Here is a 72,089-nt window from a genome sequence, read left to right on the forward strand (position 1 = left end):
GGATAATGGCCTCCAGCTCCATCCATGTTCCTGCGAAAGACATGATCTTGTTCTTTTTTATGGTATAGTAGCCGTTTTCAAAAAGACAGGAATAAGCTTTTCTGACATTTGGAAGTTTTATATTCTTTCTTTTTCTTTTTTCTTCCATTTTGTTTTGTTTTGTTTTTTTAGAGACAGGGTCTTGCTCTGTTGACTGGTTCCTAGTTCACTGCAACATCAAACTTTTGGGCTCAAACAATCTGCTTCAGCCTTCCAAGCAGCTGGGACTACAGGCATGTACCACCACACCTGGCTAATTTGTAAAATGGTTTTTGTTTTTTAAAAAAAAAAAAAGATGGAGTCTTGCTACATTGCCTAGGCTGGTCTCAGACTCCTGGCCTCAAAGCGATTCTCCTGCCTCGACCTCCCAAAGCGATGGAATTATAGATGTAAGCCACTGTGTCACCCCTTTTTCTTTTTGACATATATATATATTTTTAGGCGGAGTCTTACTCTGTTGCCCAGGCTGGAGTGCAGTGGCGTGATCTCAGCTCACTGCAAGCTCCGCTTCTGGGTTCACACCATTCTCCTGCCTCAGCCTCCTGAATAGGTGGGACTACAGGCGCCTGCCACCGCACCTGGCTAATTTTTTGTATTTTTAGTAGAGACGGGGTTTCACCGTGTTAGCCAGGATGGTCTCGATCTCCTGACCTCGTGATCCACCTGCCTCAGCCTCCCAAAGTGCTGGGATTACAGGTGTGAGCCACTGTGCCCAGCCTTTTTGACATACATTACCATTCCATTTCCTCCATAGAATTTTAAGCTAATATATGTTTATGTTGAAATATTTTCCTGATTAGTAATTCCCACAATTTTCTCTCTCTTTCTTTCTTTCTTTTTTTTTTTTTTTTTGAGACAAAGTCTAGCTCTGTCACCCAGGCTGGAGTGCAATGGTATAATCTCAGCTCACTGCAACCTCCACCTCCCGGGTTCAAGTGATTCTCCTGCCTCAGCCTCCCTAGTAGTTGGGATTACAGGCGCCCACGACCACGCCCGGCTAATTTTTGTATTTTTAGTAGAGACGGGGTTTCTCGTGTTGGTCAGGCTGGTCTTGAACTCCTGACCTCAGGTGTACCACCCACCTTGGCCTCCCAAATTGCTGGGATTACAGGCGTGAGCCACCGCGCCCGGCCCTACAATTCTATCTTTAAGAGAGAACAAGCAAAAGAGAGAGTCATGGAGTCTTGCCACTCCTTTATCCCATGGATAAAATAAGGTGTTGATTGCTGCCTCTTCAACCATGCTCTCTGTGTCATTCTCAAGGGATTCCCTTAGGAAAATTCATTTTTTTGACAATGTGGGGGAGATGAAAGAGGATAAGGTTGCTAAATGAAAATCATCATCATTCTCCCTCACCCCATTCAACATTATCTCTGAGTTCACGTCGTCCCCTAGTGACAGCCAGGATATCCTGCTCCAATGCGTAACGTTTCCCTTATATGTAAGATGGGAAAGACACCAAGCCCCTGATTTTTAAAATTTCTTCACAATCAGTCAAGTTTTATTTACAATTCGTTGACTGTACAAAGTGCTAATGTAGGCACTAAGATGAACAAAATAGACAAAAATCCCCGCCTTACTGGAGGTTACCTTCCAGTGAGGGCTGACAGACAATAAATGAATGAAGGAATAAGTAATATGTCAGTAGGTATGTAAGTAAAAAACATGACATGAACAATAAATGCTATACAAAATAGAAAGCAGGTAAAAAGGATAGAATGCAGGGCGGAAGTAGGTGGTTGCAGTTTGAATACACTGGTGAGGGGAGGCTTCCCTAAGAAGGGGACATTAAAGCAAAGACCTGAAGGCAGTGAGGAGGGTGGCCATGAGGATATGTGGGAAAGAGCTTTCCAGCAGAGAATAGTCTGGAGGCAGGAGGAGGTCCTGAAGCAGAGGGAAAGCACAACAGAAATGAGGTTAGGGAGTTCTCCAGGCACCAGGTTGTCTGGGTCCTTACCATTCATCTCTAGGACCAGTGCGGCCCTCAGACAAGGGGCCTTGCCGCTGGGTCCCGTGCTTTAGAGGGCGCTGCTCTGGCTTTCTCCTGCCAATATCCCACCCCAAAAGCAAAGAATTCAGTGGACCAATGAGCATGCTAACCCTAAATGTATGCTCCCCTTCTGGACATAATCCCGGAACCCCTGCCCAAGACACCTAAACCCACGCAGATGCTCGTTTCATGTGAGTCAACGTGTTCCCTCCTTAAGGAGTGTTTATATTTTTAGTTTTATAATTGCTGATGGTGGGTTGAAAGACTGACTTCTGAGGGAATTTCAAGCAGAGGAAGCTGGTAACTAAGTCTGTTTAGAGTCAAGGATCACTCTACTCAAGGTAACACAAAGCTAAGAGGTAATGCAAAGGACAGGATCAGCAGTGAAGAAAGCACTTGGGATTGCCATGTCTTCAGAAATTGACATCAGAAGCTCCCATGAGGTTTGTCTTCTGAAATTTCCTTTTCTGTTTCAGAAATCTGAGCTTAACAATATTGTCAGTGGTCTCACACTTTAGATTCACTAGGGATTCTTCTGGGAAACTTGTTAAAATTCAGATACCCGAGCTCCATCAAAGATGTTCCCAATCAGAACCTCTGAAAATCAGACCAAGAATTTTCATGGTAACAGATTTCCTAGCTGATTTTCATGCAGATGGATCTTGAACTGTCCTTTCACAATGATGTAGTACAAACTGTGTATGATTGGGTGTTAGACAAACATGGGTTTAAATCATAGGTCTACCATTAACCAGTTAGGTGACTAAGCAATTTTCTTACCTTCTTTCCATCTTAGTCACCTCACCTACAAAAATGAAGATAAATAATCATAATTTCAGAGGTTCTGAGGGTTGCTGAAATACCTTGTGTTGTCCATGTCACAGAGCACATGGTTCGTGGTAGAGATGCTCAGTAAGCCTCTTTCCTGCTTGCAGTTCAAGAGCTGTCTTCTTACCTACTTACAGAGAAACACAGAAAGTATGTCAAGATGGCCAGGATGAAGTCTTCTTATTTTGAACGATTGAAGAGCAGTGATAATATTGAAAATAAACCAAAAAGCCAACTGATACCCTCCTGTATCATGTTTTACCCAAAATGATTTTTTTTCTCTCTTTGTAAGAAATTACACACACACCCACACACGCACACACGGGCTGATAGTATCAAGCTGTCTTTGATTACTTCTGGGCAAATGCATGGCAGGGCATCTGAAAACCACAACTGGAGACATCATTTCTGATGGGCCTAATGCTCTGGGTATTTCCTTTCAACTGAACTTGGGGAAAGTACTTTGATATAATGTACATATGGAAATATTTTACAACATTCTTTAAAAGTTAGATACTTTATTCAGGATATATGTAAAACACACTTTTCAATGTGTATGGCTAAATTCCTTGTCATTTCTAAGCTAGAATATTTTTGTTTTGTTTTGTTTTGTTAAATTGATCTCAGTGTGTAAGAAAGGACCATATTGACAGCCCAGGAGATAGAGTCTTTTTTCTGGGCTTCTGGCAGACAGCAGGAACAGCTGCTGCTTAAGCATACCCCAAATGTTTTACCTCTGGAAAGATCATTTCTGGAGGTGAGCAGGCACTTTGATTTCCCATTCTCTCTGAAAGGTGTCAGTGGGAATGGTGGGGGAATAGCTGGCCATTTACTTGGAGTTTTGGTTCTGAGGCCATCGCCACATTTCACATGTGCAATCAAATTGCAACCTGGCTTCTGGTTCAAATTATTTTGAAGTGATTAAAGCCTGTTGTTTTAAATGCCTTCCTAATCTTAGGGTAAAACATTCCTTGGGAAAATGTTCTTCAATCGCAAGAATCTAACAGTGGTTACTTTCAGGGAGAAGCAATAGGGAAGGGGAGAAGATGATAAGGGGAAGGTGACATTTGCTTTGCATTTTTAAAATTATTTGTACTCTTTGAATTTATAACTCCAAACATGTCATCTTATTTTTTAAAAGGAGGAATCATCTGTATAATGGTGTTGTAGACCATTTTTGTTATTAATTCTCTTTAAATTTCTGAATTGAAAAATGAAATCTAGTAAGTATACTTTTGAAAGCTTAGCTAGAAATTATTTATTTTTAAGATTCAATTACCAAAACGTGCCAAATACACTTTTTTTTTCTTTTTTAGTTTACAAGCCTATGTGTAAAATATTTGTAAGGCAACTAGATATAAAAAATACCATGGGTTTGATATTTTATTCATCTGAAAATGATGCTTTCACAAGATTTTTTCTTTCATCATTAAAGAAGTAAATCATTTGCATTTTAAAGATATGCTCAAATGCTGTGGGATGCAGCTTTTCCCATTTATGTAATGTTTAATTGCATTTACTTGATCACAGCATTGAGGCAAGTTTCTTTAAAATAAGTTTGCCTTTTCATTATGCTTGTGAATATAGTTTGTAAATCTCAAAGTATCAAAAATACACTTGGTTGAGGATAAAATTATGCAGGACTATGATTCCTATAAAAGAGAACTCCTGCCCTACTGTGGCCACAGAAAGGAATTACATGTGGGCAGCTGTTAGAAAAACGCTGTTGTTATTTAGTTGAATTGCAACAGCTTTGCAAGTGAGGTAAAAAACGTGTAGATCTACAGTTATTTTTCTTTAACACGTTTTAATATCTATGTGCATGTGTGGGTGGTTTTTTTTAAATCTGGGTCCCTAATGTTGCAAAACAATTTATTCTTCACAGTGGCTGTCCCAACTCTACGTCTCTTCCTAATGCAACACTCAGTCTTACTCCCAGCAGCCTTCTAATACCTGTAAATGTAGAAACTATCAGTTATGAACTTCTGTAACTCCCTTTTCATCTTTGGCACCTCAAAACTTTAATGTCTGTAAAAGCATGGGCTTTGAAATTGGCAAACTGGAGCTCTATCCATTTCTGGCTGTGTCAACTTGAGCATGTTGCCCAATTTCTATGAGCCTCAGTTTTCTTATCTAAAAAATGAAATTAATAATGCCTACTCCAAAGAATTATTGGATGGATTAAGTAAGACAACCTAATACAACTCCTGTGCATAGTAGATACTAAATGTTGGTTGCCTTATGCCTCTAATCTTCTTTCTGCTCTCTTTTCTTTAGCAGATGGCATGCATCTTTTCCAGGGTAAATTTTACCGCTGTTGAACTCTATCCCACACTCTCTTGCCATGACCCTGATTCTATTCAGTTACTTAACTCCTTCCCCTCCCTCTGACATCTTTGGTCCCTTCCTCTCCACAGTTTTATTCTCTCGTCTTATACAAACATGCCCAAGTCTCATCATCCATAAAAACCTCTGTCATTACCACTTCAGCTGTCTTCTTTTGTTCATACACAGCTGTGTTGAGTGCCATAAATCATTCATTACTATTATTTTTGAAATCCCTATCACTACTTCTGCCCTCTGCAATCTGGCTTCTCCTGCCAACATGCTACTGAAATTAATGAATTAATTCATCTAATATTTACAAGCATTTATCATGATACCATGTCCCAGGCACTGTGCTCAGTAACTCAAGTCATTATAATACTGTGTGCTTGACAATATATTGTACTTACTGGCCAAAAGTCACCAATGTCTAATTGTCAAGCTAAATGTCTTCTTTCAGTTTCACTCTATCTGACATGCTGGAAACTTCCCTTTCCAAGGCTTCTTCGCTACCGCTCCCTTGGCTCTTCTGTTCCTTTGATCTTGCTGTATTTACTTTGTAGTATCCTCCTAATCATGGGGGTGATTCCCTAGGCATCCATCTTCAGCTTTCTTCTCTCTCATTCTTTTAACTTTACTCTGTGAATTTCCTATAATTATACACTACATTTGGTGTGTGTGTGTGTGCGCGTGCACGCGTGCATTTTTCTAGGAAGGAGTTCATAGCTTTTTTCAGCTCTGCAAGGAGGTCTGTGACCCTCCCATAACAACCCTGACCAGTTCCACCTCATGTGTAGTCACGTTCTTCCACTGTGATGACTTCCATTATCGTCTACATGCTGCTGATTCCTGGATCTCCAACCCTAAACCTCTTTCCCATGCTCCAGCGACCATCTTCCTGACTCTGCCAAGGTCCCTCCTGGAGGGTCCTTCTAGAATAATCGTTCTTATCAGGCAGGTGGCAGAACCTCTGTCTCCCACTCCTTGCGTGTCCCTCCGTGAGGCTGGGATGGGTTGAGGGTGATGGGAGGGGTGCATGTATAATCCGAGTCCCTGGGATGCAGAAGCTCTGTTCTGACCTTGCCTCTTGCTATCCATGGAATTACTGCTTGACCCTGGCCATTTTCCCATTCTCCTCTGGTTCCAGGAAAAGCCTTCTCTGGTCCAGCTCTTGGACACAGCTGTAGTGTTGCCTGGAGCCATTGTTACACAATTCACTTTCATCAGAGCCCTCTCTTTCCAGAGTGTTCAAGCCCTACATTTATTTTTAATCAAATTCTCATATTTCTATCTGCACAGAAAGATCTTATGGTGGGGTGCGGTGGCTCACGCCTGTAATCCCAGCACTTTGGGAGGCCAAGGCAGGCGGATCATGAGGTCAGGAGATCGAGGACATCCTGGCCAACATGGTGAAAACCCGTCTCTACTAAAAAATATTAGCTGGGCGTGGTGGCAGGTGCCTGTAATCCCAGCTGCTTGAGAGGCTGAGGCAGGAGAATCACTTGAACCAGGGAGTCAGAGGTTGCAGTGAGCTGAGATCAAGCCACTGTACTCCAGCCTGGTGACAGAGTGAGACTCCAGCTCACACACACACATACACACACACACACACACACACTATATATACTATATATCTTTTATAGCGTTTGCTTTACCACCACCCTCCCTGCTCTCCTCACTCCCTATCTGTCTCAGCCCCTCGCTATCTCTCATTTGGACTTCCACACTAAGGTCCTAAAATGTTTCTGTGCCTCAGGTCTTTCTGTCACCTCATCTATTCTTCCAGACACAATACTAATCATTTCAAGTTTTAAAATCCTTCAATACTTCTTTATGTCTAAATAATGAAATCTAAAACATCATGACATTGAAAGACCCTCTCTATTCAGGCTTCTTCTTTTTTAGGTTGCATCTCCACTTTTATTCCTCCGTCATCACCATCACTCTGTTATCACCTTCTTTGGGGCTTTCCCATCTCTCTGCCTTTGCTCAGCCTTGCCCACATGCCTGAAAGCCTTTTCCCAACCCAGGAATCCAGCTCTTCTATCAATGCTACAGCTCAAATGTGAGCACTTCTTTACGCCTGCCTTTTCCTTATCTGTTTGAGAATTTTTTTTTTTTTTTTTTTAGATGGAGTCTTGCTGTGTCACCCAGGCTGGAGTGCAATGGTGTGATCTCAGCTCACTGCAACCTCCGCCTCCTGGGTTCAAGCAATTCTCCTGCCACAGCCTCCGAGTAACTGGGATTACAGGCATATGCCACCTCACCCAGCTAATTTTTGTATTTTTAGTAGAGGCAGGTGTCACCTTGTTGGCCAGGCTGCTCCTGACCTGCTATTCCTGACCTCAAGTGATCCACGCTCCTTGGCCTCTCAAAATGCTGTGATTACAGGCGTGAGCCACCGCACCCTGCCTACCTGTGAGAATTAATCACTATTTCCTCAGGTCTCTCCAAGTCCAATTGGCCCAAACCTCCGATAGGCATGTGCTTCTCAGGCAGTTCTGCCATAGCGTGCATTCTCCTCAGTCTAGGATAACAGTTTCTTGGGGATAAGAGTTATGCACTGGTTATCTTGGCACTGACAGCATTTAGGACAGCTTGTTTCTGCTACATGCTCCATAAATGCTTGATGAATGAATGAATGAATGAATGGTGAACGTTGTCATCACCAGCACTACTGCCTACTGTCTTTTTTTGTTTGTTTGATTTTAAGACGAAGTCTCTCTCTGTTGCCTAGGCTGGAATGCAGTGGCAAAATCTCGGTTTACGGCAGCCTCCACCTCCCAGGTTCAACTGATTCTTGTGCCTCAGCCTCCCAAGTAGCTTGGATTACAGATGCCTACCACGATGCTCAGCTAATTTTGTATTTTTAGTGAGAGTTTTGCCATGTTTGGCCAGGCTGGTCTCGAACTCTCGACCTCAGGTGATCCACCGGCCTCAGCCACCCAGTGTGCTGAGATTACAGGCATGAGCCACTGTGCTCGGCCCTGCCTGCTGTCATTGATTCCCATCTTGGCAAGGAAATGGAGGGAAGTGTGTGAGATTAGGCAGATGCTTTCAGAGTACATCCAAAATTTCCACAAAACAAGTATTAAAATATGGAAAGTTGTAACATAGCAAAGAAGGCAGTAATGAATAAAAATAACCAAATTTTACTTCCCGTTTAGCTACTTACTTCTCTCTAGCTATCAGTAAAGACAGCATCTTGGTTGGCATAGTGAGATTTGTTCAGTTTCCTAAACAATGCACCCTAGCTGCAATGTGGAGAGAAATAGAAGCAGGACACCAGGTGGATCTGAATTAATAAGTGGTGGTGGAGGTAGAGAGGAGGGAACAAACTAAATAAACATTAAAGAAGTGCAGTTGCTAAGATGACACCTTGAAGGATCAAAGAAAATGGAAGAATCAAGGGTTCATTTATTAATTCATTCAACTTATTTAATGACTCCAACTATGTGCCAGCACTGTGAGAGGTGGTAGGAATTTCATGGTGAAAAAGATTTTGTCTCTGAATTTGAGACCCTGAGTTTCTGATATTACAATTCACTGTGTAATGGTATATAGTAATAAACATCTAATCACTCCTACCTGAATGTAAGCAGGTATGAGAAGCATTATTATGCATCTCTTATGGAATACAGCAGTGAACACCTGGGTAGAGAGACAGATGTGCTGGTGTAAGACCAGAAAGTACTTTGTGTTCTTACAAAGTACTATTATAAAAGTTTATTTTAATTACAAAAGTAATATATGCTTATTACAGAAAAATTAGGAAATACGTGTAGTTTCGAAGAAAGGAAAAATAATCTATAATCACATCACATAGACACAATCATCTTTATGTTCCTTCAGACTTTTTTCCAGTGGAAAATGCATACAATAACAAATGAGCCAATAGTCTACAAACATTTTGTGGTCTGATTTTCTTCATTCTAAACCTGTTGTGGAGGCCGGGCATGGTGGCTCATGCCTGTAATCCCAGCACTTTGGGAGGCCAAGGTGGGTGGATCTCTTGAGCCCAGGAGTTTGAGACCAGCCTGAGCACCATGGTGAAACCCTATTTCTACAAAAAAACACAAAAATTAGCCAGGTAAGGTGGTATGTGCCTGTAGTCTCAGCTACTTGGGAGGCTGAGGCAGGAGGATTGCTTGAGCCCAGGAGGTCAAGAATGCAGTGAGCCAGGACTGCACCACTGCACTCTACCCTGAGTGACAGAGTAAGACTCTGTCTCAGAAAAAAAAAAAGGCTATTTTGGACATCTGTCCATTCCTGAAAATAAACTTCTACAGTGTGCTTTTTAATGGCTGTATAATATTCCACTGTATGAATGCTTTACAATTTTTTTAATTAATCCACTATTTTTAATTGGGTATTTTTAATATTGCAGAAATAACTGAAGATCAGTTGGAAAGTGACTTCACTAGTTAAACAATATGTTTCTTAAAAATAATGATGTCTTTTATGGCCCATACTAATTTAGAGCTCAGCAATGAAGGGATTCTAGGAGATATAGTTCAGCTTAGCTAGGTTAACACAATACAAATCCACCACAGATGATTCCTTGTCAACTAAATATCTATATATAACTTTCTGAACCATATTTGGCTTGGCTCAATTTTTTTTAAGAAGGAGCTCACTCTGTTGCCTAGGCTGGAGTGCAGTGGCACAATTTTGGCTCACTGCAACCTCTGTCTCCTGGGTTCAAGCAGTTCTCCTGCCTCAGCCTCCCGAGTAGCTAGGATTACAGGTGTGTGCCACCACGCCCAGCTAATTTTTGTATTTTTAGGATTTCACCATGTTGGCCAGGCTGGTCTTGAACTCCTGACCTCAAATGATCTGCCCACCAAAGTGCTGGGTTTACAGGTGTGAGCCACCACACCTGGCCTAGTTTAATTTTTTTTTTTTTTTTTAAATGGAGTTTCGCTCTTGTTGCCCAGGCTGGAGTGCACTGGTGTGATCTCAGCTCACCACAACCTCTGACTCCCGGGTTCAAGCGATTCTCCTGCCTCAGCCTCCCGAGTAGCTGGGATTACAGGCATGCGCCATCACACCTGGCTACACCCAGCTAATTTTGTGTTTTAAGTAGAGCTGGGGTTTCTCCATGTTGGTCAGGCTTGAACTCCTGACCTCAAATGATCTGCCCACCTCAGCATCCCAAATTGCTGGGATTACAAGCATGAGCCACCGTGCTTGGCCTGCTTAATTTTTAAATGAGAGCAATAACAACATTATGCTTCCACCTAACATAATGTAACTATACCTCATACAATTGAAATATGCTGTCTCCCCAAAAGAAGAAACAAACTCCCTTTATCCATTTTGGGGTGATAATCATCTCTCTTCTAGGTGATTCATATTCTCTGTTTGATACCCAGTGACTTAAATACTGAGAGCTTAAATATTATCAACAAATTGTATATTACATTTGGTTGGAGAATGGGAGCCTGAAAAAAATTGGGTAATATATACAAAAACATATTTGTATCAAAATAAAATATTCCTAACTATTACAGTGCTTATTCCTAAAACTGCTTACATGGTCATAGCTGATATTTATAACTACATTCTTCCACTACCCATTTCATATTGTCTTTGCCCTCAGCAAAAATCTCAGCTGCTTCTGGTTTCTTGCCTGTTGGAGTGACCTAAACCTTAATCCCTGAAAGGTCTAAGCCACTAACAGTCCTGCCTCTATTGGGTTGCTGTAATTTTCCATTGAAATTTATCAAAGGATATGGGATTACTAAGGCATCTCAGAGGATCTACTGCATTCCAGGTTTACTCCTCCTTACTACCATTTTGTGATGACAATCTAATTTCCTCTTGCTTGTCAAGATAAATCTGCCTAGCCCATAAAGTATTCTTTTATTTGTTTTTTGATTCATTGGAACGAGGATTTGTGAAGTGGCTAGCTGACAGTCTCAACTCTCAAATTAAAGGAAACATTAACGTGTTCCTTGGTGGAAGTATTCTTCTTTGGTACTAATACTTCTAGATCAGTAGAGCCCTAAGTTGAGTAAAGATGAGAGGAGCAATTCCCATTCCCTACGCATGATTTCTGGACTTGTGAATTCTAACTGTGAGAGAAATATGCTGCTTACTGATTTACTGCATATATGCATCTTAGAAGACATGGACCTGCTCCCAAAGGGGTTGCCACCATAACTGAGTTTTCAAAAGACCATTCCACCATTTCTCATACTAAGACTAGTAAGTTTCATGAACATGAGCCAATGGCCACAATTCATTTGCTGTTAAATGAGTTCTTTGGCCAGAAGCAATGCTGTATAGTAAACCATGGTGATGACTATGGCATTCCCTAGGCCTACAGAATAGTGATTTTGGTAGCAGCATTGTGGGTAAGGAAGGAACTTTGTTCTAGTGTGTTTACTTCAGTAAAAACCAAATGCCTACTGGACACGGTCCTATATAATTAACTTGCCACTAGGTCTGGCTCACCCTCGTGTAGAATAGTGCCATATTGTGGGCTCATTGTTGGTTTATCCTGTGGCAGGCTGGGCACTCAGCAGTGGTTCTAGCAGATCAGCCTTAGCGAATGAGAGGCTGTGCACAGCTTCAGTCCCTCCTGCCATGGCCACTTTGTCTGTAGGTCCTTTGGGCAAGGTCACAAATGGATATGGAAAAAGGCTGACTGATGTACACAGAATGGGCCATCTTGTCCACCTGATTATAAACATCTTCCTATGCAGAGATTGCTCTTTGGTAAGCACTCACATAAAGCACAAATATCTTTACATTTTGTACCCCTACAGGAAGGTCTATCCACATGCCTCTCCCCCAGACCTCCTCAGTAATTTTCCTATTGTGTTCCTTCCCATTTTTCAAACATCTAACTAAATGATTGAACTGCCCATGAATCACTGTAGATCTACAACTCTTGCTGTTCCTCCTTGCAGGCAAAATGAACAACCAGGTACACTACTAAAGTTCTACCCAATGGGAAGATTTTTCCTCACCACTTTCCTTCAGGCCTATCCTTCAAAGTGAGGCTGTTGTGCAAAGCCATCTACTTTCAGAGAGTGCCAGCACATTGTGTGGAACTATCTGTAAATCAGGCTTTTCTTCCTCTTCAGTCAACTGGTCATAGGTTGCCCGAAGGTATAATGCCATAGATATAGGTTGAGAAAAGAGACAATGTGGCAGGAATGTGGGCCATGTGCATTTGGAACTATTATTTGTACAATTTACTTGTACCTTCAGGATCTACTTGAGCTTGATCTCATACACAATGTTTTCATTTGATGATGGAATGTTGCTGTAGACACCCACATTTATTGGATGATAGATTAGACAATGCCAAATTGTCAAATGATGGGTAGTTCAAGTTTTATCGTAGCTTGTTGCCCATGGTCAATAGTTTAGTCTCTACTAAGGCTCAGTGGCAAGCCTGGAGTCATTTGTCAATGGAGATTATTTCTCAGCAGAGGATGACATAGGTTTGTGCCAAAGCTCTAAGGCTCTGTGCTGTAGAGGCTTGTCAAAAGCTTTATAAAGCATGCCTATCTACCACAGACATTACAAGTAATATTGGATCTACTGAGTTGTATGGCCCAAGTGGCAGAGCAGTTTGCTATTGAAGAACCTTTGCTTATTCAGGATCCCAGTCAAAACTAGCAGCTTATTGGATTGCTCAGCAAATACATCAAAATAGTATGACCAAATGAAGTATATATTGCTTCCCAAACTCTAAGTGGTTCATCCATTGAGCATTGTGTAGCAAATATCCTTTATTTTGAAAGAGGTATTTTATGTGTTACAGATCACTTAACCCCTAGACATTTCCCTGAGGAGACCCTGACATTTTATTGTGCTTATTTTCCATCCTCTGACATGCATTTGTCCTACCAATATATCTAGTGTAGTTGCTACTTAGATCACTATGTCTAATTAGCATATTATCAATGCAATGTCATAGTGTGATATTCTGTGAATGAGAAGGCAATCAAGGTTCCTGCAAATCAGATTATGACAGAGCTGGAGAACTGATATAATTCTGAAATAGAGCTGTGTTGCTGACTCTGCCAGTTGAAAGCAAACTTCTGATAATGATCTTTACCATAGGTATAAGTAGAAACAGCATTTGCCAGAACAGCTAACAGGTGCCACAAGATGTGTTGATGTGCTCCAGCGACAAAACCACAAGTGGAATAGCAGCTGCATTTGGAGTAACCGAATGATTAAATTTACAATAATCCACTGTTGTTCTCCAAGGTCCATCTTTCTTTTGCAAGGGCCAAGTTAACTGAGTGAAATGTGGCAGAAATCACCACTCAGCATCTTTCAAGTCTTTGATAGCACATCAGTCACTGCAGTCACTTTAGATTTATTGTTTCTGTAGGTAAAAGCAGTTCTACGGTTACATTTGGACTTTCCTACCATAAACGCCCTCACTATATGGGTCAGGAAACCAATATGGTGATTCTTCCATTTGCTGAGTACAGTTATCCCAATTGTACATTCCAGAACTCAGTGATCTCACTACCTCTGGAAGGAGAAGTAAAATTAGAGTAGTGATAATGGGAAACTTGTTCCATATGTGTCTCTAATATTTGAATAAATTAATTATTTTACGTTGGGCATGTACCTATGTTTTACTTGCATAATATTATTTCTTATTTTCATTATTTATTTTTATGAGATGGAGTTTCTCTCCTGTTGCCCAGGTTGGAGTGCAATGGCGTGATCTCGGCTCACTGCAACCTCTGCCTCTTGGGTTCAAGCCATTCTCCTGCCTCAGCCTTGCAAGTAGCTGGGATTATAGGTATACGCCACCATGCCTGGCTAATTTTGTATTCTTTAGTAGAGATGGGGTTTCATCATGTTGGTGAGGCTGGGTTCGAACTCCTGACCTCAGGTGAGAAGTCCTCCCAAAGTGCTGGGATTATAGGCGTGAGCCACCGTGCCCAGCCATTACTTGCATATAATTTTAAAAACAACCTTCAAAATGTAAAACAACTACAACAATAACACCAAACCCCACAATATTGCATTAGAAAGAGTTTTTATTTAGATCATGAGACATAATAGTGTTTCGTACTCATGCTTATACAGAACCTAGCGGGAAAGAACATAATTCAAGAGACTGTCAACCAAACTGCAAAATGTCTTCATAAATAAAAATCCAGGTTAATATTAGTATTATTATCCTACATAAAACAAAGCTACTAATTTCCTCTCCAACACATATTTAAATAAACAGAAATCAATAATATTTGTAGCCTTTGTAATTCTGGTTTGTTTAGAATTTAGTTAAAAACTTATTTGTGGAGCTCTCCCTCTCTTTTGACTGGCGGAACCATTTCTGACTTCAAGGCTTTTTATTAAAATGTTCTACAATGAACACAGAAAGCTTGGTAGATATCACCTTTATGCTTTTTTCTTTGAATATATATTTGCTTGTGCACAGTAAGAATGATTAACATTTGCTTTTATGTGTAGCTTAAGATGACAGCTCTTCTGTATATTGTAAACTGTGTTTCTCTCAACATTTGTCCTTCATCTGTAAAACAGACAACTACTGAATGATTAGATTAAATGTTTGTTTAAGGGCATGCTGTAATGCCCACTGTTACATTCATTATTTCTTTGGTTTTCAGTTACAGAGTTTATGTTATGTTTAAATAGAACATTTTTCTGTAGGAATTGTGGGTTAGGACATGGATGATAACAGATATGCATATCTTACTCATGAAAGGTCTCTTTTATGTGTGGCTTATAGAATTTTACAAACTCATGTTGAAAAATATTTCAAAGCTTAAGAGGTTAAAAAATAATAATGAATTGGTTCCTGGAGCAAACTTACTTTTTGGAAAGTGACAGTAATAATTCAACATATAGATGAATGCAGTGTATTCTGACCTGGCAATTTTATTATTTATGATATAATAATACATAATATTACATAATAAAATAAATAAAACAATAATAAAATAATATTTATTAGCTAATTTTTTATTTTAAAATTATATATTAATAATTTTTATGTTTTCCACAATGTATGGAGAGATTACATGTCCCTAATATATACAGGAAGAAGGATAAGTATATAAACATATACCATCTTAAACCTCTTAAATCTATTTTATTTCTACAGCAATTGCCTTTTAGGTCTCATCCGATCACAGACTATACTGTACTTTTTGAGTTTATTTCCATTCCCAAGAGTCAGTTTTGTCATATGTAAAGCAGTTATACTAGTATTTACCTAACAGAATTGTCATGAAGAGTATATAAGCACAAATGTAAATCACTTAACATAGTACCTGCCAAGCAGCAGTTAATTAATGTTAGATTCCTTTTTAAGTTATAAAGGCAATTAAAAAACCTTTAATCCCAAAGTTTTTCCAAAGCAAAATATTTTATTTTTATTTTTTTCTTCAGACCAAAGCAAAATATTTTAATTGTTCCAAAGTGTTCCTTACTTGTAAAACTGTGGGAATTTCGGAAACATTCTGCTTTACAGTGCCCAGAGAAACTTCCTACATATAAACGCTGGTTCTGGTGTAAATGCATTTATTATTGGTGTTATCATTGACCTTTACATAACCTAAGATTCATGTGGCTCCATTAAGACATAAGTAATAAGACGCTGGGGGAGACTCTAACTAATGAACCGTAAGGGCAGCAAGCCTGATCTGTACTTAGAATTGGATCCTACAATGTTTTGATAGTATTTTCATTATGGTCTTCAATTTCTTAACAATTGAGTTGTTAGCTAATTAGAAGTGCAGAACCAATACATGGCATCCTGTAAAAAAAAACAAAAAACAAAAAACAAAAAACCACGGGCTTAGTAACAAGCAAATTAAAAAATATAAAAACATTGGCTGTATAATGTGTCAGTATGCTCTGGACTTGTGTAATCAGTGACTCTTAACTCTTGCTCCAAAAGGAAGTTAACATTTGTAGAGTCTTAAAAGATTATATAAAAAAGAAAGGCAAAACATTAAACAAAAAACGTTTTAGACCTTCTAGTCCATCCCTAATGACTAATTTTCCATCATATATTTTCATCCATTTGGATTGTAAATGTTGCCCAGACCAGAGATGGCAGTGGCTCACACTAGGGTGGTAGTAGTGGTGGAATGGTGAGGGGCAGATGAATTGGAGATATTTCGGTAGTACAGCCAAAGAGACCTACCAATATTTTGAATGCAGAAGGTCAGTTAGTAAGGAGAGAAATCCAGACGACTTTAAAATTTTTGGCCAGAGTGATTTTACCTTTTACCGACATACAGATGACCAAGGGAGGAGCAAAGTTGAGAGGATGAGTTATTCAAAATAGTATTGTGGTCATGCCAAGCTATCAGCATTAAGGCATCCCTGTAGAGATGCCCTGTTGACATTCGTGACCCAGGGTGAATTAAAAAAAAAATTGATAACATACTACTTTCGCAGTTATTATTAATTCTTATTATTACCACGACTACATCGGGGAGTAAAAGCTCAGCAGCCTCCGGCTTTTCCTATCCCTTGAAAAAACCGCTAATATAAAACGCATTTCCATCCGAACGTTCCCATTCATCCTCCAGCTCTGGGAACCGGGAGCGCCCCTGTCCAATCAACTTCCAAATCCCCTGTGTCAGCGAGGGGGCGGGGCTCAGCTAGATTCGTTGGCCTCCGCTTCTCTGGCTTGGCCACGTTAGAAGTCCCATAGGTCCTTGAAGGTACACAAGTCACTTATATATTCATTAGAAAAATGTAGAGGGCATTATCACAATTTAAGTTTAACTAGATTAAATAATTTACAACATTTTACTCATTATTTATTTGTTTTATTTAGTTTCTTATTTTCTTCTATGAATATAATAACCACCTCCGAGCTTTACGGATCTGCGGGTCCTTTCCGCGCGCACGCGCAGTTGTTAGGGAGGGCGGGCCTGTTTCCGGGTGGCGCGTGGGGCTTGAGGCCGAGAACGGCCCTTGCTGCCACCAACATGGAGACCTTGTACCGTGTCCCGTTCTTAGTGCTCGAATGTCCCAACCTGAAGCTGAAGAAGCCGCCCTGGTTGCACATGCCGTCGGCCATGACTGTGTATGCTCTGGTGGTGGTGTCTTACTTCCTCATTACCGGAGGTAACTCGGGCTGTCGGCTGAGGCGCAGAGAACTGACCCGCCCCGGGAGGCGCATCTGTTCCGCTGACTCTCAGCCCCGGGGGAAGAATCGCTCTGCTCTGGATCCTTTCTGAGGGTGGAGGGGAGTTCTGGGGTCCGGAGTGTTAACGTCCAAGTTTATTCGCCCTGACGCCCTGTCTTGAGAGAATTCGTGTTCTCACTCCCATTGCCTTACCTCTGCTAGCACCCCCCATCCCAGGGATCCGAGTCAAATATATTTTTCAAGGCCAGATTGTTGCTATTTTTATTGCTTACCATACGTTGTTTGATAAAGGTCCTGAGAAAGTCTAGTTTGGCCAACTCCGCTTCCATGGTTCGTTGTTTGATAAAGGTCCTGGGAAAGTCTAGTTTGGCCAACTCCGCTTCCATGGTTGGTCAAGAGCTTGTGGAACTTTTAAACTTGTCTTTGTCCTGGAATCTTGGAAGAGACTTGACAATCTTTAGTTTTGTTGGTTCAGACCTACGGTCCTGCGTTGCCTTTTGCATAACCTACAATAAATATGAATGGAATTTTCCGAAATCACAGGTTTGATAAATATTTGGGATCGGAGATGAGATTTGCAGAGTATACTGTGTTTCAGTGGGCAGAAGTTGAGAATTAAAAAAATAAGATAAATAGCATTACTATTAAACGCTTCTGAATTATCTGTCATCTTATTCTGTACTTTTCAAATAGAAAATTGCAAAGGGGCGTTGCCTTATGTACTGGTGAGTTGGCAATCCGGCTGGTCTTTTCAGAGCCACTACCCTTTCAGGCCACAGTTCCAAGATTTACTTAGAACTGTGCTACTGTGTACATTTAGATTTGGGGAAGTGGTGTACTTAACTTGGAAATTATAAAATTAATTTAGATTTGGGGAAGTGATGTACTTAACCTGGAAATTATAAAATTAAAGCTACGGATTTGGGACAGCAAAAGTAGTTCTACTTTTAAGGGAGTGGCCATATATTGTTATTTTCATAGATGTTTTGTGAGAATAGTTGGCACTGAAGGGGGGGATTCAAACTAAAAGAGCTTGAGTTCTAGAAGGCACCTTTGAATTTACCCCCTTTCCCCAATCTAGAGTAGTGAGAACTAACTTATGTTCCTTTAAATAAATTACATTTAAATATTTGAGTTACATTTAAATAGTTTTTTGGTAACAAGATACTATCTAGCATTGCATTAGCATTAACCATTAATATTTGCTCATCTAGTTAATAGCTACTGTACTGAATAAACAAAATTTAAAGTACATGTGGCTTTTAAAAATAATAAACTTTTAAAAATAAATAATATAGAGTAATTCAATGTTATTATTGAGTGCTCGCTTCGGCAGCACATTACTAAAATTGGAATGATAGGGAGAAGATTACCATGGCCCCTGTGCAAGAATGACTCGCAAATTCGTGAAGCGTTCCATATTTTTGCAGTTCACGAAGGTCATTGGACCAAAAAAAAAAAAGTCATTATTCAATAATGATAATGAATATGCTAGTTTCTTTCCTGTAACCCTTACTTCCCTTGGAGTCGGATTCTTTTTGAGAAGCCTCAGTTTTCTTTGTGGCCCTCTTTTTTTCCCTGTTGATTATTGTAATGGGGAGATCTCTGTCCCAACCATTGGGAGAAAGTGAAAAGGATGCCTTTTAGTGGCCAGGTCTGTGAGGTATCAGGTATGATGAATTGGTTTTGCCATTGGAAGGGAAGAAGTCTCTTCTAAAAACTGAGTGCACCTTTACAAATAAACTATTTGTTGCTGACAAATAGTCAGCAAATAGATATTGAGTCCCTGTTAAGTTCCAGGCACTAGGTACTGGAGATAATAGAACAAAACATAAGGACCCTGACCTCCTGAAGCTTATAATGTCATAGTTGAGACATGTTAAATGTCACATAATTTTTTTTGTCCATTAAAAATGGTCACAAAAACAGGCCAGGTGCAGTGGCTCACGCCTATAATCCAACACTTTGGGAGCCTGAGCCGGTTGGATCATTTGAGCCCAGGAGTTCGAGGCCAGCCTGGGCAACATGGTGAAACCCTGTCTCTACTAAAAATACAAAAAATTAGCCAGGCGTGGTGTTACACACCTGTAGTCCCAGCTACTTGTGAGGCTGAGGCAGGAGAATTTCTTGTAACTGGGAGATGAAGGTTGCTGTGAGCCGAGACTGTGCCACTGCACTCCAGCCTGGGCGACGGAGCAAGGCCCTGTTTCAGAAACAAAAAACAAACCCCAAAATTAGCCAAGCTTGGTGGCACGTACCTGTAGTCCCAAGTAGCTGGGACTACAGTGCAGGAGTTTGAAGTGGGAGGATTGCCTGAGCCTGGGAAGCTGAGGCTGCAGTAAGCTCTGATGGCACCACTGCACTCCAACCAGGGTGACAGAGCAAGACCCGATCCTGTCTCAAAAAATAAAAACAAACAAAAAAATGGTTACAAATACGGTGAAAGAAAAGAACAAGAGGTTTTTGAGAAAATAAAGGGAGTTGGAAGCATCATCTGGATTGGATTGGATTGGATGTGATTCCTTAGGAAATGATATGTAAGCCAAAATCTGAAGAGTTTGGGGAAAGGATATGCTAGGCAGAGGGAAAAGTAGGGCAAATGTGAGACCAAGAGACCAATTAGGTGGCCTTTGTAGTTGACATAGACTATACAAGGTTTATAGTAGTGGAGATTAGGATAATATAATGAAAGATATGTTGGAAGTAGATTCAGTAGGTCTTGAATTTACTGGGTGTAGGGGAAGAATGAAGTGGGAAGGAATCTTACAGGTTTCTGGTTTGAGCATCTTAATAGATGGAAGTATCATTTCCTGAGATTGAAAAAACAAAGTTTTTGGTGGAAAATGGTGCACCTGAGGTTTTTCTGGGGTAAAATTAGTTGGATATGTCAAATGTACAGATGGGAGTCTAGATCTGAAAAAAGAGGCCTGTGTTGAAGTTGGTCAACTAACAGACATTTCTGGAACTCCCATGAGACATTGAAGAGCATAGGCAAAGTCCCTGTTCTTGAGGAGCTTACATGTAATTCTAGTGGTACTGACATTATTTGAGAGGCCTTGGCATATCACACTGAGAGTCTTTAGCACATGAAATTGAAAGCCCTGGGAGTTCATTTTGAAGAAAAGTAGAAGAGGACAGTGGACCAATCCCTGAGGGCCTCCAACATTTAGTGGTTTTATAAAAGAAGAGGTCCAATAGAGAGGTGGCAAGAAACCATGAAGAGAAGTATCACAAAAGCCATAAGAAGAGGTGTTTTTCAATAAATTGGTTTAGTAAACTAGATTGAGTGCTTCTGAGAAGTCTCCTAAGATGAGAACCGAAAAGTGTCCATTGAATTTGACAACATGGAGATCATTGGTGACCTTAGAAAGAACAGTATCAATGGTTGCAGAAACGAGATTGGATTGAGTTGAAGAATGAAGGGTAAGAAAGAAAGGGGAGATGGCAAGTTTGCCTAAGTCTTTCCAGAAGAAAGTCTGACTCCCTTTCAAAACACAAAGATAGAAATAGGATGTTAGCTGGGAGGATCTGAAGTCAAGGAGGATTGATATAGGGAAGGAGAGCTTGAAAATACAGGAGAGAGGAGAGATACCCAAAGGAATAAAGTCCCTGAGAGTACAAGTGGGAATGGACTCCTGATAGTTGCAGAAGAGATCCCATATAATAGGAGGTAGACATCTTCCTCTATGTAGCTGGAAAGGAGAGGGTGAGGATGGATGCAGGTACCAGGTATTTGTAGATTTGGTGGGGAGAAGACAAAGGAATTCCTATGGGATTGTTTTGTCAGGCTAGGATAAGGGAGATAGGCTTGTTATGCTTAAAAAAAGCTGGAGATGAAGATGTTTGAGAACAGTGGAGAAAGTAGAGTAGATGTTGACAGTGGGAGACTGAGAAAACTATTAGTGTTGATGAACATTAATGTTAATGATCACAATGACATTATGACATAATGGTGGATGTTAATGTTAATGATTATGAATCTCTAGTATTGCCATTCTGCCTGATGGTGTAATTTTAAAATGGCCCCTTGTTTTACATTTAAGCAATTTCTCTAGTTATTTTTCAATTTATAGAAACAAATCTAAGTATATCTGAGACAATTTTTGTGAACTGAAGTAGAGCCTTTAATTTTAAATCTCCTTTATACTAAAGTCATTCCTGAGTATTAGCAGGATGAATTTCCTTTATGAAATCTGTACTTCATTTAGATATCATATTGTTTTCGAAGTAATTCTAAAACATTGAGTTGAATGTCTGAATGATTTTTCAGAACCTTAGATTAGTTGGGCCACATTTGGTTCTAATAATACAATCAAAACATTCATATTTAAATGAAACTTGGCCGGGTGCAGTGGCTCACGCCTGTAATCCCAGCACTTTGGGAGACTGGGGAGACTGAGAGAGGTGGATCACCTGAGGTCAGGAGTTCAAGACCAGCCTGACCAATATGGTGAAACCCCATCTCTACTAAAAATACAAAAATTAGCTGGGTGTGGTGGTGGGTGCCTGTAGCCCCAGCTACTCGGGAGGCTGAGGCAGGAGAATTGGTTCCACCTGGGTGGCGGAGTTTGCAGTAAGCCAAGATGGCACCACTGCACTCTCAGCCTGGGCGACAGAGCGAGACTCTGTCTCAAAAAAAAGAAAAAAGAAAAAAAAAAAAGTAAATGAACCTTAAGAGACAATGAAAGCTAAAATCCTGTTTTCAAAAATTAGGAATACAATCTAATCTGTTCTGCTGTCTTTCTTATAGGAATAATTTATGATGTTATTGTTGAACCTCCAAGTGTTGGCTCTATGACTGATGAACATGGGCATCAGAGGCCTGTAGCTTTCTTGGCCTACAGGTAAAAGATACCTTTTTGAATGATTTGGTGGTGGGAAAGGTTGCTGGGGTATGCCTGCTTATTTAAAAATAGAGTAAAACCTATGGGATCCATCTATATTTAGACAACTGCTGTTTAAAAATGCTGAATTCTGAAGTGGCAGAAAGTGAGCCAACAACAAGAGTATATTATTTATTAAGAAATAAAGTATTTCATAATGATTGATGTATCACGAATTTACAGTGGGATGTCAGTTTAAACTACATTTATAGATTGTTCTAGGGGTCAGCGAACTATAGCTGCTTTTTTTTTTCCCCCCCAAAAAAGTTTTATTGGAGGTAAACATGCCCATGTGTTTGTATATGATTTATGGACTGTTTTCAAGCTACAGTGGCTGAGTTGAACAAGTATGACACAAACCATATAGCCTGCAAGCCTAAGATATTTACTATATGGGTATTTAAGAAAATATTTTTGGACTATACCGTGGTCTATACCATTAAATAACAAAAATATTTTTGAGACTTGAGGGTTCTGTTTCAGCAGTGAAACCCCATTCTAGTGTGGTTTTGTTCACCTAAACAATGCTTATATTGCTTTCTAAAATTTACTTAACAAATGCCTACCTAAACATAGCTATATGTTTATATTTACAGTAATGCTATTTATGCATAGAATATTTCTGGAAAGATGTATTGTTATTCTCTGTGGAGGGGAGTTAATGACAGGTTGATGGTAGAGAGGTTTTTCATAGTGCCCTCTTTCACGCTGTTTGAATTTTGAACCTGATGCATATATTGTTTTCAATGAAAACAATTGACCAGAAAAAAAAAAAAACAAACCCTCTTTACATATGCCTATGTGTAATCATCCCTTTAACGAGAAATTTTCTTTTTGAGGTCCCTGAACTATGAGAATTTGATAAAAGCTCTGTATCCCTAGAAAAATCACACACACACACATACTCTTTTACATATAATTATAGGGGTTTGTAGCTCACTGAAGTTCTTATGAGGCTCATGGAGCCTTATTTAAGAACACTTTCTTTTTAAAATATTTCCATTTGAAACAGGAAGTTTATTATTATTAACATAAAACTTCAAGAAACACATCTCACCAGTTCAAAATTAGTTTGAAATTGATAGTAGAAATTTAAATAGCATAACTTTTTTAAAAAAAGCTAACTTAGACTGGGCGCGGTGGCTCACGCCTGTAATCCCAGCACTTTGGGAGGCCGAGGTGGGCGGATCACGAGGTCAGGAGATTGAGACTATCCTGGCTAACCTGGTGAAACCCCATCTTCACTAAAAATACAAAAAATTAACCAGGCATGATGGTACTCACCTGTAGTCCCAGCGACTCTCGGAGGCCGAGGTAGGAGAATTGCTTGAATCTGGGAGGTGGAGGATGCAGTGAGCCGAGATCGTGCCACTGCACTCCAGACTGGGCGACAGAGCAAGGCTCTGTCTCAAAAAAAAAAAAAAAAAAAAAAAGCTATGCTGAAGTTCTGGGTAAAGCATTCATATACATAAAATATGAGCATTTTACATAAATGGTTGTGTTAATTGAGGTTTTATAACTTTTTTTGAATGTGAATTCCATGAAGACGAAGATTTTTATGTTTTATTCATTGTTGTATCTCCCAGAACCTAAAACAGTGCTTGCTACCTAATAGACTCAATAAATATTTGTTAAATGGACAGATGAATATCCAGAGGTATAGTAAAATAGTTGCAAGGGTAAGAATAAGAAATATAGCACAAAAATGTTTTAGCACAAAACGGAGATAGGAATTTCAACTTAGGGAAACATTTCTATTTATTATCTTCCTATGGTCATTCTTTTCTTTTCCAGAGTAAATGGACAATATATTATGGAAGGACTTGCATCCAGCTTCCTATTTACAATGGGAGGTTTAGGTTTCATAATCCTGGACCGATCGAATGCACCAAATATCCCAAAACTCAATAGATTTCTTCTTCTGTTCATTGGATTCGTCTGTGTCCTACTGAGTTTTTTCATGGCTAGAGTATTCATGAGAATGAAACTGCCGTAAGTTATTTGTGTAATCAGCACCTTATGTTGCAAAGTGGTAAAATGATTACCTGGAAAACGTAAAGTCATAGGAGATTTAATTTAACTTTCATTTACATGGGTGAAAAATCCAGAAACCAAATACATTTGTGACTTGGTCAGGTTATAGCTATAGTTAATAAAAATTGAAGCTAATAGATCTTCTTAGTTGTTATCCCCATGAATGTTCATGAGAAAATTTAGTTACTTTGTCCTGGCATCAATGACTGAAGATAGTCATTGTTTCTTTCTTTTTTTTTTTTTGAGACTGAGTTTCGCTCTTGTTGCCTGGTCCTGAAATGCAATGGCACGATCTTGGCTCACTGCAACCTCTGCCTCCCGTGTTCAAGCGATTCTCCTGCCTCAGGCTTCTGAGTAGCCGGGATTACAGGCACGCACCATAGCACCCAGCTATTTTTTGTATTTTCAGTAGAGATGGGGTTTCACGTTGACCAGGCTGGCCTTGAAGTCCTGACCTCAGGTGATCCTCCTGCCTCCCAAAGTGCTGGGATTATAGGCATGAGCCACCGCGCCCTGCTGTCATTATTTCTTTAAAATGCCTTTTGGCTAATCTGTAACACAGGATTCCATTAGTATTAATGGTAGGGAATAGCTTCAAATCACTCATTGTTACTATTCTTTGAATATTGGTGGGAAGAAATTATGCCGTGAATGGGAAAGGAGAATTATTGCCCTTCAAAAAGATAGGAAAAGGATGTTTATATATTTGCATGTGTGTGTGTTTAATGTGTATTTAAAGATTATTTTGATTCAGAAAACTTTTCAATATCTTTAGAAGAAAAATAAAATGGTTTATGGCATCTTTCATAATTTTGTTTATGATTATTTGAAATGTGAACAAATATCACATTTCCATATATACTGATTTAATCTATGGATGCATTAGTAACTACAGTAATGACAGGAAATTTGGCAAGCATACCATAAAGATTAGCTCTTAGTATTTTATTTTTTTGAAACTGTGTTAAACATCAAGTGTCAACTATATTGATTTCTTAGTGTGTTTGAATTTTACAAATTCACTTGTTCTGTGACTTAACCTGTCCATTGTCTGTAACACACCTGGGGTAGAATGGGCAAAAGTACTTATCCCACAATCGTCGTGTTCCCATTTTAGTCCTGGCGGGATGGGAGGGACAGCATGAAGGTCTTTGTCAGCTGAATATCTGTGTGGCCATCCAGCTGCCTCAGTTTCCTCTGGCAGCAGCTCCTTTTTTTTTTTTGAGACGGAGTCTAGCATTGTTGCCCAGGCTGGAGTGCAGTGGTGCAATCTCGGCTCACTGCAACCTCCACCTCCCAGGTTCAAGTGATTCTCCTGCCTCAGCCTCCCAAGTAGCTGGGATTACAGCCTCAGCCTCCTGAGTAGCTGGGATTACAGGCGCCCGCCACCACGCCTGGCTAATTTTTTGTATTGTTAGTAGAGACAAGGTTTCACTATGTTGGCCAGGCTATTCTGGAATGCTTGACCTCATAATTCACCTGCCTCAGCCTCTCACAGTGCTGGGATTATAGGCGTGAGCCACCGCGCCCATCCAGCAGCTCTTATTTTCATTTGGGAAAGGCATTTCTGGCCATTGGCTAAGTTGTATGAAGACTAAGGTACTCCAGTCTCTTCTTTTTGTTCCTTGTTTTTTGCTCCTAATAGCAGTAAGTCACCATAGCCTGGTAAGGTATACTGGTATAGAAAAGACTAAAGTTTTCATTAGCAGAGCAAGAAAAGAGGAGACTCCCAGATAGAATAAAGAGGTTATTGAAAGGCTCATGCCTGTAATTCCAGCACTTTGGGAGGCCGAGGCGGGCGGATCACGAGGTCAGGAGATCGAGACCATCCTGGCTAAAACGGTGAAACCCTGTCTCTACTAAAAATACAAAAAACTAGCTGGGCGTGGTGGCAGGTGCCTGTAGTCCCAGCTACTGGGGAGGCTGAGGCAGGAGAATGGCGTGAATCCGGGAGGCGGAGCTTGCAGTGAGCCGAGATCGTGCCACTGCACTCCAGCCTGGGCGACAGAGCGAGACTCCGTCTCAAAAAAAACAGAAAATTAACAACCTAAACAAAAGAAACCTTTGGAGGCATGTGTCAGAACAGAGAAAGTGTCCTGGTTTTGCTTATAGAATCAGATTTGTTCTCATCCTACCTACTGTTTTCATTCTACGTAGTGTTTTCCTTCTTTATAGTTTTAGGTCCTCTTCCTAGGAATGAGTCTATTAAGAAAATAGATGTTTATCTTTTAGCTCTGGCATTTGACTTTCAGGATAATAGAGCTATCTCCTACTGACAGAAAAGCTTTGACAAGTGTTTAATACTCTGGATTGCTTTCATCTTACTTTTGCAATCATTTATGTGAACATTGGTCTTCCTCTCCACATTCTATAGGCTGGTATGTAACACTGTTGACTAAATCCAAACTTCAGGCTAGGGAAAAAGGGTATACTTTCTGGGTTTCAGTTGTAGATTATGTTTAGATCTAATCAAAACAGGACAGTGGTCCAAACAGAAAATTGCTACTTTCTGTATCTTGTTATGCAACTAAATCTAGGATTTGAATTTTTAAGATGAATTTATGGCTCCCTTTGTGATATCATTTCTCATTTGCAGCTCCTAATGCCTGGTATCTTGGGTATGGAGTGGGGAGAGATAATGGACAGTTTTATATAAGACATGGAAGTAATGATACTACCTTTCCCGGAATATTTGCAGGCCCCAGAGGAGATGATGAGCAAGGACTATTGTCCTGTATTACACACAACAGGGTGTGGTTACTATCCCAGCAAGGAAAGGGTGTATCTTTCTTCTTTCATGCAAATTATCTATGATGACCTAACAGTTTGATTGTAGTGAGTGGAATAACCACAGCAATAAAAAAGATGTCAAAAAAACACCAATAGCCACTGGTTTTTCCAAATCAACTAAGTTTCTGGCATCTGAGATAAGGATGGCTGTATCATAAGGTGTACCTTGATAACCTCCAGGGTGGAATTCTTTTTTACAAAGATGTTACCTTTAGCAAGAGATGCCTTTGAAAAGGAGAAAACAGTAGCACTGAAACAGTATTACTAGTTCTGTTTTCTGATTTGTGCTTTTTTGAGACCTGATGTTCCCCCTATTGATACAATTTTACTAATTAAAACATGTTTTATTTGATGTCTTGACTTTTGAAGAAACGTGGATGCTAATAAAATGAGTGACTGTTGGCCAGGCACAGTGGCTCAGGCCTGTGATCCCAGCATTTTGGGAGGCCGAGGTGTGCAGATCACTTGAAGTTAGGATTCAAGACCAACCTGGCCAACATGGTGAAACCCAGTCTCTACTAAAAAATAAAAAAATTAGCTGGGTGTGGTGGTACACGCCTGTAATTCCAGCTATTTGGGAAGCTGAGACACGAGAATTGCTTGAACCCAGGAGGCAGAGGTTGCAGTGAGTCTAGATTGTGCCACTGCATTCCAGGCTGGGTGACAGAGTGGGACTCCATCTCAAAAAAAAAAAAAAGAAAAAAAAGAATGACTGTTTATTAACTTTGCACACATAGCTGTACATTTAAAAGGAAAAAATTAAACTGTAGTCCCTAATCTTTTTATTAGTACAGTCTCAAAGGAGTAGTTTTCATTGCGAAAATGAAAATGTTCTAATATAATTTATGAGGTAACATATGTTAAATCATGTATGTATGCGTCTGTATGTTTGCTGCATTTTAAATATACATAGACTCAAAGAAAATGATGTTCGGTTACTGAGTAGAAGACTGGTATAAGTTTGAACTTGGTTCTTCTGAAAAATAATGAATCTTCATTAGATTGTCTTTAGCCTCCACTCTTAGGGCAGCTTTAACTTTAAAGCAGAATATTTTTCTTTTCTTTTTTTTTTTTTTTTTTTGAGACAGAGTCACCCAGGCTAGAGTGCAGTGGCGTGGTCTCGACTTACTACTACCTCTGCCTCCCAGGTTCAAGCGATTCTCCTGCCTCAGCCTTCCAAGTAGCTGGGATTACAGGCATGCCCCACCACGCCAGGCTAATTTTTGTATTTTTGGTAGAGACGAGGTTTCGCCATGTTGACCAGGCTGGTCTCGAACTCCTGACCTCAAGTGATCTGCCTGCCTTGGCCTCCCAAAGTGCTGGAATTACAGGTATGAGCCACCAAAAGCAGAATCTTAAAAAAAAATAAAAATAAAAGGTGGCCTGTGGTGGCATGGTAATGCCCTAAAATCAGGCAAGATGTTCAATTGGAGATGGAGGGATGGGTTCCTACATACAGGCAAATTTGTTATAAAGCTGTATAAAACTAGTTGAAATAGAGTCTATCATATAATTGAGGACAAAAGACCCGCCTTATTTCAGCTGGCAAAAATGGCTTTTTAGCAGTTTCAGCTAGTGTTTATTAAGCTTGAGAAGAAAAGCTAAGGAGCTTCTGGATAAATCCTGCGATCATGAGATCAGTTCAGAAAACAAGTTCTCTTAAAGGGAGAAAGGAGTAAAAAATATGAATGTAATAATATTTAAACTAACAGCATTTAGAGAATGATATGATGCATGTATGTGATTCCATGTAATTGAAAATACATAAATACTAAAACATTGTATTCGTTTTTGACAGACCTCTTTCTAAAGTGTTTGTTGTATTACATGTTAACACTCACATTTGTATGTGGCAAATATTTATTATTTGATAACTATTATTTGCTGGACACTGTGAGATTAAGCATAATTTAACCTTCTCCACTGAGGGTCATTTTACCTTTCTGTTATGCATAGTACTACTATTCAGTTTTGTTGATTTCACTGACCTGTCACTTCTCATGGCGATCAGTATATACCTATTGTAATTTCATCCTTTCCCTCTTCTTCTTTTCAGTTTGCTGGTTATTCTATGACTTGAGGGAATAGATAGCCTAGCTATTAATTGCCTTTTAAATCAGTCCTGGCTGAAGGAGAGCTTAATGGCTTGGCTTTGTAACCATACTTTCAGATGTTTGAGAGTCTCTTTCATTTCCTTCCAGATTTGGAGCTGTATTTTAGAGAATTAAGACTATAGAGAAACTGGCAGCTGGATTGTTTCAGTGGCTAAAAAGCTTATATCCAAAGTTCCTTTTTAGCAAATAAGGGAGGTAATTCATTCTAAAGAAACAAAACATTTGTACAGCTGCTGAGGACAGTGTGTAGTAGAGAGGGTGAGGAATTTGGAGTCCAGTTTCGGCCTGCCAGTTAATAGCTCTGAGACTTTGGATTAGTTCTGTGAACTCTCTTGGCCTCAGGTTCCAAACCTGTTAAATGAAGTATAATAATATACCTTGGGGAGTTACAGTTGTTAAGATTAAATGAGAAGGTGTGCTCTGAAGCATAATGTAAGTGTTAATCAATGTCAGTGGTTTCATTCTAAAGATAGAGTCCTGAAAGTTCTATGTCTCAAGTTAGATTATGGCCACAGTTTCAAAAATAAATGAATAAACCATTACTGTTTTTGTTTTCTTTTGTTTTGAGATGGAGTCTCGCTGTGTTGCCCAGGCTGGAGTGCAGTGGCGCGATCTTGGCTCACTGCAAACTCTGCCTCCCGGGTTCACACCATTCTCCTGCCTCAACCTCCCTGGTAGCTGGGACTACAGACGCCCGCTACCACGCCCAGCTCATTTTTTGTATTTTTAGTAGAGACGGGGTTTCACCGTGTTAGCCAGGATGGTCTTGATCTCCTGACCTCGTGATCCGCCTGCCTTGGCCTCCCAGAGTGCTAGGATTACAGGCGTGAGCCACCGTGCCCGGCCTGAATAAACCATTACTGTTTCTAAAAGAAGAAAATGAGGTTTCCATTTCTAGGAACATTGGAGTAGGTAGTAGACAAGGCATGAGGAGACTTGTGTTTTAATGCCGGTTCTGTACTTTTCTGGTCTTGTGATTTTGAGCAAAGCACTTAATTGCTGTCACACTCTTCAACTGTAAAATGAGACTAATCCTTGTTTCACACACCTTTTTAAGATTGTTGCAAGGGTTAAATGCAATAATGAATGTGGTAGTGTTTTGAGAAATTTTTGTTAGTGCTCACCTAGCACAGTGCTTGCCTTAATATACAGAGGCACTAAGTGATTATTGAAACATAGCCTTAAAGATTAAATAGAAGGTCCTTCATGGTGACTTCTCCTGTCTCTAGTTGGTTTTTGAGTACTTGATTTACTTTTTATTGTATTTCTCTACAATTTTACTTATGTAAAATTCTCACAGGCCTGAATATAAGATTATGAAATTTTCTGGGTCCTGAGAGGGGGCTAAATGTTTGAGTATATATTATAGTTAGTGTATTTCAACAATTTTATTTGTATTTCCTACCAAGAAGTATAGTAATGTATTTGTTCTTCTTTTCTTTTTTCTAACATGGTATCTTTATAGCATTATAATATTTCTTAGTATCTCCAAAATTGTCCTTAAGGTAAAACTATTTTAAGTTTGGCAGCTTTGAACAGAACATGTCTATTTAAATATTCTTTTCTATCTAAATATAGGTTGACAAGCATAGGTCACCCACTAGTTACAAGGAAGGATACCATAGTATATAGCTGTATTAAGAGATAGAGTACAAAGTATATATTCGTATATAGGTATATGCAAATGATAAGAAGTTACTCCTAATGAGTCCTTAGTACCCTTGTTTCATAGTGTGAGCTAGCTGTTGGGTAACTTCTACCATAGAGTGTAAATATTAGTGGATGCTTGCTTGAACCTTTTTTTTTTTTCTTGTGAAGCTTATGTTTTAAAGTATCCTTTTTGTGACACATCAGGCATTATAGTAGCAAATTTATGTGAGGTCTTTAAAGTCAATGTATATATCCAAAGAACCTTTTAATTTTTAATTTTTTTTTCTTTTTTTCTTTCTTTTTTTTTTTTTTTTTTTTTTTGCGGGGGACAGAGTCTGGCTCTGTTGCCAGGCTGGAGTGCAGTGGCATGATCTTGGCTCACTGCAACCTCCACCTCCCAGGTTCAAGCAATTTTCCTGCCTCAGCGTCCTGAGTAACTGGGACTACAGGCGTGCACCACCACACCCAGCTAATTTTTGTACTTTTAGTAGAGACGGGGTTTCACCATGTTGGCCAGGGTGGTCTCAATCTCTTAATCTCGTGATCCGCTCACCTTGGCCTCCCAAAGTGCTGGGATTACAGGCGTGAGCCACTGTGCCCAGCCAAACCTTTTTATTTTTAAATTTTTGTTCAGTTTTGGATTTGGGAGGAGGTAAGTATTGGGTTGTAAAGGTGGTTGTGTTAGATGAAAGTTCTTTTTATTCAGAGTGTGGATTGGCCAGGCTGATATAGCAGAAAGAAAGAGTGTATGAGTTCTAGGTTGATTGCATTAGCTGAACATAAGTCTAAGTCATACAGGGAGTCAAGTGAGTTCAGAAGCTGAAAGGGAGGAAAGTCACATTCTTGAGTGTTTGCTGTGTGCCAAGCACTGGAGGAGACGTAAGTATTATCAAGTAGTTTATAAATCCTACGTTACCAGTGAAGAAACTTGGGACTCTAAAAATAGCAGCTAACATTTGTCAAGTGCATATAACTATGAGTAGCAAGTACTGTATGAGTAGATTCTGTTATAATCCTTAAAACTCCTTGAGGTAACTCCATTTCACAGATGAGGAACCTGAGTGAGGTTTGCCAGGCTCACGCAGTGAGTGGTAGAAGCAGGGTCAAAAGGAGAGGTGTTCTGAAGCTGTCAGTAAGTGTAGGGTGTTGTAAACCGCCCCACTTTTTTTTTTTTTTTTTTTCTGTGAGATGGAGTTTGACTCTCTTCGCCCAGGCTGGAGTGCAGTGGCACAATCTTGGCTCACTGCAACCTCCGCCTCCTGGGTTCAAGCAATTCTCCTGCCTCAGCCTCCCAAGTAGCTGGGATTACAGGCGTCTGCCAGCACGCCCAGCTAATTTTTGTAGTTTTAGTAGAGGTGGGGTTTTGCCATGTTGACCAGGCTGGTTTCAAACTCCTGACCTGGTGCTCCACCTGCCTCAGCTTCCCAAAGTGCTGGGATTACAGGTGTCAGCTACCATGCCCGGCCCAGTACACCCTTTCTTAATGTGGATACTTGTACATAATTTTTCCGTTTTTTTTCCTGATCCTGTAGATTCTTAATTAATAATAGACTTTAAGGGTTTATTGCCAAAGGAAAGGTTTGGAACTTTTATGACACCAGATTTAATGCTTTAATTTAAAGGGGATTTCAGGGCCTAATTTGCACATTTAATAAAATGATCTCCTGTTTGACCAGCATGAAGTTTGACCTTACCAGCAGGTACAGCTAAAGCGCCTAACTGTTATCCAGACTTTTCCTAAAGTATCAGAGGTTCAGGGGCAGATGTTTGTACACACTTATTTGAAGTCTCAAAGGCTCACCTCCCAGTCCTAAATAGCTTCTGATTTTCCCACTTCTCTTCTGGTAATACTAGAGTTTTTAGAAATCCAAACCAGTTTCTTTCCATAAAAAACAGTTTGATTTTTGTTGCACTTCTGAGAGCCCAAAATAGATTGATTCTGACGCTTAACTTTTAGATATCATTTTCTTTTCTTTACTTCCTTTTCTTATTCTGTGTTGTTTAGCACATTGCTTTGTAACTTTAAGAGGGAAGGGCCAGGCGCAGTGGCTCACACCTGTAATCCCAGCACTTTGGGAGGCCGAGGTGGATGGATTACCTAAGGTTGGACGTTTGAGACTAGCCTGGCCAAGACAGTGAAACCCCGTCTCTACTAAAAATAGAAAAAGTTAGCTGGGTGTGGTGGCAGGCGCCTGTAATCACAGCTACTTGGGAGGCTGAGGCAGGAGAATTGCTTGAACCCGGGAAGCTGGGGTTGCAGTGAGCTGAGATTGTGCCATTGCACTCCAGCCTGGGCAACAAGAGCAAAACTCCATCTAAAAAAAAAAAACAAAAAAACAAAAAACTTTGCCGGGCTTCACGCCTGTAATCTCTGTAATCCCAGCACTTTAGAAGGCCAAGGCAGGCAGATCACCTGAAGTCAGGAGTTCCAGTTCCAGACCAACCTGGCCAACATGGTGAAACCCCATCTCTATAAAAAATACAAAAGTTAGCCAGGCGTGGTGGCGTGCGCCTGTAATCCCAGCTACTTGGGAGGCTGAGGCAGGAGAACCACTTGAACCTGGGAGGCGGAGGTTGCAGTGAGCTGAGATCACACCATTGCACTCCAGCCTGGGCAACAAGAGCAAAACTCCGTCTCAAAAAAAAAAAAGAAAAAGAGGGAAGAATAGTAGAACTGAGGCTCAGTAATTTATTTGTATATTGGGGTGAGGGGGGCAAGATATGAAGTAAGGACCATAATGAAGAACATGGAGTTATATTTTTGGATTGTTATTTTATATCATAGAATTTGTTTTGGCATTTTGAAATAGTATAATAATAATATAAAAATAATTCTTTTCACTTTTTGTGCTGATAATTGTATTTCTGCAGGGGCTATCTGATGGGTTAGAATGCCTTTGAGAAGAAATCAGTGGATACTGGATTTGCTCCTGTCAATGAAGTTTTAAAGGCTGTACCAATCCTCCAGTATGACATGTGGAAAAGAATGAAGAGCAGCAGTAAAAGAAATATCTAGTGAAAAAACAGGAAGCGTATTGAAGCTTGCACTAGAATTTCTTCTTGGTATTAAAGAGACAAGTTTATCGCAGTATTTTTTTTTTCCTGCTGACCTATTGCTATACCAACAATGTTGAGTGGCATTGTCTTTTTAGTTTTTCATTTCTTAAAGAAAATATACTCAATATCTACAACTATAATATCAAATAAAGTGATTGTTTTTTACAGCCCCCTTAACATTTTTTGGAGATGACATTTCTGATTTTCAGAAATTAACATAAAATCCAGAAGCAAGATTCCATAAGCTGAGAACTGTGGACAGCTGATCAGCTTTACCTGTGGTGCTTTGCCTTTAACTAGAGTGTGTGATGGTAGATTATTTCAGATATGTATGTAAGACTGTTTCCTGAACAATAAGAGGAATGAAAGGAGCAGAAATAAATACTTTTTCTAATTAATACCTTTCATGTTTGTTTTTTAACTGACAGTGTTAAGTTTTTGGTCTATTAATCATTCGTTCCCATCTTACGACTTTCTGTCGCTACTTTGGTAGCCGAAGATTTCAAAATATGGTTGGCAGGATGCCTTGAGAGTTAGCATCTTTATATCCTTGTAAATATTCAAGCACAGGCTGCATATCTATGTCAGAGTTGTCAATGTGAATGTGCTAGATGAGCACATGTAAAAACATCTCTGGACCAATCTGGTCTTAATTTCCTCTATGCAGGCCTTTCGGTTCTTTCTGACTGGCCATGGGCTTCACTTCTCTGATGACTCAATTCATCCTTTCTTAAGATCATTAAGTTTATAGTGAAATTTTCTCTCAAGTGAGCTTTTTTCCTGCTTATTCCAAGGCTGATTTAATTATAACAATTCTTGAAGTAAAAAAAGACTTACTTATTCAAAAAGTTCTGAGTACCTTTTTCATGGTAGGCAGCACTGAGAGTGTCATGGTGAGTAAAATGAATAAAGACTGTGCCCTCATAGAGCTTACATTCTTGTGGGGAAATCAGTCAGTATACTTAAAATGTTTTAAACTGTCAGATACTAATAAATTCAACAAAGGGGAAAAAAGCAAGGCAAGTGAAGGTCTATTACAAAGAATAATGAGAGAGATGGAGAAAAAGGGTTGCCATATTCCAAAGCCTTGAGAGAGGAAAACAGTACCTATATGTACTTAGGTACTTATTAGCTTAAAAGGCTTGATTCAATAGTAAGAACCCTTTTTTTTTTTTTTGGTCATTTGCTGTATCTTAAAACCTTGTTCGAACTAGGTGGACAGGAAGTAACTCATAGGTGATTATGGCTTTAAAAGTCTGCTTTTTGTCATATTGATTGAGTAGTGAACAGTTCCTATTTAAGTACCATAAGATGGTGCTGTTGTTTTTTTCTGTTTCAAAGCTCTTAAGGCTTTTCAGGGAATAATAAATGTATATTTACCAAATAAAGTGAAATATATTTAAAATAATTATATTTTAAAATATAATCAATAATAAAACTTTTAAATCAATGTGTAAAATGTGTTGCTGGTAAAAGTACAATGATTATGTGAAGAAACAAAATCATTGTACTAGGTTTAAAATGTTTTGGGGACATGAAACCAAAATGTCACAGTCTGAGGGAAAGCCTGCCAAGCATTATTAACATGAAAGAAGTTAAATAGGTGAGAGAGTAAATTTACAGACTAAATTGGAAATAAATAAATCTTTGATTTTGTTACAGGAAAGATGCCCCAGGGAGAGGATACTAAAGTGTAGCTGGAAGTGCAAAATGTTTTAGTAGAGCATAACTCCAGCAAAAGGAGAAGGAAGGGTGCAGAATTATGGGAAACTGTCAGACAGTGATGCAGAGTTGACAAAGCTGCTGTCAGCCCAGTGGGAGCTCCAGAGCAGAGACTCCCTGTTAAGAGTGGTATGTTGGGCAGAAATGGGTAGACTATGGTCCCACTGCATTGTTAGGTCATTGGCTGGGGATCACCTCACCTGGCTAGAAAGTTGAGGTAAACTTTCTGAGTTACTGACACAGCCAGTAACTGGGGGCTATCAGCTAGCCACAGCTGGGTAGCTAGTCCTTTCTTGAGGGGAGATCTGAGCAGCACATCTCTGCCAAAAATTTATAAAGAAAACATCCTATTTATAGAATTAAAATGAAATCCTATATAATTTGCTTAGAATGATTATACTGTGATTATTTACTTGAATTGCAAAGTTAGAAGTAACTTAGGTGCTCAGTAAATGGTACATTTCTGAAAGGTAAAGTTGGAAGACAAAGATTATTCTTTTTGCTTGAATGTTGCTCTGAATAGCAGAGCAGTTGTTTCCATTATGTGCTGCTATTTTCTGGTGCAGAAGATCAGTCTTTGAACATAGTAATAAGAATTGTACACTTATTTATTCAAAGGAAGTCATGTGCCAGATGCTGGATTACATCTGAATGAGCAAGAAAAATACAGCATCTGTCCAGGTACTTACAGTCTGGTGAATACACACAAATAGGCGCAAATTCTCTTTGTTGTGGGAGCAACACCTAAACCCAGATTTGAAGTAAGGGAAGGCTGTAGTTTGTTGTTGGAACAATGAATTACTAGTCTGCTTAAAAGTTTCGAGCACTGATACACGTTTGTCCAAATCTTTTACTCATTTTTCTTACATACTAAGACTTAATTGCAAGGAAGAGAAACTCAAGCTATCTTAAAGAGGATAATAGGATACTGGAGAATCATGATACTAAAGCATGCAGCAGGGAGTACTAGAATGGGGAATGTGGTACTGGAAGGACTCTTGTTCATTTCTGATATATTGTATGGGTATGTGTAATGCTTTCCTCTCTATAAAACTGGTCACTTCCAGTTCAGAGTGGTGAGAATCATGACTGCTAACCTATCTTGATGATTATGCTTGATGCCTTCAGCCACCACAGAGGAAATTTCCTTGATTCCATAACAGACTCAAAGTCTAAAAGTGCCAGAGAAAAGACTAGTTGACCAGTTTGGTTGATATATTTACCTGGAGTGTTCTTACGTGTTGGAAAATACATTCAAAGAGTTGGGTTAGATTGTTGGCTTGTGCTTCAAGGTCTGAACAGTAGAAGCATTAATGTGCACCAAGGGATGATAGTACTTGCTTTTCACCATATTTTTTATTTCTTGTAACACTGGTAAGTTTGCCAAGATGCTTTCTTCATACACCATGTATGTCTTTGTTTGGTTTTTTTGTTTTTTTTTTTAATATCATGGATACATAATGATTGCACATATTTATGGGGTTCATGTGATATTTTGATACAAGCATACAATGTGTAATAATCAAACCAGGGTAATTGGGGTATCCATTACCTTATGCATTTATCATTTCTTTGCATTAGGAACCTTCCAATTCCACCCTTTCAGTTACTTTGAAATATATGATAAATTATTGTTCACTATAGTCACCCTATTGTGCTACGGAACACTAGAGCCATCCTTTTATCTAATGTATTAATTGAAAACGGTATCATTTTAAAATCATTAGATTTTTTTTTTTAGATGGAGTCTCGCTTGCTGCCCAGGCTGGAGTTCAGTGGCACCACCTCAGCTCACTGTAACCTCCACCTCCCGGGCTCAAGTGATTCTCTTGCCTCAGCCTCCCAAGTAGCTGGGGTTACAGGCACGTGCCATCACGCCCCACTAATTTTTGTATTTTTTGTAGAGATGGGGTTTCACCACGTTGGCCAGGCTGGTCTCGAACTTCTGACCTCAAGTAATTCACCCGCCTTGGCCTCCCAAAGTGCTGGGATTACAGGCGTGAGCCACCACACCCAGCCAAATCATTAGAATTTTAAGTAATTCAAATTGGAATGATTCCAATAATAGAATTAACTAAATGTAAAGTAAACAGTGCTACCATCTCAAGTAGCAAATATAATTGCATTATGTGGTGGCTGTCTAATAGAGTAGCTGCTGGCTACATACGGCTATTGAGTATTGGAAAGGGAGCTAGTCTGAATTGAGATGTGCTGTAAGTATGAAATGCATGTTGGATTTTAAAGACTTCATATCAAAAAGTAAAATATCTTTTTATGTAGATTACAAGTTGAAATTTTTGTGTGTATTTAGTTAAATATCAAAATTAATTTCATCTTTTTATCTTTTTAAATGTAGCTACTGGAAAAGTTTAAAATTAACATATGTGGCTTGCTTATTTCTGTTGGACAGCACTAGTATAGACCAATGGGTCTCAAACAGAGTAGAGAGTTTATTAACACACAGATTACTGGGCCCTACAACTTTATAAAGAAAATCTATTATAAAGAAATACTGGTCCAGGTGCAGTGGCTCAGCCTATAATTCTAGCACTTTGGGAGGCTGAGGCGGGCGGATTGCCTGAGCTTAGGAGTTCGAGACCAGCCTCAGCAACACGGTGAAGCCCTGTCTTTACTAAAATACAAAAAATTAGCCAAGCGTGGCAGCATGCACCTGTAGTGCCAGGTACTTAGGAGGCTGAGGCAGGAGAATTGCTGGAACTCGGGAGGAGGAGTTGCAGTGAGCTGAGATCGCGCCACTGCTCTCCAGCGTGGACAATAGAGTGAGACTGCATCTCAAAAGAAAACAAAAAAATACTGGCCTGGCACAGTGGATCACACCCATAATCCCAGCACTTTGGGAGACGGAGGGAGGTGGGCAGATCACTTGAGGTCAGGAGTTCGAGACCAACCTAGACAATATGGCGAAACCCTGTCTACTGAAAATACAAAATTTAGCCGGTGTGGTGGCACGCGCCTGTAATCCCAGCTACTCGGGAGGCTGAGGTAGAAGAATCACTTGAACCCAGGAGGTGGAGGTTGCAGTGAGCAGAGATCACACCACTATACTCCAGCCTGGGTGACAGAGTGGACTCTGTCTGAAAAAAAAAGAAAAAAGAAATGCTGTTTATAGAATTAAAATGGAGAAAACCTATATATTTTGCTTAGAAAGATTATACTATATTTGTTAATGTTTATTTGAATTGTTAAGTGTGAAGTAACTGTTTCTGATTCAGCAGGTCTGGATGAGGTCTGAGAATTTGCATTTCTGAGAAGTTCCCAGGTGGTACTGATGCTGCTGATCCAAGGACCACATTTTAAGAACCACTGCTTTAGACCAGGGGTTAGCAAGCATTTTCTAAGTAGGGCCAGATAGTAAGTGTTAGGCTTTGTGGGCAATACAGTCTCTGTCCCAACTACTCAACTTTGCTGTAGTAATATAATACAGAAGAGGCCAGAGGATACATAAGCAAATGAGTGTAGCTGTGTTCCAATAAAACTTTATGGATGGATAATAACATTTGATTTTTATTTATTTTTATTATTTTTTTTTAATGAGACAGAGTCTCACTCTGTCACCCAGGCTGGAGTGCAGTGGCATGATCTTATTGGCTCACTGCAACCTTTGCTTCCTGAGTTCAAGCAATCTTCCCACCTCAGCCTCCTGAATAGCTGGGACTACAGGTGTGCACCACCACTCCTGGCTAATTTTTTTTTTTTTTTTTTTTAGTAGAGACGGGGTTTCACCTTGTTGTCCAGGCTGGTCTCAGTGTCCCAACCTCAAGCGATTCACCAACCTTGGCCTCCCAAGTGTTGGGATTACAGGCATGACACACTGTGCCCGGCTGAAATTTGAATTTTATATTTCATGAAATATTCTTTTGATTTTTAAAATATAAAAACAATTTGTAGCTTAAGAGCCATATCAAAAAAAACAAAAAACAAAAAAAAAAAGCCTATCTCTGCTCTAGAATACAATTGTAAAGGGAAGTGGGTGGCTAGAATAACGAGGCTATTCTTGAAACCACGTTGGCTTACATTGGGGATTTTGAAACCAAACCAGAGAAAAGTGGTTGGTATTAATTTACTGGAGAGGTATTCATCAACTGTCTTCAAGTATCATAAAGACTGTCATGCAGTTCATTCTCTGTCATTCTAGAGAGAGAATCCTAAGAAAGTTATACATTTATAGAATATAGAGAGTATTTGAAACAATTAGTGCTTCTTCAAAATGAAATGCATAAAGGGCATAAGCAAGTAATTCTTAAAAGACAAAACACATGAAAATATATTTAGTGTTTACTCACATACTAAGTGCAAATTGGTATAATCTCTTTAGAAGACAATGACAATGTATTAAGTCTTGAAAATATGTATGCCTTTTGTCCTAGCGATTTCCATTTGTAAGAATTTATCTCCCCTGAGATAACCAGGGATATGCATGAAGATGTACGTACAAGGGTGTTCACTGTAATGTTTCTTAAAAATAGCAAAAATGAAAGCATACCAAATGAACAGTGATAGGGGAATAGATAAACCATATTGAATAGAATATTATATCACCATTAATTATGTTATAGAGGAATATTTAATAAAGTAGTAACTATTCATGATACATTCAATGAAAAAAAATTGGGTGAGATTCCATTTTTGTTAAAGAAAAAAAGTAAGGCCAGGTGCAGTGGCCCCTACCTGTAATCCCAGCACTTTGGAAGGCCGAGGCAGGTGGATCACTTGAGGTCAGGCGTTTGAGACCAGCCTACTAAAAATACAAAAATTAGCTGGGTGTGGTAGTGTGCACCTGTAATCCCAGCTATTAGGGAGGCTGAGGCAGGAGAATCATCTGGAACCAGGAGGTGGAGGTTGCAGTGAGCCAAGATTGTGCCACTGCACTCCAACCTGGGCAACAGAGGGAGACCTTGTCTCAATTTAAAAAAGAAAAGAAAAGGAAAGAAAGTAAATGTGTGCATTAAAAAATGACTGGAAAGACTTCTGACATTTGCGTATAACAGAGTAAGACCCTATTCAATGACTTCCTTATAGTAAACAACTATAAAATTGGAATGTAATACAAAAAGCAACTTCTCAAAGCTCTGAAGAGTGAGAAGATTCTGCTGAGGAGTACAAACAGGGAAGAAGGGAGGACAGGAGCTAAATGAAGTAAATTTTCTTGGCTTACTGCAATTAGCATAATGTGTGAATAAGAAGAAATACTAGTGACCAGGGTAACTATGGCTGCTGAAGAGAGTGGGGGACTCCTGAAAGGAGATGTTTAAATTTTATCTAACCACATTCTGACTGATCTCTGAACCACCAATGCACAAAATAGATTCAAAGCAGCTCAGAGAGTAAAGATGCAAATTAAGACGAACTGTCACCGAAGAAACAAAGTTTCCATTCAAGTCCAACATAGATAATTCCTGCTAAAGCAAAACGTCTGTCATAAAAAATAAGAACCTTAACAAATGAGCATTAGTAATGTCTAGAACAAATCCAAAATTACCATACAAAATAAAAGAAAATGGAGCACATCATTATTATTATTTTTTGGAGACAGAGTCTTGCTCTATTGCCCAGACTGGAGTGCAATGGCATGATCTCAGCTCACTGCAACCTCCACCTCCCACGTTCTAACGGTTCTCCTGCCTCAGCCTTCCAAGTAGCTAAGATTTCAGGTGCCTGATGCCACGCCCAGCTAATTTTTATGATTTTAGTACAGATGGGGTTTCACCATGTTGCCCAGGCCGCTCTCGAACTCCTGAGCTCAGGCAATCCACCCGCCTTGGCCTCCCAAAGTGCTAGGATTATAGGCGTTAACCACCATGCCCAGCCAAAAGGGAATACATTCTTAAGAGAAAAGAAAACCAACTGAAATAGACCCTGAGATGAACAAGATACTGGAATTAACAGATCAGGTTTTTATTTTTTGGTTTTTAAAATTATTTTATTTTATTTTTTTGAGACAGGATCTCACTCTGTCACCCAGACTGGGGTGCAGTGGCATACTCATGGCTCAATGAAGCCTCAACTTCCCACCTCCAGAGTATCTGGGACGACATGGTCGCACTACCATGCCCAACTAAGTTTTTGTATTTTTAGTAGAGATGGGGTTTTGCCATATTGCCCGGGCTGACAGACAAGGATTTTTAAACAGATAATGTAACTGTACTCAACATAGTAAAGTGAAATATGCTAAACAATGGGAATAAAAAAGAAATCTCAGCAGAGAAATACACATATTAAAGAGTTAACTGAAAAACCTATGTTCTGTGCTCCCAGAGGTGAAAAAAAAGAAAAATCTAGAACTGAAAAATAAAATCTCTGAGGCAAAAATTCACTGGATGGACTTAGCTAAGTGGAGATGACAAAGGAACGAGCAAATGAATTTGAAAATAAATCAGTAGAAATTATCCAAGATGAAGAACACAGAAAAAAAATTAAAGAACAGAGCTTCTGGAACCTTTAGGTAGTATCAAATGTGTAACATAACTGGGATCCCATAAAGTGAGAGGAAAGAGCATATGTTGGAAAAAAAAGTTGAAGAAACAGTGGCTGAAAATTTCTCAAATTTGACGAAAGTTAGAAATTTACAGATAAAAGATGTTCAATAAACACAAACCAGAATAAACATTAAGAAATTCATGCCAAGACAGATCTCGTAGTCAGACTGTGGAAAGCCAGAGATAAATAGTAAATCTTGAAAACAGCAAGATAAAAACAATATTTATTTTATATATTGGAGAACAGCGTTTGACCTCTCACCAGAAACTATGGAGCACAAAATAGACTGGCACAACATATTTAAAGTGCTTTGTATGTGGGGGCTTGTGGGTAGAGGTGAGGGTGGGGAAGTTGCTTAACCCAGAATTCTATAACCAATGAAAATTTTCTTTAAGACTGAAGATGAAATACAATTTTCAGATAAAAGAAAACAAAAAATTTGTCCAAAGACCTGCACTAAAAGAAAAAAGCTTTTCAGACTGAAAGGAAATAATGCAAATGGAGATGTAGATCCTTATAAAACAATGGAGGGTGTCAAATGGTGGATATATGGATCAATGCAAAAGGCTTTTAAATTTTTTTCCTAATTTCTTTTTAATACATACAACTTTATACTAAGAATAACAACTGTATCTTGTAGGGTTTATAATGTACATAGCTATAATAAACATGATAGCATAATGATTAGAGATGGGATATGGGCCTACAGTTGCAAGGTTGTATTATAGTACATAATATATAATATATATTATATATATATATATGTATTTTTTTGAGACAGAGTCTCACTCTGTCATCCAGGCTGGAGTACACTGGCATGATCTCAGCTCACTGCAACCTTTGTCTCCTGGGATCAGATGATTCTCATGCCTCAGCTTCCTGAGTAACTGGGATTACAGGTGCACACCACCATGTCCATCTAATTTTTGTATTTTTAGTAGAGACTAGGTTTTGCCATGTTGGCCAGGCTGGTCTCGAACTCCTGACCTCAAGTGATATGCCTGCCTTGGCCTCCCAAAGTGATGGAATTACAAATATGAGCCACTGTGCCCAGCCTCACATAATGCAAAATTGAGAAGAGGCAGGAAAGGAGGAACAGAAACGAAAAACAGAGAAGACAAATAGAAAACAATAAAATGGTGGGCTCAAACAACCATACCCGTAATTGTATTAAATGTTACGGGACTAAACACTTTAATTGAAAAGTTAAGATTGTCGGGATAGATGAACACACATATACATAATTGTATGCTGTTTATAAGAGACTTACTTTTCATATAAAGACACAGCTCAAAATAAATGGGAAAGAAGATACACTATGCAAACAGTAGCACTAGAAGGTTGTACTGACTATACTAATGTCTACTAAAATGTATTTCAAAACAAAAAGTATCCCCAGAGAAAAAAATGTGTATTTCAATTTCATAATGTCAAAAGAGTGAATTTAGCAACAAGACATTACAATAATAGATTTGTATGCACCTAATAACAGACCTTCACCATATGCAAAGAAAAATGGACAAAATTGGAGAGTGAAGCAGTTTCAGAGTTGAATATTTTTACATTTTCTATTTAGAAATTGATAGAACAACAAGACAAGTAATTAACAGGAACCTAGAAGACCTGAATCACACTATCAACCACCTTGATTCAACTTACATTTTCAAAACTCTACACCCAACAATGGGTGTGCACATTCTTTTTTTTAAAGTGCACATCATATGTTTACCATGATAGTCCATAAGATCGGCCTTAAAGAAGTTGTAATACATTTGAAATGATTGAAAAAAGTTAATCTACATGAGGATAGACAAATAGGTCAATAAAACAGAAGAGAGTCCAAAAATTGATGCACACATATATGACCCATCGACTTGGTAGAAGTTCCAAGGCAATTCAGTGAGGAACAAATAGTTTTTTTTTTTAGACAGAGTCTCTCTCTGTTGCCCAGGCTGGAGTGCAGTGGCATGATCTCAGCTCACCGAAACCTCTACCTCCTGGGTTCAAGTGATTCTCCTGCCTCAGCCTTCTGAGTAGCTGGGATTACAGGCGTCCACTACCATGCCCAGCTAATTTTTGTATTTTTAGTAGAGATGGCGTTTTGCCATGTTGGCCAGGCTGGTCTCGAACTCCTGACCTCAGGTGACCCGCCCACCTTGGCCTCCCAAAGTGCTGGGATTACAGGTGTGAGTCACCGCCCCCAGGAGGAATAGCCTTTTTAACAAATGGTGCTAGGGCAATTGGATGACCATATGCAAAAAAAGAAAAAAAAAAGCTTCAACTCTTACCTCACCATATACAAAACTTCATGAATTACATGGATCACAGACTTCAATATAAAAGCCTGAATCATAATACTTCTAGAAGAAAACATGGATGAAAAATGTAGTGACCTTGGGCTTGGCAAAGATTTTTAAATATGACACACAAAAGCATAAGCTATAAATGAAAAGAACATCAATCAACTAGACTGGATCAAAATTAAAAACTTTTGCTTTTCAAAAGATACTATTAAGAGAATTAAAAGGCAAGCCTTAGCCTGTTGGAAGATACTTCCAAAATATCTGACAAATGACTTGTATCTAGTTGTATATCGTTGTGGGGTGGGGTTTGGGGAGCAGAGTGGGAGGTATGAGAGGGAGGAGTGACAAAAGGTCATAAGGAAACTTTTTTGGGTGATGGATATTTTCATTATATTTTACTTTTTTAAAAATAATGTAGGCTACCTTGGTAGTTTATGAAGGAAATCAATAGTGTTAAAAATTGGATGTAAAGAATGGATACCATCAGATACCCATGGATGAAGAGAGTGGGAAGACGTTCATTAAGATCAATTGAACAGGATGCCTCAGGGCATTACCAGGGCCCCAACTCCTTCCAGTGGCTAAAAATGCAAAGAAAAAGATGGAAGGGAGGGAGGGAGGGAGGGAGGGAGGGAGGGAAGGAAGGAAGGAAGGAAGGAAGGAAGGAAGGAAGGAAGGAAGGAAGGAAGGAAGGAAGGAAGGAAGGAATTATAATGCTTAAATTATACTTACAAATTATTTTTCCTAAAATAAGAGATTTGAAACTATTTTGAAAGATCATGTAGTAACCGGAAAAACTACCCAAAACGATGGACTCCAAGATATATCTTAATAAAATTGTTTTAAACTTTTAAAATTCAGGGGATATTGCAGACATATGCCAAAGATTATCCCTCCGTATGCCAAGCTTTTCATTAACTGGACTAAAGTTACAAGTATAGTACTAGGATCCTCTCCTGAGTGGACACAGGCCCAGCTGCCTTTTAACCAAGAGAGGTTGGTTCTGTCTGTGAGGAGGCACTGAAAACATTACTGGGCTGATCAGTGCCCCTCAGCTGGCTTTCCAGATGACAAAAATTCTTTTTAATTCACATAGTCTACCAGTCTGTGGGACTTGAAAACAGCCAAGAGAACTCTAGGGAGATTAAAAAATGGTCTTGTCTTGACACAACTTATCAAAGAGCAAAACTCTGGGCTCTATTTATAAAGTATAGTACTCCATCAATTTAGTTATCAAATGTGCCTATGAAGTACCATTTCAAGTGAAGACCAGCTATAACTTCGCATATATATTCATCAGTGAGTATAGATTTTAAAAATAGGATGCCAGACGGCATCTTTTCCTGAATTTATTAACAATGGTGTTGCAAGTGCTCTTTTGTGAGCCCAGCGCTACATCACCAAGGACATACCTAGCAAGGAAGTGAGGGTAATAGTTTTCTGTTTAATGTTTCATAATTTTGGCCTTTTAAAATGTCTGACTTGAAAATAAATCAGTCATATTCAAGATTAATCTATACAACATGTTGTACAGTATTTTTAAGTTTATATTTTCAAATTTAATTAATTGACAAATAAAAATTATATATTGTATATATCTACAGTGTACAACATGATGTGCATGTGTGTGTATATATATATATACACACATTGTGGAATGGCTATACAAGTTAATTAATGTGTGAATTACCTCACATATTTACCTTTTGTTTTGGTGAAAACACTTAAAATCTTCTCTCTCAGCAATTTTCAAGTATACAATACATCATTATTAACTATATTCACCACAATGTTGAATAGATCTCTTGAACTTATTCCTCCTGCCTAACTGAAATTTTGTGCTCTTTGACCAACATCTCCCCAATTCCCCCCACTCTCCAGCCTCTAGTAACCACCATTTTACTGTTCAACTTTTCTAGATTCCACATTATATGTTCATTATCTTGATTGTGGCATGGTTTCCAGAACAAAGGTCAAACTTACCAGATTGCACATCTTAAATACATGTAGTTTATTTATTTAGTTATTTACTTATTTATTTATTTAAGACAGGGTCTCACTCTGTTGCCCAACCTGGGGTGCAGTGGTGTGTTCACGGCTCTCACTGCAGCCTCCATCTTCTGGGCTCAAGTGATCCTCCCACCTCAGCCTCCCGAGTAGCTGGGACTATAGGTGAGCACCACTACACCTGGCTGATTTTTTGCATTTTTTTAGTAGAGATGAGGTCTCCCTATGTTGCCCAGGCTGGACTGGGCCTCCTAGCCTCAAGTAATCCTCCCACCTCAACCTCCCAAAGTGCTGGGATTACAGGTCGTGGCTCACTAGGCCTGGCCCAAATATGTGTAGTTTAAAAACAAAATGTCAATTATATCTTAAAGCTGTTTTTAAAACGTCAAGTTTTTTGTTTATTTTATTTTTTGTTTGTTTGTTTTGTTTTTGAGACGGAATCTCGCTCTGTCGCCCAGGCTGGAGTGCAGTGGCATGATCTCAGCTCACTGCAAGCTCCGTCTCCTGGGTTCATGCCATTCTCCTGTCTCAGCCTCCCGAGTAACTGGGACTACAGGTGCCTGCCACCACGTCCAGCTAATCTTTTGTATTTTTTTTTTCAGTAGAGATGGGGTTTCACCGTGTTAGCCAGGATGACCTCGATCTCCTGATCTCGTGATCCGCTCACCTTGGCCTCCCAAAGTGCTGGGATTACAGGCGTGAGCCACGTGCCTGGCCTAAAAAGTCAAGTTTTTAATAGGGCATACCCTTGACTATAAACTTCTACTTCTTCCTTCTTCTTTGCCCATCCCTCAGTCCTGCTGCACCCAGTGGTCTCGCTACCTCTTTACAAGATTACCTGAAGTCCGCTTGTTATCAAGTTTATGGAATTTAGTTCAGATAATTTGTTATAAGATACACAAGAAAATTCAAATTCTAATTTTATTAGCCAAAATGAGGTGTGCTCTAACTACTGTTGGCATTACCAGTGATGGGAACTTCCTTACCTCTCAAGGCAGCCCATTCCATCTTCAGATCACTTTGTCTTTTAGAAAGCTATTTTTTTGTTTTAGTTAATTGGTTTTGGTTCCACCCTTGTGTCTATACACCATAATGACAGACAGCGTTTCGAATATTAAAAGCCTGTCGTGTGCCTCCATTTTTCTCAGGTTAGCCATTTCTAGTTTTTCAGGCTCAGAAACATGAGGTCTGGTTCCTTTATGATCACTCTTGTCTAACTGCACTCTAGGTTGTCTATGTTAATTTGAAAATAAAGTCCCCAAAAGAATATGTACTGCTCTTGGAAAGCTTATGCTTAGACCAGTATAGCCATTTTGGTGGCCAAATACTTCTTCTAATCTATTAACCAATTAGATTTGGATTTGTATGCCACCTTTGCCAGTTACCAGCTGCTTCACCTTTAGCAAGTTAAATATTATCCGAGCCTCATTTTCCTCTTGGTAAAATGAAGATAACAATATCTACCCCATAGAGATGTTCTGATAATTAAATGAGATAATGCACAACCTCTGGAACATATGAGGTGCTCCACAAACGTTACTTCTCCACTTATCTGTAGTTATTTTCCCCCTCACACCCCATATTTTTTTCAATGCATAATTGTACATTCTCCTCTGGGGATGGAAGTGGTATAAATGTGCATACATTGGCAGGTGTGATAAATATAGTTGCATCATGGAATGTCTGCTTTTATTTCTATGTTCATTGAAAACAGTGTTTTTATGATTTATGTTGTATCTATTGCAGGGTGGAAATAAGTTTCAAAGCAGCATGACGCCACCGCTCGACTGAAGGCCAAGGAGCTGCCTTTGGGTAATAGATGGCACCTCCTCTTCATAAAGTCCATTTCTTTAGATGCCTCCTGTCGCGGATGAACCTTTGCACATGTCATTAAGTGCTTATGTTGGCAATTGCTCCATCTCAGAAAAAAAGGTTTCTCTTTACAGTGGAGTGTGAGCACACAGAGCACTCAAGGTCTAACCAGGTTAATAGGTAGGAACAGCTATAAATCAGAGTCCCTAGCACTGTCTGCACTATTTTAACTGAGATGATAGGAAAATAGCTAACAAATTTAACCCCCCATGGCAACTGCTGTACTATATCTCTTCACATACACTTTACACTTGTATAATAGCACATTTCAACTTTCAAAAGTGGCCTCACATCTATCATCTCATTTAACTCTAACAAGGACCCCACCCACCTGCCAGATCTTTTAATATCATAACAAGAAAGAGCTGACTAAGTCAACAAAGGAAGGTACCATGCTGGGTACTTTATACATATGACTTCTAGCACTGACAAGAATCCATGCTAGTAGATATTATTGTCTCCTTGTAATAGGGACCAGCTGGGATTGAACTGAAGTCTGTCTAGCTCTAAAACCCTTGTACTTTCAATGGGGTCATCATACACTTATCCTACACTCTAATTCATTATTAAAAGTCAGTCTTTCCTATGGATAATTGTTACTTTGAGAGGTGGGGGTAGTGACCAGAAAGGGATGTAAAGGGGTTGCTGGTAATGTTGTTTCTCCATTCGGATATTACTTAGATGAGCATGTACCCTTTGGGAAAACTCACTGAGTTGTACGCTTAGGATTTGTGCACTTTATGTATGTTTGTAAGACATATTTCAATAGGAAACATTTTAAAGCTAGTTTTTCTTTGAAGGTGTAAGCTTTTTACTTACTTGTCTCCAGAATCTAACTCTTTATATGCCTGTATGTTGCAGTGGAAAAAGTGAGCTCATGATCATTTTGCTTATTTACGATGGATAAATGAGATCCAAATACACAGAGTCAAGGGAAGGAGTTGCTTCTTCTAAGAGTGATGCTTAATCTTTTGGGTCATGCATGAATTGAAGATTTGATTAAAGTTACAATAAAAAGAGAAATAAAACACGTACATTCTGTATCAGGAATGGTGCCAAATTCTTTACATATATTAGCTCCTTTCAGCTGTATCATAACACTGAGAGGTGGGTGCTATTATTTCCCTGTTACCCCTCTACCACACACACACACACACACACACACACATGCTCACACACACAGAGTTTTCCCTGTTATTTCAGGGAGCTCATGAATGTCCTAAGGTACATCATCCAGAGACACAGCTTAAGAACCCCTATCAGGTTGAAAAAAAAATGACAGAGGAAAAAAATTTTTAAAGCAATGGATTATGGAAAAGGACTCCGACTGTTAATTCAATTAAGTTATAGTTTGTCATTTTACATTCCTTTGTTTCCCCTATAAAGCTTGATTTCTTGTCATTTTTCTTTTCTTTTTTTTGAGACCGAGTCTTGCTCTGTCTCTCAGGCTGGAGTGCAATGGCACAATCTTGGCTCACCACAGCCTTGACCTCCGAGCTCAAGCAATCCTTCTGCCTCAGCCTCCCGAGTAGCTGGGACTAAAGTCATGTGCCACCACACCTGGGTAGTTTTTTGTTTTGTTTTGTTTTGTTTTGTTTTTACCTGGCTAGTTTTTAAATTTGTGTTTGTTTGTTTTGTTTTGTAGAGATGAGGTCTCACTATATTGCTCAGGCTGGTCTTGAACTTCTGGGCTCAAGCAATCCTCTCATCTCAGCCTCCCAAAGTGTGGGATTATAGGCGTGAGCCACAGCGCATGGCCTCCTTTTATATACATTTTACTTTATAATATTTAATATACTCAAACATATATGAAACAGTTATACATTATAAAACATAATAAAATGCATAAAGTCCCGTGATCCTGTAACCCAATGTAAGAATTAAAATATTGCCAATACTCTTAATACTATATTTGTATTCTATCCTTATCCACTTCCCTCCCTTCCTTCTAGAGGCATCTACCGCCCTGAATTTGTGTTTATCACCTTTACTTTTTTATCTTTGTATTTCAATGCATATAAAAGCACTTCTTTGCTTTTTAAAGAATAGTGTTAACACATATGTATGAATACTTAAATATCATTTTATTTTGCTTGTTTTTGAGCTATTGCTTGACACATCAATAATTTAAAGTTGTGGGCCAGGGGTGGTGACTCACGCCTGTAACCCCAGTACTGTGGGAGGCTGAGGTGGGTGGATCACCTGTGGTGGGGAGTTCAAGACCAGCCTGGCCAATATGGTGAAACCCTGTCTCTACTAACAATACAAAAATTAGCTGCGCATGGTGGTGTGTGCCTGTGGTCCCAGCTACTCAGGAGACTGAGGCAGGAGAATTGCTTGAACTCATGAGGTGGAGGTTGCAGTGAGCCAAGATCGTGCCACTGCACTCCAACCTGGGCAACAGAGTGAGACTCCATCTCAAAACAATAATAATAATAATAATAAAGTTTGTTGTATCTTCTACCATGATTATAATTTTTAAACATATTATCAGTTTTACAAAATCTGATTGTCATACCTTTCTGGTGAATTCAAGTTTTCGTCATTGTGTAGTGACCCTCTTCATATCATACTAATTTTTTGTCTCAAAGTTGATGGACTCTCATGTTCATATAGCTAACTCAACTGTTTGCAGATGTTGTTTTGCCACGTATTGTTTTCTATAACTTTGAAACTTTTTTTTCGTTCTTATATTTTAGGGGTATTGCTTATGAATATCATATAGATTTGTTTACTTTTGTTTTATTGTGTCAATCTTGTCTTTTAATGAGTGAGTTCAGTCTACTTTCAGGAATTATGATTACAGATGCTCCTCAATTTACGATGGAGTCATGTCCAGATAAACCCATCACTAGTTGGAAATATGGAAAGTTAAAAATGCATTTAATATACTTAATCTATTGAACATCATAGTTTAACTTAGTCTACCTTAAACATGTTTAGAACACTTACATAGCCCCTAGTTAGGAAAAATCATCTAACACAAAGTTTATTTTATAATAAAGTGTTGAATATCTCACGTAATTTATTGAAAATGGTACTGAAAATGAAAAACAGAATGGTCGTATGGGTACTAGAAGCATGATTTCTACTGAATGTGTATCACTTTCACACTGTCATAAAGTTGAAAAATCCTAAATTTAACTATTGTAAGTCTGTACTGTCTGTATTATATATTTGGATTTTTCTATATCTCTTCTCACTTTATTTGTCTAACTTTTCAAAGTTTATTTCGCCTTCTTTCTCGTTATTTTTGAGTTGATAGAAATTTTTAAAAACATCTATAAATGGCAGATTGTCATTTCCAAAAGTGACTGCAGCAGTAGCTCTTAACTCATATGTTTTATACAAAGTGACCTTGCTACTCCTTATTAAGAGAAGAAGATAATTTCTCTTGTTCGTGGAATGTGGCTAGCCTTGTCACCGCTTTGCCTGGTTGAAGATGGCCAAAGTGACTGCCAGTGCTGGGCATAGTTTTTAAACCGCTTGGCAGCTTCTGCTTCCTGCCTGTGAGAATGCTGGCTCTTGGGATGCACCCTCTTGGAACCCAGCTGCAGGATCTTGAGCACCCCAAACCACATGGAAAAACCATATGTGGCCAATACTGTCAACATCAGCTGAGCTCAGAGTCGGCTGCTACAATCAACTGCCAGTCCTGCAAAGGAGCCTTCATGGACATTAGCCCACCTGCCCTCTGACTGCAGCTACGTGAGGTACCCCAAGGGAGAACTACTCAGCTGAGTCCAGTCAGCCTGCAGGACCTTGGGAGACAGGAATAAACTGTTTCCAGCCACTAAAGGTTCAACTTGCTTTTAATCAGCAATCAATAACTGGGATGAATGTGTGTCTTTAGGACCAGACAGTGGATTGAAACTCCCAGGGTTTTGAAGAGATGAAAAATACAAGCCAGAAAGGCCTGGAGAAGACAATGAAAGGGGAGCTGTTGATGCTTCAAGACAGTAAGGTCAATGACCTTGGAGGCTGAAGAGAAGGGACTTTTGTTATGTAAAGGCGAAGTTTGCTAATGCTCTAACCATGTGAGGCAGTGGTGGTGGGAGGGCATAGAAAGGGCACCTAATGAACTCATGGATCCAGCTGGGGAGAAAGTAGAAAGTGCCAAGTCAACTGTCTTCTACTGTATACTGTGAAATATAAGAAGAGACAGATGAACTAAGGTTTGTTCAGTTTCTAAGCTGAGTTTAGAGGAAACAGAGCCCAGAACAAACTTTCCAGGCAGCAAATGAAAACTTGTGTTTTTAAAACATAGCTTATCCAAGAAATGTTACTTACTTATTCTTTTTTTTTTTTTTTTTTTGATAGAGTCTCGCTCTGTTACCCCGGCTGGAGTGCAGTGGCATGATCTTGGCTTACTGCAACGTCCGCCTCCGGGTTCAAGTGATTCTCATGCCTCAGCCTCCCAAGTGACTAGGATTACAGGCACATACCACCAGGCCTGGCTAATTTTTGTATTTTTAGTAGAAACGGGGTTTTGCCATGTTGGCCCAGGCTGGTCTCAAACTCCTGACGTCAGGTGATCTGCCCACCTCAGCCTCCCAAAGTGCTGGGATTACAGGTGTGAGCCACCGTGCACAGCCTTATTCTTTTTTTTTTTTTTTTAAAAAAAGATTTTGTTGTTAAATTGATGATTAAAATTATAATCTTTGGTACATCACTATCTCTCTGTGTCTAAGCACAATAACTTCTAGTTGTATTATACTTTTTCAGTTTACAAAGAACTTTTACATACATTATCTCAATTCTCCTGACAATCCCAGTGTGAGGCATGTAGGAAAGTTATTTTTAGTCCACAGTATTAATAATAGCAACACCCACAGCCACCCTTTCATTTTCTCCAATTTTGGGATTCCTACTATGTGCCCGCCATTATACTTTAAATAGGTGATCTTGTATCCTCATGGTGGAGTATTGTGACTCACACATTAAGGATGAAGGACATTAAGACAGAGATACCTCAACCAAGAAATAGCTAGCAATGGTGGAAACTCCATTTGGACATTAGTTTAACGACAAGTCCAAACTCTCATAATCAAGAGCAGGAAGCAATTTTAAACCAGAAAGCATCTTCAATATGTAGATTATTGAAGTAAGATTTCATACTCGTTGTATGACGGTCAATGTTTTTCAGACTTACTCTGTATGAACCATGATTTTGATAAACCACAGTATTTGACTTTTTCCACTTCTGGTTGGGAATTTGTCAGTGTCGTAAAAAGTGTCTTCATTTGTAAAGTAGGTGGGTTGAGCAGATTATCCCTAATACCCCTTTCTTATTTGATATTCCTTTTAATATTTTCTTTCTCTTTCTTTCTTTCTTTCTTTCTTTCTTTCTTTCTTTCTTTCTTTCTTTTCTTTCTTTCTTTCTTTCTTTCTTTCTTTCTTTCTTTCTTTCTTTCTTTCTTTCTTTCTTTCTTTCTTTCTTTCTTTCTTTCTTTTTCTTTTTTTTTTTTTTTGAGATGGAGTCTTGCTCTGTCGCCCAGGCTAGAGTGCAGTAGCACATTCTCGGCTCACTGCAAGCTCTGCCTCCCTGGTTCAAGCGATTCTCCTGCCTCAGCCTCCCGAGTAGCTGGGATTACAGGCACCTGCCACCACGCCCAGCTAGTTTTTGTATTTTTAGTAGAGACGGGGTTTCACCATCTTGGCCTGGCTGGCCTCGAACTCCTGACCTCGTGATCCACCCGCCTCGGCCTCCCAAAGTGCTGGGATTACAGGTGTGAGCTACCGCGCCTGGCCCCTTTTAATATTTTCTAATTTTCTGACATACGAATTTTCTTATCACTATCTGCAGGGCTACAGGTGAATTCTCTTTGACCAGCAGATGGGGCTCTTGATATCTGAATAGTACTTAAGTTTACCCGCTGGCTCAGTCATCATTTATTAGTCGTAGGAAGCATTTATTGAGAGCCTACCATAACGTGCCAGGCATTTGGCCTAAGCATAATCCTGCTGCTGCTTCAGATTTATATAATAATGTTCTTAGGCCTATCTCAAATTATTTTTACATGTGGTAAAGTTTTCAAAGGAGCACTACCATTTTATTAAGAAGGAACTTCTCCCTGTAGAAAACTGGATTAGGTGATTGCTGAGATGTTTCCCAGTGCTAGCTGCCACGATTTGAGGCCTGGGGTTAAGTGACCTTAGCAGCCCAGGACTCTTGTGAAGAAGCTGATATGTCTCATTTTCTGAGGTCTCCAAACACTGCCCAGGAGCTCAGTAGCTGGAAAATGTATTTTTAAAAGCAATTGTGATCATAAATAGGGTACAGAAGTCATGAGAAGTTTGATAACATTTTCAAATTATACATAACTTTTTGATTATTATTATCTTTTATCTATCAATAGATACCATCTTTTTTTCCCTAGGTACCAATTAAGTGATGCTTCAAAACGGGGAGTAGAAAAATTCAGATGTTTCTGAAATTTTATTTCTCTTTGCCTCTCTCAAAGCTCTCTAATAGTTGTCCAATATTGGTTATTATTTTATAAAAGGCCACACTCAATTGTAGGGTAGTAGTTATATTGTACTTTAACATTTCTAAGCTATAGATGTCCCAAGACAGGGGCTGAACTTAAGCTGGCAATACCACTTAAAACTGCTTGAACAATCAAATAAGATTCATCAAGCACTTAGATAACCTCTCAGAGAGAAACCAGAACAAACTACTAGTTCTTCCACTTAGTAAACCCGGACACGTGTCCCTTTGGAAAAGGCACATTCTCCCTTGCCATACATGCCTTTTCACGGAGCTACCAGGAGGTTGAATAAACTGTGCAGGTAATCACAGCCCGCTCATCATCTGTCTGGACCATGTGGTGTGGTGTCCCACTGCCTGTGTGCCACACCTGGTCAGCATTTTCAGAAGTGCAGACAAGTGGCCCAGAAAAGGAATCTGTATCTCTGGGTCTTTCGGGTCTCGCATGTCGAGACAGATATATTTTTTCTTTTCTTTTTTTTTTTGAGATGGAGTCTCACTTGTTGCCCAGCTGGAGTGCAGTGGTGTGATCTTGGCTCACTGCAACCTCTGCCTCCCCAGTTTAAGCAATTCTCCTCCTCAGCCTCCCGAGTAGCTGGGACTACAGGCGCCTGCCACCACACCTGGCTAATTTTTGCATTTTTAGTAGAGACATGGTTTCACCATGTTGGCCAGGCTGGTCTCGAACGACCGACCTCAGGTGATCCGCCGGCCTCGGCCTCGGCCTCCCAAAGTGCTGGGATTACAGGCGTCAGCCACCATGCCTGGCCTACTTTTTCCTTTTCTACCCACCCCACCCCAACCGACGTGCCTCAGTGAAAACCTGGTTGTTACTAAAGTGAAACTTTAATAAGGATATTGCCTAGGGAAGATTTTCCTTGTCATTCAAGTTCATTCTGGACCTTTTCCTCTGAGCTGTTGATCAGTGTTGCTAAATAGACAGGGACAAACAAGGGAGAGAAAAATGCTGATTCATTTTCCAGAACTTTTAACCCTTTTAACCCCTAATTCTTCTCCTTGAGAAGCTATTCTTTGTTTGTGAAAAGCTTTGTTGTTCAAGGAAATACGGGTAATAAAAATAGCTAATATTTATTAAGAGCATACTGTGTGCCAGATATTGTTCCAAGCATTTTTCATATTAACTCACTGCATCCTCATAAAATGCTATGACATAGTAAAATTAAGGCCATTTCATAGATGAGAAAACAGGTTCAGAGAGATTAAGTCACTTGCCAAAGAGTGCACAGGTCCTAGGTGGCAAACCTGCAGTCGAGATCCAGAACCTCTGCTCCTAACCACAATGGAGTCTTCTAGGAACATGTCCTTATTTGGCCTCCAAGGAATAATAATCTTTTAATATTTTTTTAAAAAGAGTCGACTAGATTGGAAAGTGCCTAAGTTCAGGGTCTGATTCTGTTTCTTATTTACTTTACAAAATTTTCTGCATCATCTCTCTAGCTATATATTCATACCCACTTGTTGTAGCACTTAAAAGTTTTATCAGTTTAGTCTCACTTGTCTTTGCATCTGAGCAATATGAACAATGGTTAGTACATATTATTATTATTATTACTATTATTGAGATGGAGTCTCACTCTGTCACCCAGGCTGGAGTGCAGTGGGGTGATATTGGCTCACTGCAACCTCCTTCTCCCAGGTTCAACTGATTCTCGTGCCTCAGCCTCCCGAGTATCTGGGACTACAGGCACGCACCACCATGCCCGGCTAATTTTTGTGTTTTTAGTAGAGATGGGGTTTCACCATGTTGGCCAGGCTGGTCTTGAACTGCCTGCCTCAAGTGATCTGCCCACCTCAGCCTCCCAAAGTGCTGGGATTACAAGTGTGAGCTACCATGCCCAAACAATATATAATATTATATATTACATATATCTTGTATATATCTTGATATGTGTTTGGGGACTTAAGTAGAAATAACTTTTGGAGAATGCTTTAAAGTTTACAAAGGATATGTTCATTGCTTCATCTATTACTAATTATAGATATTTAACATGGCCTCATTTATTTGAAATTTAGAAAAGTATTTTTTCATATAGCTTCCCTTTGGAAGCACGTTAGTTTAATTCTACCCAAACTGTATGTGCAAGATTATATGTACATATGTTTCCTTTTATAATGCAGCTTTTATATTTCATTTTACTAAATTCAGGTATGAGAAAGGATAAATCAAGGAAATTTACTTGTATGGGGGTTAATGGCTTCAGTAATGAGGTGAGCTATACTACAAACTTAGAAAAATGAGAAACAAGAACCCTTTATTAAACTGGTAAAAGTTTCCTATAATAGAGGTGATTAGTTATTTTGGATTATAAGCCGAGCAATCATAATGTGGAACTGAACGTTTGGGAACACCCAACTCCAATCAAGGTGAGCTTTGTTGGATCCCAGGAGACCTGTTCACTTGTGCTGTGGTGGGTCTGCAGATAGACAGGAGATAAAAGCGGGAGGATCAGGCCAGACCATGAAGAGAAAATCCCCCAAACCAACGTTTCTCCTGCACTGTCCAGATTAGAAGGAGCCTTTGGCAAGATTATTTCAGTAAAGGAAAGACGTGCCTCAAACTCTTCTTTAAGAGACATTTTAGGTTCACCCATTTTCCACTGTTTTGGCTCTACTCACCAAAGCCGCTTCCTGATTTGATTGGCTAAAGTTTTACTCCTCTTATTAAAATCTTTCAGATAAAATCTTCATGATGAAAGCTCAACTCCTAACAGTGGCCCCAACGGCCCTGTACATCGCCTCTTCCCCCTCTCCATCCTTTGATCTCATCTCCTAGTCCTCCAGTTCATTCTGTCCACACTGCCTTCCTTACTGTTCCTCAGACACGCCAATCACACCCTGCCTCAGGGCCTTTCCTCTCTACCCAGATGGCTCATTCCCCCATTTCCTTCAAGCCTTTGTTCAAAGGTCATTTCTCAATGAAGCTTTCCCTTCCTCCTCTGTTTACAAATTACAGCTTCTACCTTTCTAATTTTTTTCCATAGCACTTAGTGCTGTCTATCATACTATATAATTGACTTGTTTATTTTATTTATTTAGATTAGAATATAAGTTACATGAAGGCAAAACATAGATCAGTGCCGGGACATAATGCATGGAGTTAATTTTTTCTGCCAAGTATCTTCCCTAATAACTTTCTTATTCATAGTTTATTCCTCTTTTTTTCTTTTTCTTTTTCTTTTTTTTTTTTTTTTTTTGAGATGGAGTCTCGCTCTGTTGCCAGGCTGGCATGCAGTGGTGCAATCTTGGCTCACTGCAACCTCCACCTCCCGGATTCAAGCAATTCTCCTGCCTCAACCTCCTGAGTAGCTGGGACTATAGGTGGCACGTCACCGCGCTCAGCTAAATTTTGTATTTTTAGTAGAGACGGGGCTTCACCATGCTGGCCAGGATGGTCTGGATTTCTTGATCTCATGATCCACCCTCCTCAGCCTCCCAAAGTGCTGGCATTACAGGCGTGAGCCACCTTGCCCAGCCAACTTGAACTAATCTTAACTCTTTATATCCCTAACTTAATCTCTACACATTAAGTCCCCTGATTTTTTTTGTAGTCTGTATATATATTTTCAGCTTCAGCTTCATTTGCAGCAGACTCATTCTACTGATAATTATAATTCATCCAGTTTATCTTTCCAAGCCAGGCCTCCTGCTTTGGTTGTCCACACATTGGAAGCCCACCTCTGATCCAGGCAGTTATACCTAGAGGTGTGTGGTCACAAGGCCACCTCAGACAGGGCTTTGGTTGTGACAAACATCATGTTAGACACTCATGCAACACATTGGGATTGGAATTTACAAATTAAATCTTGTAAATATGGTCATGTTCTTGAGACTGAATAATTCAAAGTGCACACAAAATTGCATTTCTGATCTTGTAAAGTCGAGGAACTTCAAGAACCATAGAGGTAACTTTATCAGCTGAAGCCCCTCAGGCCCACCTGACGATCTGTCAGTAAAACTTCTCCAGAACTTCATGTTAGCTGTCTCTGTTCAGCCATCTTTGGGGCATCTTTGGCTAATTCACTAACCAATGTAAGAAGTAATCAGGTTTGAGTCATTTTCAGACATGAGCTACCACATTTGACATGTAGTTGATTAATGAATACTTAACAAATAATTGACAATAGAGGTCAGGACTGTACATACATTCAAGCTACATAAAAACCAGTCACATGCCCCACACCTTGTTAGGAAATGACTTCTTCATCTAAAATGTTTAGATCATGTCAGATGTTACAAGTAAAATAAATTCTCAACTAATTTGTCTGCCATCTATGCCACTTGAGCCAATGAACATTTAGTAAATTGCTAGAACTGCTGACTTGTGTTACAGTTCATACTTTGGTGTATTTTATAATCTGATTATGTTTTTCCAAAGCTAATGCAGTGTCAGGATCTGGAATTTTATTCTGTTTGCAAGTTAATAAGCTAGCCTATTTCTCTTTCATGGATACTGGCAGAAGACATGAGACTTCTGGGTCAGAGAGAAAGGACTTTATTACTCACAATGGAGCAAGTAAAATGAGTTTTATGTTGGCATTGGTTTTCCAACACAATTCAAGTCCCACAGGGACGATGGAGAAAGGCCTGTGTTGATGCTTACACATAGCTGGTTCATGTGGCAGCCTGGGAGCACTAAGCTTGGGGAATATGCTGCTTTTACAGTAAGCAAACCTGCTCTCTGTCTGGAGGGAGACATTATCTTATGTCTCAAGGTTGCTTGCTGCAAGCACAATCCTGAGCAATGGTCTGGGTAAAGATCAGTCATGGCCTTGCATGCTTTACATACCCAGCAAGAAGGTGTGAGGATGCTCAGGGCCCATGGTGGATTGCCTTTCTCAACATATACTTAGTTGGTAAGGCATTTCAAGGTTGGCATAATTAAGTGGATCGCTTTTAATGCTATGTATTACTTTACTGATATTGTGTGCACAGTTTCATTATATACTTTATCATTTAGTATTATTTTTTGATATGTGAAACGAATTAGTTCAGCTTCTTACATAGTGCCATGTCTTTTGCCATTTCATTTACTGAAATGAGTTCAGATTTATATCAAATGGCTGTACCTACATATACGTTTATTTTTCATTTTCTTGCTATATTCACTGCCATGAAAACTGTTTTAAAAATCCAGGTAATGGCATTAACCTTTAGCAACAGTCGATAATATATGGTTATGAAGCATCCCAGTACATCTGTTTTGGAGTCTGATAAAATCTGTTGAGTTCCTGCAAATAACCCAACTTTGTCCCAACATTTTAAACTCTTTTTCAGTCTCAGGTAGTTTATGTAATTCTTATAAAATCTCTATCTGAGACTATTCCTGCTACACTTATTATGTCCGTCATTACAACTCCCAGCTTTTTTCCGAGCCAAGTATTTGTATCTTATTTAAAATAGTATACTTGAGTATAGCTATATCCTAGTCAAGAAGAAAATTAATTTCTCTTCTTTTCCTCCATATCTGACAACATGCAAGATGACAGATGTTTATTCTATACGACTAGTATCATGGGCACTGTAAGTTAGGTAGGAACAGCATTGCAACTCTTAATGAAAGAGCTGTTTCAATTAGCACAGCCTAACCAGGCAACTGGAACTTGAGCCCCTTGGATTTTCTCTCTCTCTCTCTCAGCGTACTGACACTCACTTTGGATTTCAGTTTGTTGGGTGAGTTCATGCTTGCTGTCTTTCCTTTATGAGGCTGTTAAGCTCCTTGAGGAAAGAACCTGGTTTTGCACAACCCATTGTACAGAGCACAGTGTGCACATTGTACGGGTTAAGTAAGTCTTGTTTAAAGGTTGTTTGTATTATTTGCTTATCTTTTTACTTTTATTGTGGAAATTTTAAACATAAGTAAAAGCAAAGTTAATAGTATAATAAACCTCTCCTTACCCATTTCCTAACTTCACTTGTTATCAATGTATGGCCAGTCTTGTTTAATCAACATATATCCTCATTCCCCCGCTCCCATCTCAGGTTGATTTGAAGTAAATCCCAGATGATAAGAAATGTATTTATCTGTAAAGAAATATATATTTTAGAATAATTATATTTCTTAGAATATAGCTATTAGGCCAAAATTACAATATTCCATAAATATCAGTGACATTTCATAAATTGTTATGAAAGGGAAAATCCTCTAGCTCAGTATTTTCTAGCTCAAATACTATAATACCGATTCCATTTAAATTATATTATTATTCTTCTCTTGACATGTGTACTTGTGAGGAAAAAGTATTACTACCTAACTTTAGCCAGCCACTTCTGTTTTTGAAGGTTTTTTGTTGCCTTAGACATAGCTGAAAGTTTTTCCTCTGTGACAATCTTGATGTGACAGTTTCAACAGGCTGCAAATGAAGTGACCCTGACACTCCTCACTCAGGACACGTCAATGTGGGACATGTTCTTTATTGTTTGTGAAGGACTGATGGTTCATCTATTGGAAAAACACAAATCAGCTGTCAAAAGGCCTTTATTTGTGCAATAGTTCAGATTACAGCACCATTGGGCAACCCCTGTGAAGGATCATTCACTTGAACTTTCTGAGATGCTGGTATTTCATCACTTTTGTTGAGGTTCCAGGTGGTTTGGTTCTCTGGAACTAACATTGGCCCCTGACCAGGTATGTTTTTGGATACAGTGATTGCCATGCTCCTTCCCTTTCTGGTGGGGAGGGGGGTAAAAAGTGTGCTGCTGGGGATCATAAATAGCATTAGTTCAAAAAAATAACAATTGTTTCTGTTTTTTAGAACTAGGTCTGCTTCTGATTCAAATAAGCAGGGTGAAAGAAAGGCTTTCTTCTCAGAGCACCTGGGCAGTGCCGTATGCCAAGAGGCCGTGGAGGACAATGGTGAAGCATGAGGATTCCAGGGTCAGTTTGGGTTTTAATTTGGCCTCCATCACCTATTTGCTATGTGAATTGGGCTATTTGCTTGACTACTCAAGTGTTAAATTTCCTTTCCTGAAATAAGGGGTAATCATAATACCTGGATCATAGGTCATTTATTTATTCAACAAGTATTTAAAGGATGCTGCTAATTGTCAAGTATACTTGCAGGCCCTGGCAATACAGCAGTGAACAACCATAGGTCCTTAAACTCTCGAAGACTACATTCAAGATTTTATACATACATATATATACATATATATCACTATATCCTTACCCTCATTTTCCTTTATAACAGTTGTCTCCCTGACATTATATATTTATTTTCACCTATATATATGCATATACATATACATACACACATACATATTTTATATATAAATGAATCAGGGTATACAATTCACATATATATGCACAATATATACATATATATGCACATATATCATATATAAAGGAGTTCTATATATAAAGAGGTTTTATATATAAAGGAGTTAACATAAGTAAAGCTGTCAGCAAACATGAGGTGTTACTATTGCTCTCCCTCGCCTAGATCCAAAGGAGTAGGCAGACCATGGCTTAGCTAGGGAGGAACAGACCTTGTTTAAACACTCGACATGCATCATTGTATGCTTTAGAGGAAGGGAATGAACATTCATATTGCTGTGTGTGGCCTTGTGTGCAGCACTTTTAAGTCCTTCAAACAGTTCTATAAGTTGGGTATTTTAAGCCCAAGTTTTAAGAAGATGAAACAGAAAAAGATAAGGAATTTTGCCTACTTTGTGCACAAGTATGGCTCTTATACTTTCCTCTCTACATGACATTTCTCACAGATGCTGTTTTTCAGGGAAGACTTCAAAGGAACCACAGAGTTTGAAACTGTGTGTACAGAACAGGCCATTTGGGTTAGGCATGCCATTTGGCCTGCATTTACCCTGCCCCCTTCTGAGATGATTGATTACAGGTAGTTCTTTATGTCCAGATCTCCATGTACTGTGGCTTTACTTTACAAAGCTACAGACAGGTAGGGAAGATAAGTACTGAGCAGGGAACATATCATTCCTTTTCTTGTTCTATATCTAGGCAAGCTCTGGAGAATCTGAGTCAGTGAGGAACACCCTGGAGAATCTGAAAAAGTCTGCAATGCTGAGATGTGATAGGCTTTAACACCTGACAAAGAACTAGCTATGAAGTTTGACTCACAGACCTTCCAGACACACTAGGACCTTTTTAAAAGCAAAGCTTGGGGTGACTCTAGGATTGTGATAAGATGTGGGAAAGTTGTTAGGTCAGACTCGTGACACTGACTTTTGCTGGCTACACAGACACTTGGCAATCAAATTGCCAAGAGCGGAGAGGGCAGTAGAACAGAGCAATGTTGCCTATTTCAAGTCTGGAGAGAAGTAAAACAGGCTCAGATGCTGGAGATGTGTTGCATGAATTGATACCTCTTCAGATTAGGTTCTGTTGAGAAATGAGGTGACTAAATCACCATGCACACTTGGGGAGGCTGTCACCTTCTCAGGGCCTTGGCTTTCTCAGCAGTGAAGAGGGTCAAGTTTGGACAAAGTTGGTCTCCAAACTCACAGCTCTAATAGTCTGCGAGTTCACAGTGAAAAATGTACCAAGTAGGCACCTTGGATTACTTTATCCAGACTGATGATCTCCAGAGAGGGGAATTCCTGGGGATGGATCAAATGCCATGAATATGAAATATATACAATTTTGTAAAAATTCAAGTTATTTTAAACTGGAGCTCTGGAACACTGTTCAACCTCAAGACAAGCAGAAAGTGACTCATGTGGTATTGTGCAAAGCCGAAGACATTGAGGGTGGGTTGAATCTTGTGTAGTTATCTTGACTACAATGCACTTTATCTTTTCAGAAAGCATCTTGCCATCCTTCAAAACTCACTTCTGCAGACTTAATTGCTCTCTGCTCAGTGTTTCCATAACGCTTTGTCTATCACTGAGCTTCTAACGTACTGAGTTCGTCTACAAGTCTCCCTCGTCTTCTAGACTTTGATCTCCTCAAAGGCAAGGACTGGGCCTTATTTATTTTTGCATCCATTATACAATGCCTATAACCTGATAGCTCTATAAATGTTTGTTGACTGATGAATGATATCTTACTTAAATGTTTATGCTCAGGCTGACACTGAGAGCCAAATCAGAGAAGCAGAAAATTATAATGCAGCCAGTTCCCTAAGAGTTTAATTAAGTCTGAATAGAAATCATCACCAGCGGGATTTGGGAACAAGACTAGGAGGCAAAAGCTGATAAGATTGAGACCTGATAACCTAGTTGAATATTGAAAAAGGACAAAATCCTATTTGCCTCTGTTGATTAGTTAACAGTGATGAGATTGGTAAACTCCTGGGAAAGAGCCAGTGTTCTCTGGGCACGTACCAAGCTACTGCAGGGAAGCATGTCGCCAGCAAGTGGTGCTGTGGAATCGGGGTGAAGGTCATTCAGCCCATTCAGCTTCAGTAACACCAGAGCCTACAGGGCACAGAGACGGCCTAATCCATCTACGGATTAGGTGTTTTGATGTCAGTATTTGGACTTTTTCTTCTTAACAATATGCTAGATTTAATAAATGGTTTTTTATTTATTTATTTTATTCATTCATTTATTTAGCAAATATTTATAATGAGTGATTATTGTATTCCAGACATAATTCTAGGCACTGGATAAAACAGTAAATAAATCAACAACATTCCTGTCTTCATGGAGATTATATTCTTGTGTGGAAGTCAGATAATAAACACATGAGCAAACTATGGGTAGATATGAGAATTGATAAGGAAGAAAAAGGTAGAGAAGGGCAATATGAGCTCGGGGAGTGGGAAGGTTCACAGTGTTTGATATGGTGGCCAGTGAGGGCCTTACTGAGAAAGTAACTCTTGAGTAAGGAAATGAAAGAAGTGAGAGAGCTCATCATGTGGTCCTTTGGGAAAGGGTAGAAAGAGGAGCAAGTACCAAGGTCCTGAGGTTGAAGTGGACCTGGTGAGTCAAGGATCGGTGAGCAAGCTGGTGTGGTGGAGTTGAGTGAATAAGGGGAGAGTAGCAGGAGAGAAGAGGTTAGAAAGATAACACAGAGTCACATCACATTGGGCCTGGTGGGACATGATAATGACTTTGTCTTTTACTTCAAATGGGATGGGATGCCACTGGAGTGTTTTGAACAGAAGAATAACTCAGCTTGATATATAATATGAATATATATACTATATATATATATATATATATATATATATTTTTTTTTTTTTAGATGGAGTCTCGCTCTGTCTTGCCCAGGCTGGAGTACAGCGGTGTGATCTCGGCTCACTGCAGCCTCCACCTCCCAGGTTCAAGCGATTCTCCTGTCTCAGCCTCCTGAGTAGCTAAGACTACAGGCATGTGCCACCACACCTGGCTAATTTAGTATTTTCAGTAGAGATGGGGTTTCACCATGTTGACCAGGATGGTCTCAAACTCCTGACCTCCAGGGATCCACCTGCCTTGGCCTCCCAAAGTGCTGGGATTACAGGCATGAGCCACCATGCCTGGCCTTGACTTATATTTTAACAGCATCAATTGGCTACTGTTAAAGTAGTAAGAGCAGTAGCTGAGAGATCAATTATGAGGCTAATTGCAATAGATTACAGGAGCTTAGACAAGGGAAGGGACAGTTACAGTGAGGCTAGAAGTGATATGTTTTAAAGCTGAACAAACAAGGGAGATTGAGAATGAGCAGCTAGAAAAGTCAGAAGAAAACAAGGCAAATGTAAAGTCCTGGCAGGCAAGCAAAAAGGTATTTATTTAAGCAGGAAAGAGTGACCCTGCTAGGTCAGGTAAGGTGAGGACTGGGAAATCATCATCAGGTTTAGCAATGCAAGGTTCACTGGTGACCTTAAAAAGAGTAGTTTCAGGGGAGCAGTGGAGGCGGAAACTTGAATGATGTGTTTGTGATGGAATGCAAGGAGAGAGATCAGATCAGTGGGTATATGCAGTACTTATAAGGACTTTTACTGAAAAGGGATGAAGAGAAATGAATATTAGCTGGTGGGACAAGTGAGATTTAAAAAGTTATTTTTAGATGAGCAAATTAACAATGCATTTGTATGCTGATAGGAGTAATTGAGTAGAGAAAGAAAAATGGAAGACGCAAGTGACAGCGAGGAGAATGCTGGTGCGATGTCCCAAAGTAGATGAGAGAGGATGGCCTTAGCTAGGAGCACAGAAAGTTTTTTCAGCCATAGAAAGAGGAGAGAAAGCAGAATATATTGTGCTGAAGACTGTGGAAGTTCTCTTCTGATGGCTTCAGTTTCCTCAGCAGAGGAGGAAGCAGACTGTTCACTTAGTGAGGATGGAGGAAGAGTTGGACATTTCAGGGGAGAGGAGACAACATGACAGCCCTTTCCTAGCAAAAGGAGGGAATCTCTGCATGATAGGAAGTTAACGGAATGGAACACACTGTCAACGGAGAGATGTAAGCAGAGATAGGACGACAACTGTTGGAATGTCTTGGATGGAATTCAGGTAGTGGATGGAGGGTTTAGTGAGAGTTAAGTGTTCCTTTCTCAAACCTTTAATATTTATTCTTTGAGAAACTTTTATCTGGAAAAAGTTTTTAGTATTATATGTAAAATCACTGATGTGGTACACAAGTATTTACACACACATAAATGCATATAAATATTTGTATTTATATATTCTAATTTGTATAATACTTTCGGAATTCCATCTCATCAAAATATTAACAAAATACTTAACAAAACTCTAAAGATGAAAGAAGCTGAGTTTACCAAAACATGAAAAATTGAAAGTGAGGACTCTTATCTAATAGTTTGAGGGGAATGTCTGCTATTTCATAAGCACTGAAAGCCTCAATAATCTTGCAATAATAAAATTCATAAACTCTCAGCTCTCAAAAAACTGCTGGGAAATTGCCTCATTAACCTTTATAATACCCTCGTGAGGTCGGCAGGAATTTGACGAGATTTCCATTCTCCATAGTGGGGAAATGGAGACAGGGAGATTTGAAGAAAACTGTAGACATAGCTCAAATATAAGTAAATCCTGTGTTGAATCCCATGAGAGTCATCAGTTTGGGGGTATATGAATGAATTACTCTATCAATCACCTTAAGATGAACCAGCCGTTTTTAACCCGTATCATAGATTTTAAGAACAAAAAGTCACGTTAGAAGAAATGATGAGAGGGAAGAGAAGAAAAAAATCTAGCGAGCACTTTCCCTTCGAACTCTTTAAACTGTCTCCAATTATAGGTGTCAGAGACTTAAGGACTCATTCCTGTGCAGAGGACAAGAAGTTTGAGAAAAAAATGAATACTCTAAACAAAAACAGGAATTCTAAAGCTGCTAAAATTAAAGAAAGGAATGAGCATGAGGCCAAACAGGAGAATCTTATGTGAGGTATATAGGGGAATGAAAAGGAAAAAGTTCCGACATTTTGAAGTCTGGGAAAGCTGAACTGACTATATAAATCATGTGTTCTTGAACTGGAGTGTGTTTTGTGAGGGGAAAGGTAATGGAAAAACTGATCATCTCGGCCAAGCATGGTGGCTCACTCCTGTAATCCCAGCACTGTGGGAGGCCGAGGTGGGTGGATCACCTGAGTTCCGGAGTTTGAGACCAGCCTGACCAACATGGTAAAACCCCATATCTACTAAAAATACAAAAATTAGCGTGGTGTCCAGTGCCTGTAATCCCAGTCAATTGGGAGGCTGATGGTGTTAAACCCACTAGGTCCTCACCTTTACATCTTTGCATAACGAAAGTTTTTCATGAATATCTTTATTTTATTTTATTTTATTTTATTTTATTTTTTGACTTTCATAACCTTCCCCAATTCATGAATATCTTGTATACAGAAAATCTGGAAGGCAAGTATGAAAACTCCAAGCTTCTATAAGTAGGAAACTTGTCAAGATGACAGCTACAAAATTAATATGCACAGATATAGGTAAATAGAGAGCCTTGCTACCCTTTTTTGCACACCTATAAAAATAATAGCAAAGATTTGTGAATTGCTTATTATGGTCCAGTAATTTTGCTAAGCACTTTTTATATATTTTGTCATTTAATGACCCCAGTAACCCCGAGGGACAAGAAAACTGAGGCTCAAAGAGTTACCTTGACTAACGCAATAAATAAGTAGAGAAGTTGGGATTCCAGTTCTCCCTAACTCCAAAACTGGTGCTTTTTTTGCACTTCAGCCCTGCCTACTTTCTGCTGGAGATAAAGATGGAAACACCAGGGCCCCAGGCCCACAATCACCTCCCTAAGGAGACATTCACAACAAATGCTCTTCAGCTTGCAATGAAAGCTTCACTCATCTGCTGCAGTAATTATAACATTTATTTTCTGGAACCTCTTCTAAGTCAAGTCCCATAGGTCCCAGGGAGAGACACATTCCTGTTCTGGAAGTCATGGGGGAGCATTAGCCCTGGCCCCATTGTCACCTCTTGTCACTGAAGTGACCCTGAATGCTTCCCTTCTTAGGCCACACCACCCAAGGTATGGGGAATGATAAGAAAAGAGGCAGTGGGTACAAATTCTAGCACCTGACTAAACTTTGAATTTTAATCCTTTTTAGAGAGGTGTGTGTGTGTGTTTGTGTGTATCCTCTACCCTTTCTCATTCACCAGACCAGGAACTTTATACAGGTGGTTTTTGTGTTGGTTTCAGAGGCTGATGAGTGTTATTTTATTCCTACTAATGACTTTCAAATCTCCCCCAGGATAAGTACTAGAAGGAAGAGAACCTTATTTATTTATTTATTTTTGTCATACTGTATGCCTGGTGCCTAACTCTGTGCCTAGTATAGAGTAAAAACTCAACAAATGTTTGTTTAATGAATGAATAAATTGGTCAAACTCTACTAGATTGAAGAAAAATAGCAAACTACCCTATCGCTAAATTGGTCAAACTCTACTAGATTGAAGAAAAATAGCAAACTACCCTATCGCTATGGCCCTAGGGTACTTACGTATTTTGCAAATATAGATTTTCAGACTTTGCCACAGATCTGCAGAAATAGAGTTTGAAAATTTGTATTTTTAATAAGAACACCAGATACTTTTTAGTAGTAGGCAAATTGTGGAACATTGCCCTGGGATTTTGAATAAATATGCTTCTTATGTGTCAGTGTCTCATATGGTGCTTACCCCTTGTCATTTAACAGTCATTTATTGAGCAACTACTACAGTATTTCTGAGTCAATGCCAAGCATTTGTCTTTTTCTCCCGCTATATAACATTGTTAACATTGATTTCCAGGCTGTCTCACGGTTAATGCATTCTTTCACTTATTCATTCATTAGTTTGTTCATTCATTCAACAAACACACATTGAAAGTCCATGATAGACCAGTTGTGTCCACATGTTTCGTTGTAAGGGGAAATATTCGCTGAAGTTATATCTCTGGGTCCCTGCTCAGCTGTTTTTACTCAGTTTGACAGGTAATTTATGGTGATGGTAGAGAACTGGGGAGAAGGGAGAAGCAGAAAGAGATGTGGCTTGGCCCTTTGTCAACATTATAATATAATTCTGCCCTTGGCAGAGAACAGACTCTGAGGGGCTTTCCAGATTTCTTTATTGGCCACAAATGTGGTTGGATGAAATATTGTGTGCCACTGGAGCTTGGAAATTATTATTTTTTTCAATATGGAAATTTTGGAGGCAATGGCATCTAACTTGGAGTGATTCTCTCCTGCTCATGCAGGAAGACTTATTTAATCTCCAAATCTAGTTTGTTTTTGCCACTTTGCCTATGATCTTTTCTTTAAGTATGAGATTCTTCTGGCTAGATGGTACTATTTACTATGAAGAACTAAAATGCCCGCTGGAATTGTAGGCTTCACCCTCTAAGATCCTATGTGTGTTAATGGATGTTTTTATTCATGAGTGTTAAAGCCAAGCTACATAGAATAGGTATGTGGACAAGAAAGCACCTTTGTGGTCAAGAGACCTGTCTTTGGAACTGGATGTGTTGTTGCTATTATCTAATCCACCCTGATGGCTCTGCAGAAGGACATATCCACCTTATCTGCTTCCAACTGCTGGCTTCGCCCCTTCTCTGCCTCTAAGCACCAGACCTTCAGGATTCCTCATTTTACATCTTTGACATCAAATGAAAAGAAAGACTGACAAATAAGCCCCACAGATATGTGAAGTGTACCCTTTAATATTTTTAACGATTGTGTCACAGCTGTCTCAGTTATCCCTGTAGCCAAGTCCTAAGTCCATCACCGACCTCCTCTCCCTTCTCCTCTTCCTCTTTTTCTTTTGCCTCAACCTCCCAAGTAGCTGGGACTACAGGTGTGCCCCACCATGCCCAGCTAATTTTTTGTATTCTTAGTAGAGGTGGGATTTCCTCATGTTGGCCGGGCTGCTTGTGAACTCCTGAACTCAGGTAATCTGCCTGCCATGGCCTCCCAAAGTGCTAGGATTGCAGGTGTGAGGCACCACACCTGGCCCTCTTCCTCCTTTTTCTTTAGTATCTACTATATTTGGGGCACTGTGCTAGAGGAAACAGTGGAGTCAGGAAACATTTTCTCAAAAAGTTGTCTATAAACTACCTGCATCAGATTAACCTGAGGTGCTGGGGAGGAAGACTCTTGAACCCCTCTAAACTTACTGAATGTACTCCCAGCGTGATAGGACCAAGAAATGCATTGTTAACTCATACCCCTGGTAATCCTCATGCACACAGAAGTCTGAGAACAACCAGTGAATCAGGAAAGATACAAACTCTGCAACTTAGAAGTTGTTTGTCCTTAGTGGAGTTACTTGACCTCCCTGAGTTTCAGCTTCCTTAGCTGAAAAACCTCCAGGGTCCCTCTGAGGGATGGAGAGGAGAAATGTAAAGCATAGTTTCTGGCATACAGCATGTGCTCCATAGAGAGTCATTACTTGAAACTAGATGCTGTGGAGGGTAAGAAGTTTAGACAATGTAATTGTCATCACCTTTCTTTTTTCCTAAAACCTGTCCAACTCCCCTCTACATCAGTGGTTCTCAGTCTTGGCTGCTCATTAGAATCACCTCAGGAGTTGCGGTGTTTTAAAAATTCTGATGCTGGGTTCCCAGATTAATTCTATCAGAATCTCTCTGGGGGTGAGACTATGGCATCATGATTTTTTAAAATTCCCCTGGTGATTCCAACATGCATCTGTCTACATTCCCTTCATTTTCTGTCTTTTCTTTCTGTCCAATAGCAGGCTTGGGCCTCTAATTCTGTTTTGGAAAATAGCCTAGGGTTATGTCATGGCCACCTCTAACTAATTAGAGAATTGTACTTTTTTGATTGTTTTTAAAAGGGACAGGTTCTGGTGTCCATCTTGTTTGTTGTTAAAAATGGACACCAGGCCGGGCACGGTGGCTCAAGCCTATAATCCCAGAACTTTGGGAGGCCGAGATGGGCGGATCATGAGGTCAGGAGATCGAGACCATCCTGGCTAACATGGTGAAACCCTGTCTCTACTAAAAAATACAGAAAAAAAAAAACTAGCCGGGCGAGGTGGCGGGCGCCTGTAGTCCCAGCTACTCGGGAGGCTGAGGCAGGAGAATGGTGTAAATCCGGGAGGCGGAGCTTGCAGTGAGCTGAGATCCGGCCACTGCACTCCAGCGTGGGTGACAAAGCGAGACTCCATCTCAAAAATAAATAAATAAATAAATAAATAAATAAATAAATAAATAAATGGACACCATATGATAAGTCTGGAAGTAGGGCTAAATGACGATGTTGCTAAGGTGTGTTGTTAAACGACCTTCAAAGCGCTCATGAGGAGCTTGACAGGGAAGCTTGGAGTAGGGGTGAGAAGCCCCAGTGAAGACAGACATGAAGGAAAGCTAGGGGCTCTGCTGGAAGGCTTGGCAAATAAATATTCTCTAAGCTCTGCTGTGGAAAAAGGGAGGAATTTTCTTTTTAACTTCCTGTTTACATTCAAACTAGTGTAAGACAAAAACCAACCAACTGGCTGGGTGTGGTAGCTCATGCCTGTAATCCTAACACTTTGGGAGGCCTAGGTGGGAGGATGGCTTGAGCTTAGGAGATCAAGACCAGCCTGAGCAACATAGTCAGGCTCCATCTCTACAAAAAATAAAGCACACACACACACACACACACACACACACAACCACCACGGATACAAGTGAAAAGGATGATAGGATGGGATGGAGATTCCAGGGCCACTGGAATGAAAAACCCCCAAACTCTCAGAGTTCTTTCTCCTAACCCTGCTTTTCTGCTTCTTTTTATACAACTGTTTTACTGCTCTTTCTCTGGTGAGCAGATTTCTGTGTTCCTCTAGGCATGGGGTATATGGTTTCCTCAGAGTTCCTGAGTTTATGTGCTACATTTCTGGCTAAAAAAGAGACTCAAACCACTCTTTGTTCTAGCTTCAGATTTTGTAGCTGAGGATCTTGATGGTCTAGGGTCAGGCATCACTTGTGACTA

The 72,089-nt window shown here is 39.5% G+C and overlaps 1 protein-coding gene and 1 non-coding gene across 2 annotated transcripts; both read left to right on the plus strand.

The window, feature by feature from the left end:
• The first annotated feature begins 17,075 nt into the window (after positions 1–17,075).
• On the plus strand, positions 17,076–34,226 carry OSTC (oligosaccharyltransferase complex non-catalytic subunit). The gene is made up of 4 exons (XM_007999490.3): positions 17,076–17,278; positions 22,051–22,144; positions 23,978–24,175; positions 33,643–34,226. Exons 1-4 carry the CDS (start codon positions 17,140–17,142, stop codon positions 33,659–33,661), a joined length of 450 nt encoding a protein of 149 aa, XP_007997681.2. The 5' UTR covers positions 17,076–17,139; the 3' UTR covers positions 33,662–34,226.
• On the plus strand, positions 18,622–18,726 carry LOC119623937 (U6 spliceosomal RNA). Its single transcript, XR_005240038.1, has one exon. It is a non-coding gene; the product is annotated as a U6 spliceosomal RNA (small nuclear RNA).
• Positions 34,227–72,089: the final 37,863 nt, after the last annotated feature.

The sequence above is a fragment of the Chlorocebus sabaeus genome, chromosome 7, assembly GCF_047675955.1.
Source record: "Chlorocebus sabaeus isolate Y175 chromosome 7, mChlSab1.0.hap1, whole genome shotgun sequence".
Taxonomy (NCBI): Eukaryota; Metazoa; Chordata; class Mammalia; order Primates; family Cercopithecidae; genus Chlorocebus; species Chlorocebus sabaeus.

Bases quoted from the DNA above. Each gene is read 5' to 3' on its own strand.
- OSTC (XM_007999490.3), top strand. From the start codon at position 17,140: ATGGAGACCTTGTACCGTGTCCCGTTCTTAGTGCTCGAATGTCCCAAC. The intron at 17,279-22,050 runs GTAACTCGGGCT...TCTTTCTTATAG, and splicing joins TTACTTCCTCATTACCGGAG to GAATAATTTATGATGTTATT. The intron at 22,145-23,977 runs GTAAAAGATACC...TTTCTTTTCCAG, and splicing joins GTAGCTTTCTTGGCCTACAG to AGTAAATGGACAATATATTA.